Genomic DNA, 60948 nt, shown 5'->3' with positions numbered 1-60948 from the left:
CTGGAATTAACTAGACTCGTTTCAAGTATAGACAAGAGTGAATGCAATAGTCTGAAATTTATGTTTACGGCTAAGACCCACAAGCCTGGTTGTCCCCTAAGGGTTATCGTATCTGAGTCGGGAACATGGCAAAAGTCAATTGCTGAATTTCTTAAGGGCAAGCTCAACCTACTGAGCATCGATGATCCGTTTTTGGTGAAGGATTCCCAACAGATTATAACTTTTCTGGACAATCACAAAGACAGTCGGTTCATGGCGTGCTCGTTCGATATAAAGGATCTATATTATTCCTTGCCACATCAGGAGTTGCTTCAATGCGTGGGTGATTGCATTGATCAGTTCGGAAGTGTAGCATTCCAAAATGAAACGGGAATGTGCGTGAGCAATTTTCTGGAAATGTTGTCCTTCTATTTGGCTGCCACGTGCGTCACTTGGAGTGATGTGGTTTAGCGGCAGAAGAAGGGAGTTTGCATCGGGTCGTGTATCGCGCCAGTTCTTAGTAACATTTTCCTTGCCCAATGTGACAGAAAGTTGGCTATCCTGTTGCGAGATCAAAACAAAGTTGATGGCGTAAAAGTGTTCCGGTTTGTGGATGACTTTTTAGTGGTCTTTAATCACCTTGACGGTATTTACGACTATGCTGTGCAAGAGCTACTTGCTGTTTTTAGTAAAATCCTTAACCCACTAATAATCACATATGAAGAAATGAATGAAGGCACGATACGTTTCCTCGATATCAAGCTGTCACTGGCGCCTGTTGGGACATTTTGGATGTACCAGCCTAGAGGTAACGAAGGTTTGCTTCCGTTCAGCTCTGCACATTCGAAATTAGTGAAGAGGGCAATCGTGAGGTTATGTTTTCAAAATGCGTTGAAGAAATCTTGCCCGGAATTAGTCAAAGAAAGTTTTGAGCAGCAGGTGGTGAGGCTTAAGGAAGCAGGTTATCCGGATCAGGTGTTGGTGTCGGTGGCAAAAAGCCTGCTCAAGAAATGTGGGAAAAAGGGTACGGTGCCTAGCAAGGAGGGAGCAAAACAAAGGGAGAAAACGGTGGTGATTCCGTACATTCATGGGGTGTCCCATAATCTTAAAAGAATTGCATCGAAAGTAAAAACTAGGGTCGTTTTTTCAGCCCCGGACAAATTGGAAAACTTATGCAAAACAGTAACGTACCCAGGAAGAAAAGCTAAGGGGTGTAAAAAGAAACACCAAGTCCCCATGGTCGCATGCGCAGAAGGAGTGGTTTACAGGATGCCGCTGACATGTGGAAAAGCATATGTAGGTCAAACGGGGCGATGTTTGAACGAGCGGCTCCGTGAACATCTGAGGAACATGGAACGGAAAGGCGATGGGAATTTGGTGGTTCATTGTCAAGAGTGTAAATGTGTACCTTCCTATAACGAGACGAAGATAGTAAGCAGGAACCGTGACCAAACGACGCGTGAAATAATTGAAGCCATGAGCATAGCGGACAGTGGGGTTGCATGCGTGAGTAGCACGTCCCTTTCACTACTATCAGAGGAAAAGGCATTTTTGCAAAAGGGAAGGTAGGACTGGACATGTGACGAGACAGTTTGTCGATTTTTATCATCCGGGTGTTACCATCTTCCATTTTTATCAGCTGCTGATGTGTATAAAGAGCAGTGTTTCCCGAATAAAAAATTCAGTTGTAAGTCCAGCGCTGTGTGTGTGTGTCTTTATCTTTCAGTCCGTGTCTTTTGAGCGCAGGTATATTTTCAATATGGTAAACCAACTCGCCCAACAAGCCACTCTGCTAAGCTTCATCTTAACTTTTGTCCGCCATGGTGGCTCAGTGGTTATGGTGCTCGGTTGCTGACCCTAAAGACATGGGTTTGATCCCGGCCGCAGCGTTTGAATTTCAATGGAGGCTATATTCTAGAGGCCTGTGTACTGTGTGATGTCAGTGCACGTTGAAGAGCCCCAGGTGGTCGAAATTTCCGGAGTCCTTCACTACAGTTCCCTCATAGCCTGAGTCGCTTTGGGACGTTGAACCCCTATGAACATAAACCACCTTGACTTTGGTAAATGGTGCACTGCTGAATTTTCGTGCCAGCAGGATGCGAACTAAAATAAAATAAGACTCCTACACTTTGTGCGCAAAAGTGTGTGTGTCATCCGTTTTCTTTCTGTGCCTGCCTTCCTCAACATAAAAATTAAGCATTGCACCACTTAATGAAGTTAAGATGGCAAATGCACAGTGTGTGTTGTCTTATCGAGCTGCATGTGTCTTAAGTAGTGCGACAAATTTTCAGCACATTGCTTACCGCAGTATAGATCTAATGCAGCCTTGCACTGGGCACATTGTCGTGCACATTTCTGCTTAATGTGTGGCAACATTTTGCCGCCGTGCTTGCTGCTCTTTTAGGTGGCCGAACAGCAGGGACACGCTTTGAACCTCTTGTGAGCCCAGGTCGCCGCCATGCCAGGCTTGTTGGCTGAACCTTTATCTTTCTGCCACTCGAGCTGCTGCCTTGAGTCGAAGGGTCAGTGCATGGGCACCGCTACTGGTACGGGCGCTTTTCACTTCAGCAGCCAAGTCTTTCGCCAGTGACAGATAAGAAGGGCTCCAATTGGCTAAAACGTGGACCTTGCGTATAGCCTGCTCCAGGACCTCGCATGCCTCCTCATGTTCCTGCATGATGTTTGAATAGACGTGAATGCTCATTCAGTGCATACATTTTTAGCTGTACCAACAAGGGACATTATCACAAAGTACCAACCTTTGTGAAGGCACCTATGCATTTGTATAGAAGGCACCTAGCGTTTTCAAAATGATGATGGTGATGATGAATTTTTATGGCACAAGGACAGCTTTGGCTCTTTTAAAGAGTGCCTTCACGTAAGGTGTTTTCATCATGTCAAGGTGGGGTCAAAGACCCATTTCCCAAGCATGTACGCATTGTGTCACCGGTAGCTGCCCGATGGCACTGGTATTCGAACTCCGCACCTCCCGCTTGCGAGGTGGATGCACAAACCACTGGGCCACTGCTGCAGTACCATTTTCAAGCATGCAAGCCTTCCCATCATAGCATTTCGCATGGCTCACTTGCAACATGTGATGCAAGCATTGATTGAGATGTAAAAAACTTGTGCTACATGGAGCCGCTCCTGATAAAAGCTGGCCACTGGCAACACCAGCTTCGCCTTGTGATGCTTCTGGTGCCTCGTAATGCTCTTGCTCCACCTGCATCAGAAGCTGGCCACTGGATGTGCACGCTTGGCTTCTTATGGCTGTAGTGATCATCTGCTGCTATGAGAGGAGGAGAGGAATTTCTACTTGCTGGGTTGTTTGCAGGGGTTCAAAGAAGGCTTGTGGAGGGCATCTGTCTCCAAGTGCCAGCTGTGCCAGAGGAATGCAGATGTGGGCTGTCTGGAAAAAGGCCTTCTGTCCAACTGCTTGGTGCTTGCAGAAAGCATGTACCTTGGTTGCCTGCTCAACAGCTGCACAGGCCAACACCAGCATGGACTTCATACTAGTGAGAATTTGGAACGGAGAAGACACTCTCTCCTTTGGAGTGATGTCTTCCTCTGGCACTTCTGGCATTTTCCCGAAGTAACTGCTCACAACTGGTTCGATGTTGGCCTTCTCTTTGGTGGGCATGCTGAAGAATTTTTGTTCCAAAGTACTCCTCCCATGTTGTGGTGATGTTTTCGACAAGGGCCACAGCATTGTATGCCTTGGTCCTGCTCAGGACAATGTCTTGGAGAATCCTGATAGAGGCTTCTGAGTAATTGCTTGTATTATGCCCCCTTGTGACAATGCCCCGACGATGGAACAGCAGCCACTCCTCCTCCTGATCAGGGAACTCGCTTGATGCAGCCCTGGTGGCAGGTGGTCACAGGTGCCTCTTTGGCTGCATAGAGAACAGATTGTGAATAATTATAACTGTGGCCATGTTGAAGAGGTAAACTCTGCATCATCATCATCAGCCTGACTATGCCCACTGGAGGACAAAAAAAGACCTCTCCCATATATCTCCTGTTAACCCTGTCCTCTGCTAGCTGCGGAACCTTATCCCCGCTGCAGACTTCTTGGATATAAAGTCTGTAGATGCAACTGCCAACTAGAGCTTACTGTGGCACAACACCACTGTGCATCATCCCTTGAGAACAGTTGTATGGCTCCCTGTTAATGTGCATGTTTGTTCTGTGTAGTCAGGATGCACTCACTAGAGTAGCCAAGGACTGGCTGACCTACCTTACTAATACTGACCTAACCTACTTGACTAACTTCTCTAAGGAGGTGATGATAGCGAACAGAGAATGCTTAGCTAGAAGATGGCGAACAGATGATGCTTCCCGGTCTGCAGAAGCGTGTAAGCTAGCGCAGCAGTACCTCAAATCGCAAAACTGCGCTGCTTATCCAGCAGCGCCATCGTCGCATCGTGCCCCTGGCTTCCCTACTTGGTTATTTTTTACTTTGACTGAACGTAACCCACATTCAACAATCCATGGCCTGCATTTATTTATTTATTTATTACTACCTCAAAGGCCCCATTGAAGGGGTATTACATGAGGGAGTGGGTAACAGGGCATAATATTGCTTCAGTTGATAACTTGAATAATGATGGATCAGTATGAAGCATGACGTGGCCGGCTAAGCCACTCCAGTCTTTCGCGGTGCGTACAAAGAATGAGGACCGCGGAGCAGATGTGCGGGAAGGCGGAGGATAGGTGGTCTTCGCATGGTTCGTGCGGTAAACTGGGATCATAATAGACTCGTGCAGAACATGATAATAGAACTTGTGATACAGACATAATCTTGCGATTTGACATCGGGTAGTTAATTGATTGATGAGCATTGTGCTTGAGTTTGGTGACACTTTCGTGATAAGAATAAGCAGAGAAGATGAACCTAGAGGCACGGTTTTGAATTGCTTCTAGCATATTAGAAAGATTATTTTGATTAGGGTCCCAGATAGAGCATGCATACTCAAGTTTAGGCCGTAAAAATGTTAGATAGGCTAGTGATTTCAATGATGGTGGTGCTAGACATAACGTTCGCCGAAAATACCCAAGGACGCGATTAGCTTCCTTTGAGATTTATATGATATGGTATGACCACTTAAGATCATGTGTTAAATGAAGACCTATGTAATTGTAAGTTGTTACAGCGGTGTTTTCAGAGTTAGCAATAAAGTACTTTGAAGATGGGTCAGAGTGATGCCTGCGGAAGGAAAGGAGTGAAGTTTTTTCACGTTCAGCGATGCATTAGCCATTTATCATACCAAGGTAATATGCAATTGTAATGGGACTGACTGGCAGGACTGCAAGCGGTGCAGAGAAGTCAGCGAGGTCAAGACGTCGTTCTGCGAGTGCTGCCTGTGGTGTGTGCGTGCTCATCTCTGGTGAAGCCATTCTGCGTGGGGTATTTGGCCAGGTCTAAGGTTAAGTCTGTAGGCGCGGTTAATGTGCACTTGAGGGCGCTTTTGGCTCAGGTATGTCGCTGACCTCTCCGGGCGGAGGGTCGGCAGCCTGGTTTGCCAGCTTGTTCACCCAAAGCTTGCCGCTGGACCTTTTTAGGAAAAGTGGAATTGACCTCATCCCTGTGGCTCTCGTGCCGATCGGTGAAGGAATGATCAAGATGAAAACCTCTAAGGTTCTTCAGCAGGAGCTAAGGTCTCTAACTACCCACTACCTCCAGATCTCTGAGGTGTGACCGTTCGGCCATAGAGGCATTGTTTTCAAGTGCTCTGACATTGGTTGCCTGACAGACCTGCTCCAGTGCAAAATTTTTCAGTCATTAGCGGTAAAAGCATTCATCCCTGAACAGCTCGCGTGCTCCAAAGGTATTGTTTGTGGAGTGGACCCAGCATCTTCCCCGCAGGAAATACTGGAGGAGTTTCAGGGTGCAGGTGTGGGATTCTTTCTGTCTGCCGGTGCAGTAGAGAATTAAATGGTGTGCGTGTAGCGACAGAATCAGTTATAACCACTTTTGCTGGCTCCTCCTGTCCTTCTGAGCTCAAGGTCTGGCCAATAGTGTATCGTGTGGATCCTCTGCAACCCTGTTCACTTCAATGCACCAACTGTTGGCGGTTCAGTCACAGTGGCAAAGCATGTAAATGGGCGACCCGCTGCCGTGTTTGTGGAGAAGGGCATTCGGATGACAGCTGCTCCTCTGATCAGCCCCAGTGTTGCCTCTGCAAGTGTAACCACTCAGCTGATGATGCCAACTGTTCGAAGCGAGCCGACGAACAAAGCCTGCTAGATATAATTCAAGCGAAGCGTTGCTCAAGAGCAGATGCATATGCACTTCTGTATTGGAAGAATAATACATATGCCAGCCGTGCGCGAAGCTCTGTTGCAGAGATAGTCAAATTTGACTACTTCGATAGTGACCTCAATAGAACAGGCTCTTTGTGTGGTGGTCGAGCGAATGCTGTGCAACTTCACCGAGGCTTTATCTCAACTTGTTGCAGGCCAATTTCTGTCTTCTCAATCATCTGTTTCGGCGGCAATGCCTGCATCGCTCCCAAATTGTGCTGCTAGTAAGAGTGACTCCATGTCGCTTCCTGACGCATCCCAAGTTCCGACTGCCAACAGCGCCCCTGGCAGTGTCTCTCACGTAGATATCTGGAACACGGATGTTGAAATGCTCTCTCCTTCCCAGAAGCACCGAGCTTCTTCCTCACCCTCGAAGTCAGCTGTTCCGCAAATAAGAGCAAAGAAAGGACCTCCCAAACTAATCCCCCAGACTGATGTGCTAAAGGAGGCTGTTGCTGCCTCTTTCATCAGTCAATAATCATGGCAGGTCTAAATGTTCTGCAATGGAATTGTCGTTCTGTACTTTCTTCTCTCACGGATCTTGATCTACTTCTTCATAAACATAACCCAAATATTGTGATTTTGCAAGAAACTTGGCTCTCTCCACTTAAATCATTTTCATTGAAAAAATTTCGTGTTTTTAGGGTAGATTGCATTAATGACAGGGGTGGTGGGTTAATAACTATGATCTGTACAAAAATATGTCACCGGGTATCAATCTCGCAGAAAGTTATGCTCCCTGACTGTGAATTGTTGGCGGTTGAAATCTCCCTTCCACAGTGTGCCAAAGTAACTATTGCTAACGTCTACTTTCCTGTAGGTATTCACAGGACAGACTGTTTGGATACCTTACTGAGTGGAGCAAACAGCACAGTCATCGCAGGGGATTTTAATTTGCACCACATAGTCTAGGGTAGTTAGTCACTCTGACACCTGCAGCCAGCTTCTCTGGTCATGGATGTCTATGAATGCAGTGTGCTGCTGCAATCCCAGAGCAGTAACCTTTATGCGGGGAGTTTCTCGTTCAGTCATACATTTAACATTAGCATCTCGTGGGGTTGGAGTATCTGCATGGTCAACAGTAGACTCGGGTACATCTAGTGACCACTTTCCAATAACTTTTACTATTATATCTTCTCCGATCAGAGAAGGTGGTGCAACCATGAAATTTGTAAACCACATTACATATAAAAAATTGATATCTGCCTCGCTTCCCTCCATAGTTAGCCCAGGTCGAGCAGAAAGAGTTCAGCGGACAATTTCCTTTCTGCAAGATGCTGCTGAGAGTTCTATGTGCTCTGTGTGCGCTTGGTGGCGGAGAAGTGTGAGAAAGCTTATCGTCCGTCTAGAAAAGCAGCATGGAAAAGCCTTTCCTATAATCAGAGCCCAGCTAATTGGATAAACTAAGTTCTACTCTGCATCTTTCAAAAGAACTGTTAAAAAAGCAGAGGAGGATTATAATAAAAATTTAAACACGTATCTCTCTAAACCCCAGAATAAGGAGGCTCTATAGAGATTCATGGTGCAAAGTAACAACATCTGCGGCCTCCAACCGCATAATGTCAATGATATTGTCTCCGCAGGAAGCTAAGCAACACCTTAAACGTATCGCTCAGGGGCTGGCTTTACATTTCCAAGTGCAGAAAACGGAACCTTTTCACGCTCTCACCCCCAGCTCGGACTATCCTGAGGTGGACGTGTCGGAGCTCCTCCCAATTGTTTCCTCGATGCAGTCTATTGCCCCGGGATCTGATGGGGCTACTGTGGGCATGTTTAAGATTTTAGCGCAAGACTTTCCAACTCACCTTCTGGATATTGTAAATGCGTCATTCGAAAACTCTTGGATTCCTTACAGTTGGAAAATTGCGAAAATAATTTTACTTTTGAATAATGCAGAGAATGCATTTCATTTAGACAATATTCGGCTGATTGCTTTAACCTCAAATTTAGTAAAGCTAATAGTAAGAGTAGTACACAGTCGCCTCACAGAGCATGTTCATCACGTTAACGGCCTCAGCTCTGCACAGATTGGCTTTCGTTGCAGTTGTTCCATACGGTCTGCGCATGTAGGTCTCGAGAGCCGAATACGACTCTCGGTGCGCAAGAGAAAAGTTGCGGCCTTGGTGACACTTGATGTTGCTACATCCACCGCACTACATCTATGCTTGGACTTGTGAATTTTTAAAAGATTTTTCTTCTGTACAGACGGATCTTTCTGCTCTAAAACCTATGTTCAATCAAGAGGTTTACTACAAGGATCTGTTCTGTCTCCACTGCTTTTCAACATATTGATTCGGGACATACCCATTCATTCAAACATTACAGTTTATGTATGCGCAGTTGATATAACTTTTTTTGCATCAGCAAAGGATATTCATGCACTCTACGAGTGTTTGCAGGCATAGCTGAATGCTATTGAAGTCTGGTTGAACCAAATTAATTTATCACTTAATGTCAGCAAATGTGGCATGCTGGTATTTCCGCCCAACACTCCTTTGGCCATCTTGCTAGTCTACCGCTCCACTCCAATTCCGCAGGTGGAGTCAGTTAAATACCTAGGCGTTACATGTGATCAAAGTTTGGACTAGCGACACCATATTAAGAATAATGTTATTCAAGGGGAACGTGCTCTGGGCCGGTTGACACGAGTCGGCAATAAAAAGTTTGGCATCCGTCGTGACACATTACTGTTACTCTATAAGGCTTATATGAGACCGATTCTGGAATTTGGTTGTGTCTTGTTCTCTGGTAGCGCAAACTACAAGCTGCAGCCATTCGCTTTACTGGAAAGGCGTGCCCTACGGCTATGCCTCGTGCTCCCAAAATCAACTTCAAGCGCTGTCCTTTATCTGGAAGCCCGTATCGCCGATCTCTTTTCCCGCTTCCAACTTCTAACAGTGCGTACTTTCCTCAGGTCCTTTGACACGGCCCCCGGCGTTAGTAGTCCCATTTTTCTATCCCAAGCACACCTGTTTCTCACTAATCATTGGCCACGCTATCAGCTTCTGCAAGTTAGGTTTACGCAGAATCTGTTAGCCCTGCTTCAGGTTGATCTGATCTCCTTGCAACAAGTTGCAGATACACAGGCTGACCCAGTCTTCTATTACGACCATATTTTCCCGTCCCATGAGAAACATATGCTCGCAAATATCCTAAGTGGTCTCCATTCTGATCACCTGCTGAATTTTCCTCTTCATACTGTTATCTCCACTGATGCCTCCAGCAGCTTTGAGAAGGCAGCGATTGGGTACATTCGCAGGAGCTGGCTTGGAGCTACTCCGTTCGTATCCCAGATTATACTCCTATATTCTTCGCAGAGTTTCTGGTCATTGGTTTGGCTCTTCTCAAACTTCCTAGGCATGTAGCACAGGTTCTTATTCTTGCAGACTGCCTTTCAGTTCTAGTCTCTCTCTAAAATTTGGGAAAATCTTTATTGAATCGTTCGCTTAGGTTTTTGTTCCGCGCACAGTGCGTGAGATCTGCTTTGTCTGCGTACCTGGGCATTCAGGCGTCTGTTTTAACGAGGTGGCTGATTTAATGGCAAGGTCAGCTCTCAGCGCTGCTCTAATCTATCCCGTCCCTCACCTCATTCTGTTAGAAATTTCACGTTTCTTGCGCTTCCAACATATTTCAGTTAGCTTGAGTGATTCATTGCTCAATACCGTAGATTTTCTCCACTTAAAGTACCCATGGAATATCCGGTGGTGTAAATCAAGGCTTTGTGAGGCGTCAATGACGCTTCTGTGATGCAGAATCCCTCACTTAAATTTGTACTTATGCAGATGTGGGTTCGCTGCGACAAACCTTTGTGTATCATGTGGCCAAGTTGAAACAAAGATCATTTTCTCCTGTCTTGCCGGCGGTTCGCAGTTCAGAGGAAACACTATTTGGAGGTCCCTCTTTCGAGGTTAGGACTCCCTCTGTCTCTTCCAGTTCTTCTTCCATCCGGTGTGAGCGCAAAGGGATTCCCGTTAAGCAGTGTTTGCAGCTACCTTCATGATTACATAAGTGCAACTGATCGATTACCTTGTTAGCTGTATGAAAAATTTTGTCGCATGTCCAAAAATGCTCGATTCTATTCCTGGTAATTCATATTTCTTTAATTCATTTGACTTTTACAATTTTTATCTTGATTCAGTCTTCTCACGCCTACTTTTCCCTGCATAAATACCTCATTGGGATTATCTACCGCACCTTGGCCAATCCCCCTGTGTGGGTATGTGCCATGCTTACTAGGGAGAAGAAGATTTTCGAGTGATGCCTGTGAGATGTGTCCATTGTGTCGCCGTGCGAACAACACCAACTAACCTGCGCTTCGAATAAACACCTTTACACTTTTCTCCTCGTTTGACGTCCCTGATATGCTCTCCGAACAACTGAAGGATCCTTGGGTCACCTCGCTGCTCACCTTCCTGAACAATCCCTCGCCGCACATTCTTTGTCCCGGACCCTTCGCCGCCATTCCCACCACTTCGCCGTTCGTGATGGCCTCTTATACCGCCGTAACTACCTCTACGACGAGCGGAAGTAGCTGTTGGTGATTCCCCGACACCTCCGTGCTGCCATCTGCGCCTCTTTCCACGACGCTCTACAATACGGCCATGCCGGTGTACTGAAAACATATGCTCGCCTTCGTCTGCGATATTACTGGCGAGGTATGTACCGCTACATATGTCAGTACATTCGGTCATGCACCGCCTGCCAACATCGCAAGAAACCTCCTCACTCCGCCGCCGCTCCTTTGCAGCCGTTACCTTGCCCTGGCCATCCCTTTGACCGCGTCGGCATTGATCTTTATGGCCCGCTTCCAACTACATCGGCTAACAATCGCTGGGCCATCGTGGCCGTTGACCACCTAACATGTTACGTTGAAACGTCGGATCTCAAATCTGCTACCGCCAACGATGTCGCTCGCTTCATTCTACACAGTCTTGTTTTTCGTCACGGCGCCCTGAAAAAACTGCTGAGTGACCGCGGCCATGTTTTTCTCTCGGACGCCGTCGAGGCCCTGCTAAAGCAATGCCAAATCGTTCATTGCTGCACCAGTGCCTATCACCCCCAGACCAACGGCATGACTGAGCGGTTCAACCGCACACTCAGTGACATGCTCGTCATGTACGTCGACACCTACCACTCCAACTGGGACGAAGTGCTCCTGTTCATCACGTACGCATATAATACGAAATGAAATGGTGGGCGAGTTGGTCGGACATGGTTCTTGTAAACCAGCGCAACGGCTCAAAGCTCCAATAAATTGCTCCAATAAATTAAAAAATTTTCCACAGACATACCAGCAGCATTACGGAAGGCCCTTTCACCTGTACCTTCAACACACGACATAACAGATGCCAGCTGCTCAGCATGCGGGATGGAATAAAACAAATCCTCTATGTCTACCGAAAATGTGGATCTAATTATTGGATGAGTTTTAAAACAATGAACAACCTGCATTGAGTTCTTTACCCAAAAAGGGTCGTCCAGTTTAAGAAGCTTCCTTTGCAAGAAACAGCTAACATTATGCTGTCAGAAACCATTTTCACTCACTGTAGTCCGGAACGGTATGTCAGCTTTGTGGGTTTTAGCAGTAAAGAAAACTGAAAGAGAATTCCGTTTACTTTTCGCTATGTCATTGGCCACCTTTCGGCAGTTGCAGGTTCCTACAAAAGTTAATGAACTTAGTTTTAACTCTCACAGCCGCCTTTTTAATGACAATAAAATTGTTGTCTACCGCTTGCAATGCTTTTCATTGAAAAGGCCGTTTTTCATAACCACAAACCTACTATCTTTGTCTGACTGAATGAGACACGGCTCATTCCTTTTAAAAAAGGGCGTAACATGTCTGACATCACGTTCCAGTCTACTGGTCACATCAGTCGTGACACACCTTTTGAGGCAGTCTACTCCTTCCAACAAACATCGTTCTTGGTTTTCTCCTTTCACTTTCGCAGCAATGTTCCTGTTTGTGGCGAGCAGTTCATGGGCAGGTACAATTGGTTGATTGCCGTACTTTGGTCCTCTCAAGCACACCTAAAAACCTGTCGGGGACATTTGCATTCTCTCACACGGCTCGTCCTATGACCCTTTTTCTTATTAGCATCACAGAGTAGACCTTTTAGAACCTCCCTCCACTTGGAATTGGTCAGCTGGGCGGCTTGCCGCTTGAAGAAAACATAGTTCTTCTCTGCAAGCCACTCTGGAAACTAGCTGTGGCAGGCGACATGCAGCCAGTCGTGAAATAAACCGAACCTAGCGCCACAGTTCTGATCTAAGTATCTTGCATATGCGCTTAACGTGTCCCCAAGAGGGCTTGACTGCACCAAGTAGTAGACTTACATCTTGAGGAATAGTTCCTTTCCAAAAGCAAAAGGTGTAGCGTCTTGCTTGACACGTTGCATTCACAATGGAGCACACCAAAAGCTGTCGCGTATCACTGGGAGCAGACTCACAGAAATAAGGGCCCGCAGTACTAGAAATATAGTAGCTCAGTAAGACATGTTGCTGGGCCAGTTGGTTTAGCATATTTTGAAGCTTGGAAAAAAAAAAAATCTACCTTGGCGCAATTAAATTCACACAGACAAAACTAAAGAAATGAGACAACGAATAGGTGCCAACTTCCAACTGTTTATTGCAGAAGCAAAACCACATAGGTAGATTTATAGCCTCAAGATACGCCTACTTTTTTTCACTCCATGTGCAAAACTGATAATGCGAGGTGATAAGCCAGGGCTGTGATAAGGCAAGTGGAGTGATAAAAGTGGTGGGCGGAACCTGAGGCTATAAATGGATGTGGTTTTGCTTTTATGATAAACAGTTGGAAGTTGGCGCCTGTCCGTTGTCTCCTTGCTTCTTTTGTTTTGTCTGTGTGAATTTATTTGTGCCAAGGTGGATTTTTTTTCCAAGCTTCAAGAAAAGGTTTCTACATCGCGGCGACAGGATTCGCTGGCATTTTCGCTTGCATGTGAAACGCGCTTTACTGTGAGCAAGGCTCTCGTGTGGGAGCCTAAACGTCTTATGTGTTTTTTTTTTCTTGGTTATGGTCGGCGTCCTCAATGTCACCCCTGACCAGACGAGTTTTCGTCGAATTCTTGATTTTAGTGAAATATTGTACTGTTGCTGAGCACAACGCGTATACGAAGGGATAAGAAATCTATTCTTGATCTTTTCTTCGTTAGTAGCGGCATCTTGCGTTGCGGTCCTCTGCTTCAACATTTCGAAGGCATATCAGATCATGTCACGGTATCTTTAAATATTCCATTACTTCTTCCAAAAAATAAAAAGAAAGAGGTACGTGTTGTGCCGAACTTCTCGCGTGCTGATGATGTTGCAGTCTTAGACGTACTTGATATTTCATTCTGGGATTTTGTGGTTCTTTACAAATCGTGCGTTTGCTCAGTAGATCTCTCGGTTTTCTTTAAGAACCTTGCTCTGAATTGCATTTCGCGTTTCGTGCCTACCCGGGTAATTACTTTACGTGCCCACAGCCCTTGGATGTTTAGGGAAGTTATACGCATGAGACGAAAAATTAAGAGAGTTCGCAAAAAACTTCGGCGAAGCCAGTCAGCAGTTGATGCAGCTAAACTGTCTGATATGCGCTTGAACTTCAAACAAAGCATGAAAAAAGCAAAAGAGTATCACTTAGTGTATCTATGAAAAACTCTTGTTTCGTCCCCTGCAATGTTCTGGCGGCAGTTATCAAAGAAAAAGAAACCTGTGTACAGTGTCGTCATTGACGGTGAACTGATTACTGATGCTACACAAATTGCTTCATCTGTCAACCGTTTCTTTTTTACTATGTTTACGAATGATGTTGGTAGAAAGCCTCACTTTAACTGCCTTCATGGGTTCTTATGGGCGTCCCAACTCGGGCTTCTTACCCCGGCGTTTGGTTCATCCCACTACAAAGGGACAGTTATAGGCAGTCAGTCGTGTCAGTTATATAGCTTAATTTGGTGCCAGCGAGTAGCGTTCGCACTGTGTGCTCAAAACAAATGTATGGTACATAGTGGTGGTCAAACATCGCAAACACACACAGACCAAGTATAGACGAGACACACAAACCAGCGCTGAACTTACAACTGATTTTTTTATAAGGAAGAAGCATGTCATATGTACACACACACATAAAAAACAGCGCACATGCACAATGTCAACAAGACTCCTAGTGCTAGTACAAGGTAAAAACCGCTTTAAAAGCACGTGTGCATCTGCAGAACCGCTACCCACTATGTAGCATATTGATTTCTCGAAGTGATAATGTAACAGATGGTGTACTCACACACCCTTTACTTTTTCTGATAATATGAAACGCCTCGGCTGCTTCTCTAGTGCGCTGGTTAGAATGAGCGAACAGGACATCAGCATCACCAAAAAACGGCGTACATTTGCACGTCAGAAAATGCTTAGCTTGGTTAGTTTCTTTCCTTCTTAAAGAATTAGCGTGCTCCATGAGTTGCACGTATATAATTCGAAATGACCAGCGCGGAAACAGACGGGGACACGAGAAGAAAAACACTGACGACAGGACGGGCGCTGACTAACAACTGTTTATCTTCCAGGAAAACCCAGCACAACATATGTCAAAAAACCACGTGACAGTCAGGGAGCCAGAGATTACAATCTAAAGCACAGTCATTAAAAGGCCAACACATGTATGAACAGAAAAGAAAAACTCATACATGAAAAATGGATGGGAAACTTCCTGAAATGAACGTATCAAAAAGCGCTATAACCAGCAAAAGCCCAAGGAAAACACACGTGCCAAACAGCAATCTTGGCCAAAGGGCGGTGTCAAGAACACCAACAGCAACAATGAGCTAGCCTGAAAGGGCCCAAGCAGGCGAAGCAAAAGCAGAGTCAGTAATCTAAAATCAGATAAAGCATCATACAATCCTACGGATGCCACAAACAACTAAAAACAAACGAATGCAACCTAAAATGACGTAAAAAAAAAACATGTAAATGCTAAGAAGGCAAAGAGGTAAAAAAAAGTCCACATGCAAAACACAATTCGGACGGTTACAGCTTGTCAACCGCACCAAAAGCCTGAGGAGAAGTATGTGCACCAGCTAACATAAGAAAACTTCATGAGCAAACGGGAAGTGGCAGGCGAACATGCAATCTCAGGAATCCTTAGGCATGGTCAAGGAAGTGCATTTCTTTCTCGTGCGGCGAAATTGAGGGCGTGCTTACGCAAATGTCACCTGACTTAGCAATAAAGTAGGCCTCAATGACCTCGTGCCCCTGTCTGTTTCTGCGCTGGTCATTTCGAATCATCTCCCACCAACTCGCCCAATCAGCAATTTCAATGGTATATAATTTAATCGGCGATACAGCAGCGCGCTTGTCCACCTATTACTGATGTTTCTATATCTGAAGAAGGTGTTTTCTCTCTGCTTCTCAGTTGTGATGCAGAAAAGACGCCAGGAATTGATGACATACCAAATACGTTCCCTGTGAGATATGCCGAATGGCGTTCCAAGTACTTAACGCTCATATTTAGGAGGCCTCTGTTAAGTGCCGAGCTCCCAGAGGACTGGAAGCACGGAAAAATGATTCCCATTCTTAAAACTGAAAACTCATCTCTACCTAGCTTATGTAGGCCAATATCTTTATTGTGTACTTCTTCAAAAACACTTGAACATGTACTTATTGGGCGTATGTCAGCCTTCCTGGAAACCAATCACGTAATTGACGACCGGCAACACGGTTTTCGTAAGGGCTTTTCTGAGTGACTCAACTTCTGGAGACGATTCAGGACTTTGCCGCAGCCATTGATAGCCGGTGTCAAATCGATGTCATTTTTTTAGATTTTGAAAAAGCATTTGATTGTGCCTCACACAAAAAGTTCTTGCTAAAACTAAAGAATATCTTGAAAAACGATTTGCTGTTGGCGTGGGTGCAAGCGTACCTATTGTCTCGATCTCAGTCCATATCAATCGGTAATGCATGTTCGAGCTCAGCTTTAGTAAGCTCCGGTATCCCACAAGGCTCAGTATTCGGGCCATTGTTCTTTTTAATTTCTATAAATGACATTGTTAAAGAAATTCCTGTCAAAATCAAGCTGTTTGCAGACGGTTGTGTATTATTTCATGAAATAAGAACTCCTGCTGACCAGGTTTTTCTTAGACACCTTGGCTAATGGCTAATGGCAGATGAGCATTAATACTAAAAAGCTTCCAATATCTGTCACATGGAAAAATCAGCCATTAAGTTTTGCCTATACTATTAATAGTCGTCCTCTGTCTGCCGTGGACAGCTTCAAGTACTTGGGATTAACGATTAGCTCTGCTCTACGGTGGAACAAACATATTTCTAATATTAAAAAAAAAAAGCTATGGAAAAAACTTGGCTATTTAAGAAAGCCTCTCCGGTACTCTGCACAGGAAATTAAGTTACTAGGATACAATACCTTTATTCGGCCTGTTTTAGAATAGTACGCTTCTGTTTGTTGTATCGGACCCTTATACTTGGTAAAACATTAAAAACTCGAAAATATTCAAAGAAAGTCAGTGCGATTTATTTATAATTCATACCGCTGGCAGACGTCCCCTACCATGCTACTTGACAGAGCATATTTGGAGTCTTTGTAGCTCAGGAGATACCGCGAGAGACTCAAGTACATGTTTATGATTGTTCACAAAAAGTTAGGAATTGACAGCAGCAAGTACATTGAACTTGTCCAGTGTCTTTCAATACGATCCCACCATTCCTTAAAAGTGAAGCAGTATGCATGCCGCACTGAAACATATGAGAATTCTTTTTTCCCCCGTACTGAGGGGGAATGGAATGTCCTGAAAGCGAATATTGTAAAGGTTTCTACTGTGCAGTCGTTTATGGCTCTGCTTAGGAATTCATAATAATTTTGTAGCATTCAATATTTTTTCTTGTCTTTTTTTCTCCCCAGTGCTCATTTTGACGTGAGGTGTCGTCTAATATTGTATAATGTTGTTTCTTTTTCTCATTGATTTTCTCTGTATTGTGTGCTGATTAGCTTGTACTACAAGGGTTTTTTTTTTGACAAAGTGTATTTTAAAACCCACTCCTGCTTGAAACTTTGCAATAAAGCCAGCAGTCTTTTGTAAATAAATTAATAAATAAAATGTAGCTTCTTGAAGCAGGTGAAGTACATACCTTCTACACTTAAGGGGTGAACGGGCTGTCAGAGGTAAAATTTTTATTTTTTAGCATAGAGCGATGAAGTTTGACACACTTATTAGGAAGTACGCATAATGAAGAGATACAAATTTTCACTGATATAAATTCAGTTGTTTTGACACTATAAATTTTTATGTTCTTCATTGCTGTATTAAACTTGCAGATAACTTTACGCAACAATAATACGTGGTAGGAGCCTATACTTGTTCTTAAATTTTACTGAAAGCAATGGTTCGTGCAGTGACATTGTTCAAATATTTTTATCAGCCCGAGTTTTTTGCACGCAACGTCACATCCATGCTTCTATAATGCACTTGCTTCCACCGTGTCAAATTAGTGACAGATTGAAAAAATTAGAAAGTAATTGACAACTAAGGAATGTTGCAGCGTAAAGAATTTGTCAAGGAACACAATGCAAAAACCCACATGAAAATCTATGAAGCTATTGTCATGCTATGCTTTCTGCAAGCAGGGCACTCAGGTCAGATTACGCTTTTCAGCAAACTGGCATTCTCATTGAGATCGCAGCCAGTTTTTTCCTACCTGCGGCCACAAAAAACAATTCTTAAAGTCACTTATAGGTTGTTCTCATGGAAAATCTTTCAGGATAGAATAAGAATCTGGTGGTTTCTAAAATTGAATTTTTTTTCGAGATTTTATGATTTGAAAGCTATCTCCCCCTTTAAAGGGACTTTCATCTGCTCAAAACGTGTCATGGTGTTATGGTGGAAATGAAGATATCTTGCCTCATATTGGGGGATTCAAGCAGTGTTATACCAAAGAAATGAGGATTTATTATTTTAATTCCGCATTAAAAAAATCCCCTAAGAACAGCTGAAGCAACATCTTAATGTGAAACCTTGCTATTTTCAGTGCACCCCACCATGTGAGCAGATTTCGGTAGAATATTGCTGACACATTATAAAGTGCAGAGTGTTTTTCTTTCAGCAGCGTTCGTCATGTTTGATTGTAATTTGCACTCTCTGCAATACAGCATTGGATGAAAAGCAATTCTTCCTTCGCGTTGCTAATTAAGGACTTTGAGATTTTGTTACTAGATGGCACTGCAATAAAGGCTAAAAACTGTCGTTAAAGGGGCTGCGAAACACCGCTTGAACGGATGCCGCTTACACTTCAGATGGATTCTTTGTGTCACACAGATGCTGACTGAAAAATAATTACAAGAATCGATGCATAGGAACGGGAGTTGTTCAATGAAGAAATTTCAAAATGCAAGCAAACAAAATGCTGCCCTCAACTCGATTTTCGCCCAGCTTCCTATTCCCATTTCACTCTCCCAATAACGGCACTTAGTGCGACCAATCAAAACAGCCTATCTGAGCACGTGGCGGAAGTTTGCACTCCATGGTTGCCTGTTCTCTAACTCATTCATGCCAAGGCTGGCAGCGCCGTTTGCATGGTTACAACAACCATGTGAACGCCCAGCTGACCCAGCGATAGTTCATCGTCACATCGAAGGCGCAGAAGGGAACACTGATAAGTGACGTTCCCTTACTTATGGATCTGAACTCGAGCGCGAGATACTGCGATGGCCCCCCGGTGGTGTGCCTTTCAAGGAGTACTGCAATTGGCACTGCACCTGCCTTTGTTGGTGCCAGCAGCACCGTGATTGTGGTTTCTGTGGTATTGCAAGATGCTGTGGAGCCCACAAAAATTATGTTTTGTGCCGAATCCATGGTCTGCATGCGACGCATAATTGGTGTTGTGACGACCACTGCCCAGTAGTCATCTGTCGTTGTTGTATGGATATAAATCCCTGCATAATCAGTGCACACATTATATTATTTGGAATGTTCAGGTACATACTATGAAACGCAATGCAAAATTTCTGCAAAGACGGCTCTCACTTTGTTTTCTTTTTAAGAAAAGAGTAAAAAAGTTGGCATCCACATTTCACTGCTTCTGGATACCTTTAGTTGCACAATTTCCTGAGGAGCACGCTGGAATGTTGTTGAGAACAGCCAGGAGAATAAAAATGGTCTCGAGCATTTCGTTTGTTCTTATGTTTTTTTTTTCATCCTGTTGCCAATGTAATATACCCAACTGGCCAAACTTGCCACCTTGCCCATGCTGCATGTATGTGAAAATGGCACAAAATGTACTAGCTGACAGTGCACTTTGTTTAGTATATTTTACTCTAGATTGTTATGTAAAAACAGCCATTAAATGTGGGCAGTTCTGTGGGGCATTTACAACTTGCATTGAGTAATGATTCATGGCTTTATTAAATAATTTTATTTATTTATTTTATTTGGAACATACTGCTAGCCGCTTTCGAGGCTGTTGCAGGAATGGGAACAGGTTGGTTTTCTTTTTCGGTACGTCACAAAAGAAAAAATCACAAAGAAGGTTCATACAACCGATATAACATTGTAAAATGGATAATCATGGGAGACAGTTTCAAAATACATGACGTAATATTAAGCAACACAAAAGCACGTGCAATGCTTCACTAAAAAGTTCAAATAAACCATTATCACGGGTTACAAAGAAAACTGCTCAAAGATTCAGAGTCAACAACATTTCCTGGTAACATATTCCATTCCCTGATCGCGTGCGGAAAAAATGAATAACGAAAGGTGTCAGTATTAAACTTATACTCTGTTAAGTGCAGTGAATGTTTCGTTCTGGTGTTGCGTTTTGGTGAAGGAACTAAGTAGAGGTCAGAATCTATTTTTAGGGCACCGTTTAAGAGGAGAAAGATGAATTTAAGGCGTGAGATTCGGGCACGGTTACTAATAGTGGAGAGATTTGCCTTGTTTAAGAGTTCAGTTGGGGAGTCGTTACGTTGATATTTGTTAAAAATAAACCTTACTGCTTTCCGCTGCACGCTTTCTACCTTATTTATGCATTTCTGTGTGTGTGGAGACCAACACAGGTGTACTCAAGCACAGGAAGGACGAGAGAACGGTATGCCAGTAGCTCGGTGTCGGGAGATGCAGAAGGTATAGATCGCTTAAGAGAAAAGAGTGCGGAAAGTGCTTTTGGCGATATATATTCTACATGATTATCCCATTTCAGGCCAGAGGCGATGACAACACCTAGGTATTTGTATTTTGGACTGATTTTAAAGGCTTATTTACGACTTCATACGAGAAAATGAGCGGGTTCTTTTTTCTTGATACAGTCATGCACACTGTTTTCTAGAGATTCAGGGTCATCTGCCACTCTCGACACCATTTTGCAATTCGACCAATTGCATTGTTTAATGTGACTTGATCATCGTGTGACTTAATTTCTTTATAAATAATACAATCGTGTGCGAACATGCAGACTGCTGCATTGAGATTGAACGCTAGAGCGTTTATGTAAAGTAGAAACAATATGGGTGCTAATACAGTTCCTTGAGGTACGCCAGACATTACTTTGACATAGTGCGATGCGTGGCCGTCATATTGCACATACTGGTAGCGGGGTCTGAAAGATAATTTTGTAACCAGTGTGTTATTTTATTACAGCCAAGAAAGTGTTGAAGTTTAAACATCAATTTTGGGTGTGATACACGACCGAACGCTTTCCAGAAATCTAAAATTAAGACATCAACTTGGCTGCATATGTCCAGTGTGGATGCGAGATCGTGGATCGTTTCCAGCAGTTGAGTTGTAGCTGATAGCCCTTTCCTAAAGCCGTGCTGGTTAGGATTCAGTAGATTATTTTCTTCAAGAAATTTTACGATGTGCTTAAGAATGGTATGTTCAAATATCTTGGATGCAACACACGTGAGTGAAACAGGGCGATAGTTAGACACATTTGTAGTGTCTCCACATTTATGAACCGGAACAACCTTAGCGATTTTTCAATCTTTCGGGACTTCTGCATTTCCTAGGGATTTCTTATAAACAAGGAGCAAATATTTCGATGCCCACTCTGCGTATCTTTTGAGGAACATATTCGGAATATTATCTGGGCCAGTAGATTTCTTCTCGTCAAGATTAAGTAAAAGAGCAAAAATTCCTGATTCGTTTAGTGTTAGTTTGGGAAGGTCTAGGCTACAGTCACTTATTTGAGAATCTACGTGAGGCACAGAATTGTCATCAAGCGTGAAAACCGATTGAAAATACAGATTGAAGTCATTAGCTATCTTTAATGCCTCATGCGGAGGTACATGGCTTTGTTTGTGCTTTCGAGAGTTCAGATATCTCCAAAATTTTTGGGGAGCGGTTTTGATAAAGTTGCTAAAAGTAACATTTGTATATTTGTGTTTTGAAGTTCTAATTACTTGCTTTAGATCATTTGAGAGTTTGTGAATGTGTTCAGTGTGTGTTGTCGATGGTTTCCGTCGTTTAAGTTTCCTCAGCCGTGACAGCTTGCGCTTCATATATATAATGTCTCAAGTTATCCAAGGATTAAACTTGTTACAGTTTTTAGACGTGTGGGAACATAAAGTGAGATACAATGTTCCACTTTATGCTTAAACGTCAACCATAGGTCGTCACATGATACCGACGGATCGGCGTACATGGTTGCAAATTCTGAATAAAAGTGATCAAAGACATCAAGAACGCCAACATCATCAGCATTTTTCCAGTCGTATACTTGTGTTATTTTTTTCGCGTGTGCTGGTCCAATTAGGGAGAGCGAACAAATGGTTGCCCAGTAGTCACATATACCGTCAAGTATCTAATATGAAGAGGCATCGTCAGCAAAACAATTGTTTATAAAAGTTGAATCAAGAACACTGTGGCTGGTGTCTGTAACACGGGTAGGTTCCTGCACAATTTGAGGCCGAAAGCAAATGCGACGTCAAGAAGCGCGTCGGCACTGGTTTGGTCAGTGGATCCTTTGTCCAGATCATCTCACGCTATGCCTGGGAGATCAAAATCTCCTGTGAGAATAATTTTTCTACATTGGTTTAGGTGAGGCTGCATGTATTCTGATAAAGACTCAATGGTGTCTGCACTACTATTTGGTGGGTGATACATTGTGCCAATATAAATCGGAGCTTCATTTACAAGTATCTTACACCAAAGTGCCTCAGTGCCATCGACGTCCGGCAAGGGCGTAGTATATATGTCCTCCCTAAATCAAAATCATGACGCCACTGCTACGAAAAGGCCTGTCTTTGCGCAATATAAGATAGCCCGGTGGGAAGATATCGTTAGATATGTGCGAGGACAGCCACGTTTCAGTGATGGTTACAACATCCGGACAGTATTCAAGAAGAAATGTTTCTAGCTGTACTAATTTATTTACGATACTCCTAGGATTTAAATTTTCTATGACCAGTCGTCTGAATCGTTCCTTTCTCGGTCCCTGCTCTGATCGAGCGTGTTTTTTGATACTACTACTTTTTGTTCTTTCGTAGCATCCCACAAGAACAGTTGGCCATTAATCCTAATCTTGTCGTACACGAAAAAAACTTTATCGTGCTTGTCTCGATTAGCCTTGCAGCTATCCCACAGCTTTTTTCTTACGTTGCATACTCGCTGGGAAAAGTCTTCGCTGACCGAGAAAGAGGATCCCTTTAGCTTCGAACAGTTGCTCAAGATCTTTGCATTATCTCTGGAGTCGAGTAATTTGAAGATAACAGGACGCATTTGGCTTTCCCTTCTTGTTCCCAAGCGATGTATTCTTTCAATCCCAGAGGGTGTCACGCCAAGTTTGTCTTGAAGGATGCTGTCAGTTACTTCTTTTTCTAAGCTTTCGGTTGTCTCATCTTCATGTTTAGTTAAGCCATAAATGATTAAGTTCGACCGCCTGCTTCTGTTTTCAAGGTCATCTACCTAACGTTTAAGACTATTCAAGCTCATTTGAAGGTGTGTAATTTTTTCTTCATCATCTTTAATCTTCACCTCAAGCTGCACTAGCGTGTCCAATTTATCATGGATGGCCTCTAAAGATTGATGCGTTTCCTTACTTTCGCTATTGATAACTTTTTTGTCAATGTCCATATTTCGAACTTCAGTAAGTACCTCCTGCATGTTAGGGCCAGGGTTGCTTTCTACATCCCCAGCAAGTAACAAAAGACGTTTCAAAGAAACCGCGTAGCTCTCAAGAGTTAAATACTCGTGCCATGGGCATGGTAGCACCAGAAAAAACAAGTCGTTACTTCGGAAGCATTTGCCAAACCGTTTGCACATCTGGAGCAGAAAGACGAAAGGGTTGGCGACGCACATACCTGCTTCGGTGCAGCCGTGCCCGATGCCGGAGTTGAGCGCGTTCCACGTATTAATAGCGTATGATCTCGATGCCGTTGTGGATGCGACCGGTATTCCAAAGAATTCTGCAGCAGGGAAATCCAGGTGGGCGGACGGCGCTTTGTACTGTAGACTGTCCCATGGTAGTGTGCAGCATTTGACGCATGTGACATCATTCCTGGTCAGAGTGCCAATCATAGCCGGACGGCCCTACTAGAATTGCAGTGATCAGCCAGCATCAAACCGGGAAGAACCTGGAGCAGAAAGACAAAAGGGTTGGTGACGCACATGCCTGCTTCAGTGCCGGAGTTGAGCGCGTTCCACGCATTTACAGCGTATGATCTCGATGCTGTTGTGGATGCGACCGGTATTCCAAAGAATTCTGCAGCAGGGAAATCCAGGTGGGCGGACGGCGCATTGTACTGTAGACTCTCCCATGGTAGTGAGCAACATTTGACGCATGTCACATCATTCCTGCTCAGAGTGCCGATGATAGCCGGACGGCCCGTACTAGAATTGCAGTGATCAGCCAGCATCAAACCGGAAAGAACCCGGAGCAGAAGGACGAAAGGGTTGGTGATGCACATGCCTGCTTCAGTGCCCAATGCCGGAGTTGAGCGCGTTCCACGCATTTACAGCGTATGATCTTGATGCTGTTGTGGATGCGACCGGTATTCCAAAGACTTCTGCAGCAGGGAAATCCAGGTGGGCGGACGGGGCATTGTACTGTAGACTCTCCCATGGTAGTGCGCAACATTTGACGCATGTCACATCATTCCTGGTCAGAGTGCCGATGATAGCCGGACGGCCCGTACTGGAATTGCAGTGATCAGCCAGCATCAAACCGGGAAGTACCTGGAGCAGAAAGACGAAAGGGTTGGTGACGCACATGCCTGCTTCGGTGCCGCCGTGCCCAATGCCGGAGTTGAGCGCGTTCCACGCATTTACAGCGTATGATCTCGATGCTGTTGTGGATGCGACCGGTATTCCAAAGAATTCTGCAGCAGGGAAATCCAGGTGGGCGGATGGCACATTGTGTTGTAGACTGTCCCATGGTAGTGCGCAGCAGTTGACGCATGTCACATCATTCCTGGTCAGAGTGTCGATCACAGCCAGACGGCCCGTACTAGAATTGCAGTGATCAGCCAGCATCAAACCGGGAAGAACATGGAGCAGCAAAACGAAAGGGTTGGTGACGCACATGCCTGCTTCGGTGCCACCGTGCCCAATGCCGAAGTCGAGCGCGTTCCACGTATTAATAGCGTATGATCTCGATGCCGTTGTGAATGCGACCGGCATTCCAAAGACTTCTGCAGCAGGGAGATCCAGGGGGGCAGACGGCGCATTGTACTGTACACTCTCCAAAGGTAGCGCGCAGCATTTGACGCATGTGACATCATTCCTGGTCAGAGTGCCGATCATAGCCGGACGGCCCATACTAGAATTACAGTGATCAGCCAGCATCAAACCGGGAAGAACCTGTAGCAGAAAGACGAAAGGGTTGGTGACGCACATGCCTGCTTCGGTGCCGCCGTGCCCAATGCCGGAGTTGAGCGCGTTCCAAGCATTTACAGTGCATGATCTCGATGCTGTTGTGGATGCGACCCGTATTCCAAAGACTTCTGCACCAGGGAAATCCAGGTGGGCGGACGGCGCATTGTACTGTAGACTGTCCCATGGTAGTGTGCAGCAGTTGACGCATGTCACATCATTCCTGGTAAGAGTGCCGATCATAGCTGGACAGCCCGTACTAGAATTGCAGTGATCAGCCAGCACCAAACCGGGAAGAACCTGGAGCAGAAAGACGAAAGGGTTGGTGACGCACATGCCTGCTTCGGTGCCGCCGTGCCCAATGCCGGAGTTGAGCGCGTTCCACGCATTTACAGCGTATGATCTCGATGCCGTTCTGGATGCGACCGGTATTCCAAAGAATTCTGCAGCAGGGAAATCCAGGTGGGCGGACGGCGTATTGTACTGTAGACTCTCCCATGGTAGTGCGCAACATTTGACGCATGTCACATCATTCCTGCTCAGAGTGCCGATGATAGCCGGACGGCCCGTACTAGAATTGCAGTGATCAGCCAGCATCAAACCGGGAAGAACCCGGAGCAGAAAGACGAAAGGGTTGGCGACGCACATGCCTGCTTCGGTGCAGCCGTGCCTGATGCCGGAGTTGAGCGCATTCCACGTACTAATAGCGTATGATCTCGATGCCGTTGTGGATGCGACCGGTATTCTAAAGAATTCTGCAGCAGGGAAATCCAGGTGGGCGGACGGGGCATTGTACTGTAGACTCTCCCATGGTAGTGCCCAACATTTGACGCATGTCACATCATTCCTGGTAAGAGTGCCGATCATAGCCGGACGGCCCGTACTAGAATTGCAGTGATCAGCCAGCATCAAACCGGGAAGAACCTGGAGCAGAAAGACGAAAGGGTTGGTGACGCACATGCCTGCTTCGGTTCCGCCGTGCCCAGTGCCGGGGTTGAGCGCGTTCCACGCATTTATAGCGTATGATCTCGATGCTGTTGTGGATGCGACTGGTATTCCAAAGACTTCTGCAGCAGGGAGATCCAGGGGGGTGGACGGCGCATTGTACTGTAGACTCTCCCATGGCAGTGCGCAGCATTTGACTCATGTGACATCATTCCTGGTCAGAGTGCCGATCATAGCCAGACGGCCCATACTAGAATTGGAGTGATCAGCCAGCACAAAACCGGGAAGAACCTGGAGCAGAAAGACGAAAGGGTTGGTGATGCACATGCCTGCTTCAGTGCCGCCGTGCCCAATGCCGGAGTTGAGCGCGTTCCACGCATTTACAGCGTATGATCTCGATGCCGTTGTGGATGCGACCGGTATTCCAAAGAATTCTGCAACAGGGAAATCCAGGTGGGCGGACGGCGCATTGTACTGTAGACTCTCCCATGGTAGTGCGCAACATTTGACGCATGTCACATCATTCCTGCTCAGAGTGCCGATGATAGCCGGACGGCCCGTACTAGAATTGCAGTGATCAGCCAGCATCAAACCGGGAAGAACCCGGAGCAGAAAGACGAAAGGGTTGGTGACGCACATGCCTGCTTCGGTTCCGCCGTGCCCAGTGCCGGGGTTGAGCGCGTTCCACGCATTTATAGCGTATGATCTCGATGCTGTTGTGGATGCGACTGGTATTCCAAAGACTTCTGCAGCAGGGAGATCCAGGGGGGTGGACGGCGCATTGTACTGTAGACTCTCCCATGGCAGTGCGCAGCATTTGACTCATGTGACATCATTCCTGGTCAGAGTGCCGATCATAGCCAGACGGCCCATACTAGAATTGGAGTGATCAGCCAGCACAAAACCGGGAAGAACCTGGAGCAGAAAGACGAAAGGGTTGGTGATGCACATGCCTGCTTCAGTGCCGCCGTGCCCAATGCCGGAGTTGAGCGCGTTCCACGCATTTACAGCGTATGATCTCGATGCCGTTGTGGATGCGACCGGTATTCCAAAGAATTCTGCAACAGGGAAATCCAGGTGGGCGGACGGCGCATTGTACTGTAAGCTCTCCCATGGCAGTGCGCAGCATTTGACTCATGTGACATCATTCCTGGTCAGAGTGCCGATCATAGCCAGACGGCCCATACTAGAATTGGAGTGATCAGCCAGCACGGAACCGGGAAGAACCTGGAGCAGAAAGACGAAAGGGTTGGTGACGCACATGCCTGCTTCGGTTCCGCCGTGCCCAGTGCCGGGGTTGAGCGCGTTCCACGCATTTATAGCGTATGATCTCGATGCTGTTGTGGATGCGACTGGTATTCCAAAGACTTCTGCAGCAGGGAGATCCAGGGGGGGTGGACGGCGCATTGTACTGTAGACTCTCCCATGGCAGTGCGCAGCATTTGACTCATGTGACATCATTCCTGGTCAGAGTGCCGATCATAGCCAGACGGCCCATACTATTGAGTAAAGCAGAAATTTGGGCAAGTTGGTACGTATCCATTTTGAAACAGCGCAACAAAGACGGGACGTGGAAACTGAGGTGTAAAGACAAACATGCGCTGACTAACAACTGGGTTTATTGAAAAAAACACGCAAAATACATACAGAGTTAGGAAAGATTAATCGCCACCATAGTCAACTCATGCCACATGTGACGCCAGATATCCAATCTCCCCTTCGGAAAGGGCGACCGATGGGCAACTAATGCACGTTGCGCCTTTCTCACGTATAAGAAAAGCTTCAAAAACTTCTCGCGTCATCTTATCACAATGGCGAAACACGATATTGGTGTTCTTATAGTCGGGGGTACATTTGCATTTCTTGCAACGGAATGCACCTTTAGTGAGAGGGTTTCCTTCTGTTTTTCTTTTTTCGTACTCTTTTTCGTGTTTGCATTTGCACCTTCTGCAGTGGACCGCCACGTGTGACAGGGGGTCTTTTTTTCTGGTGTTCTCATGTTCCATGAGTCGCTTGTTGATGCATCTTCCTGTTTGGCCAATATATGTGGCGCCACACGAGAAGGGAATTTGGTATACTACCCCTACCTCGCAAGGTACATAAGGGGAAACATGGCGCACCTGACAAGCCCTTTTGTTTCCCTCCTGCCTCTGCCTTACCTGTCTACACATTCTGCCTAATTTCTTCGGGGCAGAAAATACGACGTCAACGCCATATCTGCCTGCCACTTTTTTGAGCCCATGGGACATGCTGTGCGCATATGGAACCACTGCCGGCCTTTTATTTTTATTTTCATTTCTTGCACTCGGCCGAGCCCCATACTTCACGTGCCTAAGCAATTTCTCCGCTGCCCTGGAAATGAGGTGAGCCGGATAGCCATTCGCGCATAATCTGTTTGATTGTGCTGCAATGCTCTCCCCAATCATTTCATGGCAGGACTTCTTGAGTGAAGATTGGAGGCACGACAAGATAATGCCTTCTTTTATAAGCTTGGAATGACCTGACCTGAAGTTTAACAAGGGCTTAGCCGATCTTGGCCGATAACACCAGCACACGTGCTTGTCTCGGGAAAACAAAACCAAATCTAGAAACTGCAGTTCCTTGTTCGTGGGTACCTCTGTTGTAAACTTTAGCCCACGCCCGTACTCATTAAACACCTTAAGAACATCGACTAACATTCTAGGCAGGCTGTCTGGCGGGGTAAACACCAAATAGTCGTCGACATAACGAAAAATACGCACCCCTAACTCCTTCGAAGCTTGCTCAATCGCCCTGTCCACAAAACTCAAAAAAATGTTAGCCAATACAGGTGCAACCCTGGAACCAATGCATACACCGGATGCTTGCACAAATGACTTGCCCTCCCACTCAACAACTGTTGCTGACAGGTAGAAGGACAAAATTTCTAAAAAACTATCAACAGACACACCACATTTTTCAATGAATGCACTTTCGTCATTGTCCTGTGTGATGCACATTTTAACGGCCCTCATGAGCTCTCCGTGTGGCAATGAATAGTAAAGGTCCACTACGTCAACGCTGAAAAACTTGCAGATCCCAGGGTTATCCAGCTTAAGGTGCTCCACCAGCGCATCCGAATTCGGAATCACGAATGGGTCTGGCAGGGCCAGCGCCTCCAGTTGCCTTTGAAGATAACCTGAAACTACATGCTGCCAGGTCCCTCGTTCGGAGACAATGGAACGGAAAGGTTGGTCCGGCTTGTGTGTCTTAATGGTGAAAAAAACTTCGAGCTTCAGTCCTGCCGACTTATTCGCTGCGTCCGCCAGCTTGCTCAAATTGTGGTGTCTCAAAAGTTCGACCGCCCGCCATTTCACCTTAGAACCACTGAAGTCAACTTCCTTGAAGTTTCTCCCCAGGGCTTCTGAAGCTTTATCCGCATAGGTTGCTTTGTGGTCCTTCCGGCAGGCACCTATGCGGATAAAGCTTCAGAAGCCCTGGGGAGAAACTTCAAGGAAGTTGACTTCAGTGGTTCTAAGGTGAAATGGCGGGCGGTCGAACTTTTGAGACACCACAATTTGAGCAAGCTGGCGGACGCAGCGAATAAGTCGGCAGGACTGAAGCTCGAAGTTTTTTTCACCATTAAGACACACAAGCCGGACCAACCTTTCCGTTCCATTGTCTCCGAACGAGGGACCTGGCAGCATGTAGTTTCAGGTTATCTTCAAAGGCAACTGGAGGCGCTGGCCCTGCCAGACCCATTCGTGATTCCGAATTCGGATGCGCTGGTGGAGCACCTTAAGCTGGATAACCCTGGGATCTGCAAGTTTTTCAGCGTTGACGTAGTGGACCTTTACTATTCATTGCCACACGGAGAGCTCATGAGGGCCGTTAAAATGTGCATCACACAGGACAATGACGAAAGTGCATTCATTGAAAAATGTGGTGTGTCTGTTGATAGTTTTTTAGAAATTTTGTCCTTCTACCTGTCAGCAACAGTTGTTGAGTGGGAGGGCAAGTCATTTGTGCAAGCATCCGGTGTATGCATTGGTTCCAGGGTTGCACCTGTATTGGCTAACATTTTTTTGAGTTTTGTGGACAGGGCGATTGAGCAAGCTTCGAAGGAGTTAGGGGTGCGTATTTTTCGTTATGTCGACGACTATTTGGTGTTTACCCCGCCAGACAGCCTGCCTAGAATGTTAGTCGATGTTCTTAAGGTGTTTAATGAGTACGGGCGTGGGCTAAAGTTTACAACAGAGGTACCCACGAACAAGGAACTGCAGTTTCTAGATTTGGTTTTGTTTTCCCGAGACAAGCACGTGTGCTGGTGTTATCGGCCAAGATCGGCTAAGCCCTTGTTAAACTTCAGGTCAGGTCATTCCAAGCTTATAAAAGAAGGCATTATCTTGTCGTGCCTCCAATCTTCACTCAAGAAGTCCTGCCATGAAATGATTGGGGAGAGCATTGCAGCACAATCAAACAGATTATGCGCGAATGGCTATCCGGCTCACCTCATTTCCAGGGCAGCGGAGAAATTGCTTAGGCACGTGAAGTATGGGGCTCGGCCGAGTGCAAGAAATGAAAATAAAAATAAAAGGCCGGCAGTGGTTCCATATGCGCACAGCATGTCCCATGGGCTCAAAAAAGTGGCAGGCAGATATGGCGTTGACGTCGTATTTTCTGCCCCGAAGAAATTAGGCAGAATGTGTAGACAGGTAAGGCAGAGGCAGGAGGGAAACAAAAGGGCTTGTCAGGTGCGCCATGTTTCCCCTTATGTACCTTGCGAGGTAGGGGTAGTATACCAAATTCCTTTCTCGTGTGGCGCCACATATATTGGCCAAACAGGAAGATGCATCAACAAGCGACTCATGGAACATGAGAACACCAGAAAAAAAGACCCCCTGTCACACGTGGCGGTCCACTGCAGAAGGTGCAAATGCAAACACGAAAAAGAGTACGAAAAAAGAAAAACAGAAGGAAACCCTCTCACTAAAGGTGCATTCCGTTGCAAGAAATGCAAATGTACCCCCGACTACAAGAACACCAATATCGTGTTTCGCCATTGTGATAAGATGACGCGAGAAGTTTTTGAAGCTTTTCTTATACGTGAGAAAGGCGCAACGTGCATTAGTTGCCCATCGGTCGCCCTTTCCGAAGGGGAGATTGGATATCTGGCGTCACATGTGGCATGAGTTGACTATGGTGGCGATTAATCTTTCCTAACTTTGTATGTATTTTGCGTGTTTTTTTCAATAAACCCAGTTGTTAGTCAGCGCATGTTTGTCTTTACACCTCAGTTTCCACGTCCCGTCTTTGTTGCGCTGTTTCAAAATGGCCCATACTAGAATTGGAGTGATCAGCCAGCACAAAACCGGGAAGAACCTGGAGCAGAAAGACGAAAGGGTTGGTGATGCACATGCCTGCGTCGGTGCCGCCGTGCCCAATGCCGGAGTTGAGCGCGTTCCACGCATTTACAGCGTATGATCTCGATGCCGTTGTGGATGCGACCGGTATTCCAAAGAATTCTGCAGCAGGGAAATCCAGGTGGGCGGACGGACGTTTTCTAGAAAAATAATTAATTGCTACTGTTTTTCACACGAACACACAGCAGGACATGGCAAGAGCAGCGCTGAATTACTTTTCTAGAAAATATGCATCACCAACTAGCCCTGCAACATGTTTTGTTGTCAGCATCTCTATCAACAGGTTGTGCTACCAATATGAATGTTGAGGAGCAGTCGGTTACTGTGAGAAGTGCGGTGGTTTGGGCCAATTTGGCATGTAAGGTCAGAAACTAAGTAAGAGCTCTAAAAGACCTGTCTCTTATGTCCTGTCTTCAAGCACTGTTACTTGGTTTCTGCAAAGGGGGAGTCAAGATGTTAGTGATCGTTAGGACAAAACGCAAGTGCAGATTTAAGAGGGTGCCGCTCCCCCTCCCCAAGTGAAAAAGTTTACATCGGAAAACTACGCTGAACCCCATTTTTCGACCAAAAAAGTCCGAGAAATACATGATTCAAATGGAATCCCCCCCCCCCCCCCCCCAACGAAAAAAAAACTGTCCCATCCAAGAGCACCTTATTAACCCGCCCGTACCAAGATTGCCTTGCACTTAATGCTATCCGATTTTTGTGTTTGCTGCCGACTTTCTTAGGCGTGGTCCTAAAATTAGCAGTGTGGTCAACTGGGACAAGCACAGAGAGCGCCTAGAACGTGTTTCTGGTGATGTTATTGACAAAATGATTTCTAGTAAGCTGGCAGCAACTACGGCGGTCAAGTTACCGGATCATTTTCCGGTCTCGGATTTAAAACTCGGGAGCCTTTGCGCAGCGAGAAGGGTGGACCGCCAACTCATGCAGAAGAAGGACGACAGGGAACTGAAGTCGACCTACAATAGGCTGAATTCTTTCATTAGACGGCACACGAAGAAGCTCTACAGGAAAAGGTACAACACAAAAAGACGGGACTAAAGGAGCGGACAGACACAGGCGCTTACTTATGACTGATGATTTTATTGCTGTGATAGCGCAATAAATATGAGAAGCTAAGCACAATCAACGTGTGGCATTGCATCGCTGATTGAGCACATCAACAAAACAGAGGGAAAGGAGGAAGGAGTTAAACCCAGCACTAGTCACTCAGCCGCTAAGATAATCATTTTCTTTTGAGTGAGTGCACCTGAGTGACTAGTGCTGATTTTACCTCTTTCCACCTTTTCCTCTGTTTTGTTGACGTACTCAATCAGTGATACAATGCCACAGATAGATTGTGCTTAACCTCTCATATTTATTGCGCTATCACAGCAATAAAATCTTCAGTCGTAAGTCAGCGCCTGTGTCTGTCCGCTCCTTTATTCCCTCTTTTTGCGCTGTACCTTTTCCTGCGAAATGTACCGACTAGCCCAGACTAATACCCTTTTGCAAGCTCTACAGGTCGTAATGAGCCTCATTCTGTGCTAGTTTGACTGTGTTCTCACCGATGACGAGAATATGGCAAGTTATTGGCAGCCTTGAGGCTCTTGGCAGGCTTGAGGCTGTTACAATACGCAAGGAAAAACCTATTGCGTGTTTGGCAGAGGAATTTGCAGATGCACTCGTATGTGCTAATACTGGAATGGATATATATACACCACTGCTTCCTCCAGGTCTATCATGGACGTCCCGTTCACACTTCGTGAGCTTCAGACTGCGCTCTGCGCAGCGGCCTGCGGCTCTGGTGGGCACCAGGTCCCGACGGCATCCCCAATCAAATGCTGAATAACCTGCCCTTAGAACTCAGAAAGGAGCTCCTCAACTTCATCAATCGAGTTTGGGAGACTGGCGATGTTCCTCCATCATGGAAGGTGGCACATGTAGTTCCAGTACTGAAGCCTGGCAAAGTCGTGACGGACCTTGCCTCGTATCGCCCTGTGTCATTGACCTCCTGCGTAGCTAAGTTGATGGAGAAACTGTTAAATGAACGCTTATCGCGGTGGCTTGAGGACAGCAAGGCACTGCAATCATGTATGACAGGATTCTGCCGAGGTCTTAGTGCCCAAGATAGCGTCTTAGACTTGGTGAGTCACATTGAACACCAGAGAGCTTTCGGCCTTTCCACCTTAGCTATTTTTCTTGACGTTGCGAAAGCTTACGACAACGTGCTTCAGAGGTCAATCCTGAACAGTTTGCAAGGAATGGGCATACGGGGCCATATGTTAATGGTGTCTTCGACTGGTCGCTTTAGATCGCCCTAGAGCGCTCTGAGAGGCGACCGCACATTCGGCTGGTCAAAACTGGCCACTCTGACTACATTTGGCTGGTTCTTTTTGAGCGCTCGCCTCCAGCTCAGAGCGCTCTGATGCGCTCCGAGAAAAAAGTCGGAGCGGCTCCGAGATGTGTTCACGTGACAGAGCCACTTCCGCTACGTCGCGAAAGCGGTGCGAGTTAACCACGGCGTCTTCTACTCGTAGGCAGAAGCAAGTGTTGGCTTTTGGTGTAGTCACGCAGTTGTAGCGTCCTTGCTGAGTTGTGTTTTGCATGGGCCGCGCTGTGTGAAACAAAGAATGTCCAAGAGGCGCCGGTTAACTATGCTTGGAATGCCGTCTGTGTTGCTGTCACATCTAGCACATGACAACAGCGATTCCAGCAGCAGCTCAGACAAGGACGACAGTGCTGTCTACAAGGCGATATTTAAAAAAATCTTCAGCGTGCCACAGTGTGTGCCGAAGGTTGCTGACTACGTCTGCATCGTGGTGCAACACTACTCAGGAGAAGAGGTAAGTGTTTATGCTCGAGTATGGTCCGATGAGTGATGATGTTTTACAGTTCCGCAGGAATTTCTGCCTGAGACGCCAGGCATGCTGTGACCTCATTGCGAAGTTTGAGGAGTCTGAATGCTTCCCGTCGAATAGACACCATGGCGGTTCTCTGGCAAAGACGCCAGAGGAACACATTCTTTCCTTTGTCTGGTGAGCTTCGTTTTAAGCGCCAAGAAAATGAGAAACGTTAGGTGGGGATGCGAATAATGCGCGTGATAGATGAAAAATTGTTCTGAGCTGTGTGGCTGTTTGTGGATGCAAAACAAGATATGCAACCTCACTAATGTTTTCATGTCGTGCTCATGTTTGCAATAGTTTCTTCCTGTTGAATATGTATTTAATTATAATATAGTAATAATAGAGTTTATTTCCATCAAAGAGGTGGCTGTTGAGTAAAAGCTGCCCAAAGGAATATCAGCTTGACCAAAGCCCACAGCTCCCTCAGCATATTTCCACTTCTTTTTTTTCTACAGCACGCGTTCTAAAATTGAGTCTTGGTTACTTCTATAAAATAATTGTATTGTATGCGCTTGAAAAGAGTGCCGAGGAAAGAGAAATCGATGATACGTCTTATTAGATCCCAGCATGTTTTTATTTGGCACACAAGGACATGCTATGAACAAATTTTTAAAGACTCAAGAGCACAGACCTTTGGGCTAGTTGGTGCATTGCAGTCATGTACAAGCGCAGAACAAACAGGGACAAAGAAGGATGGGACTGGTTGAAAGTAGCAAGGCTTGCTCAGAATAGCTCTATTAAATTATCATGATTTCTATTCATCTTGTAACTGCAAGAGTGTTTGATAGTAACTGCTGCTTTGGTAAATTATAATTACTGTATTTATTTAACAGGTATGCTGCCAACAAGGCATCGATGCGAGAGTGTTCTGTCCTGTTCAACATGGCAGTCAACCCAGCTAGTGGTCATAAATAGGGTCCTGAATTTCTGTGCCAAATAGCTCCGAATATGATTCACTTTTCATCAGATAAGGACGCGTTGGCCGAAGATTTCCGGAAAGTGAGTGTTTAAATCCCTCTTAGCCTACTGTTAAACTTTAAATAACTGATTTCACCAATGCCATGTCCATGATCCTTGTGCTTAATGCAGTGTAAACAATGCATATGTTTAAATGTTGCAGCATTTCATGCATTAAATTTTCTAGCTTTTGACTTAAGCATGCTGAAGAATGCTCTTTTCTTACATGTAAAACTGAGGCAAATGGAAAATGCTTAGAAGCAAAAACTAGTTACCGAGTGCACACTTCTGTCATGTAACTAAATTCCCCCATTTTCCGCAAAGTTATACCACCATGCTTGAGCAATTTCATTGACCAACCACGGAGAAGGTCCTGGCTTTCCCATTGTAACTGTGGCTGTCTCGTCTTTTCCAGCTTGTTGGCTTTCCAAATGTCATTGGATGTATTGATGGAACCTACATACCAATACGGTGCTCTAGCAACAAGGTCAGGTCTACTTACGTAAATAGACGTGATCAGGTGTCAATAACTATGCAAGGAATATGCGATGCAAGAAGAAGATTTATGGATGTGTTCACCGGGCCACCAAGCAAAGTGCATGATGCACGAGTGTTGAGGCTGTCTCCAGTGCACGAAGACTTGCCTACACGGTGTGAAGTCAAGTTCCACATTTTAGGCGATGCCGCTTATCCCATTAGAGAGCACTTGTTGACACCATTCAAGCACTATGGGCCAATGACAGCAGCCAAAATTAATTACAACCAGTGCCATGCAACTACAAGAGTGATCATTGAAAATGCTTTTGGAATGCTGAAGCAAAGGTTGCGACGGCTTCGCTATGTCGAGTTTACAACTGTAGACAAAATAACAAAGTTCGTCGTAGCATGCTGTGTGCTTCTTAACATATGCTTGGATGGAGGTGACTTTGACGTCAATGATTTATTTATTTATTTATTCAAAATACCTTACAGGGCCCAGAAGGGCATTGAGTAAGGGGGGCAAAACAATAGATTAAGCAAATAGGAAGAATAAATTAAAAACAACGCGTGATACAAGGCAAAAATTAAACACAATTATAAATATACAGGGCAAAACGTAACTAAAAGACATACATCACCGCGAGCAACAAAAATTAAATTAGTAGCAAGAATGCATCGCAAGTGCCCAATAGGCATCAAAAGGAAAAAGCAGTAGTCATAAAAAACATACAGATGGCTGAAATTGCACAAGAAACCAAAACTTTGTAAAATACCAACGAGAAGAAAAGGGGACCAAGGACACAGAACAACCTGAAACAAGACACAATGTCGTTAAAGAAAATGTTTGTGCAGTTGGTCTTGAAATGATTGGTGGTTGCCGATAGATGCGATACAGTTGGGAAGATCATTCCAAAGAATAATGGCACGTGGAAGTGCAGATGAATTGAATGCTAAGGTTCTTCCGTAAATGCGTGTAATGCTATACTGATTATGTAGGCGGCGTGAAATGCGTGAAGGCTCTTCGAGGGGCAAGGGAGATGGCCTGGTGCTATGACGATATTTATGAAGTAAGCATAAAAGAGCGATGGAGCGACGAATATGTAATGGTTCGAGGGAGATATCAAGTTTAATCTTAGTGATACTGGACTGGGGGTGGTACTTTTGTGTGATGAAACGAGCGGCTCTATTTTGTACGGATTCAAGCATGTTGATCAGGTAATTTTGATAATGGGACCACATAGGTGAAGCAAATTCTAGTTGAGGACGCACGATTGTTAAGTAAGCGACTTTTCTCACGTTATTAGGGGCGTTTCGCAAGTTCCGGCGCAGGTACCCAAGTGATCTTGAAGCTTTGGCACAGATGGATTGAATGTGTGTGGCCCATGAAAGATTATCTGTGAGGTGAATACCTAAATACTTATAAGATGATGCCCGAGACACTGCGGTACCTTCAATGGAGTACGAGAAATTAGAATTAGTACGCTTGCGGGTGAAAGAGATGACCTTGCATTTAGATGAGTTGAGCATCATTTGCCATTTACTGCACCAATTTGAAATTAAGTTCAGGTCAGTTTGGAGGGCAAGGTGATCATGCATGGAATTAATGGGCCGGTAAATGATGCAGTCGTCAGCAAAGAGGCGTATAGAAGAAGATATGTCTGTTGGCAAGTCGTTAATGTATATTAGAAACAATAAGGGGCCAAGAACACTACCTTGGGGTACGCCAGACTCTACATCACTGAGTGGGGAGGTGAAATTGTTAACTGTAGTGAACTGCTGGCGAAATGAAAGAAAGTTACGTAGCCATGACAGTGTTAAAGAATCTAGGCACAGAGCAGACAATTTTGAGAACAAGCGGGAATGTGCAACACGGTCGAAGGCTTTAGCAAAATCTAAAAAGATACAGTCAGTTTGAAGGTTAGCATCCATGTTGAAATGCAAGTCAGTCGTAAATTCTAGCAGTTGGGTGTCACAAGAAAAACCTTTTCGGAAGCCGTGCTGATTAGGAAAAAAGAAAGGGTTAAGTTCCAGATGGCAGTAAATGTGAGAAGCGATAACATGCTCGAGTAATTTACAGCAAATGCAGGTTAGCGAAATGGGGCGGTAGTTTTCCGGTGAATTTCTGTTTCCACTTTTGAACACTGGAACGATCTTAGCAATTTTCCAATCTGTAGGAAGTAAACCGGATGATAATGATTGCTGATAGATGAGGCATATAATTTCACTGGAGATCGATACGGTGTTTTTCAGTATTTTAGAATTTATGTTGTCAACACCTGCTGATGAGGAAACCTTAAGATTAGAAATGAGACGAGCGATACCTTCAGCGGAAATGGTAATAGGGGCCATAAATTGGTAATCATGATCAGGAACAATGGGTATGTTGGAATGATCTTCCCGAGTGAACACTGACGCAAAGTATCTGTTAAATGCTTGGGGACATTCACTCTCCGAAAGCTGCACGTGATCGTCGTTGCATAATGGAAATTGGTTGTTAGTACTGTCAGGAGATATCACGCGCCAGAACTTTTTGGGATTAGATTTTAGGAGGGCGGGTAGGTCATGGGAAAAATATTTTTTCTTTGATGCCCGGAGGGCCGAGCAGTAAGATTTCAGACAATCGTTGTATTTTTGCCAAGCACCCGATGTAGATACCAACCGAGCCTTTCTGTACAAACGCTTTTTTTTGTTTCGATGACGACGGAGAGATCTAGTGAACCATGGATTAGATTTGTCGTTTAAAATTGAAACCAAGGGAACATATTTGTAAACTAGATTGGACATCATGATCTTATAAAGTACCCAGTTCTGATCGACGGACCTGTCCGCAAATGAGGGCAAGAACGTTTGAATAAAAAAATCGTTAAGTGCAATATTCATATCTCTATAATTAGCTCTATTGTAATCGCGAATTTTCGTGGATGTAAGACCTTGAAATGCTAATGGGACATTAAGTTGTAGATGAATGAGCTTATGGTCACTAAAACCGTCAAGGAGCAAGACTTCGTTAATCGTTTCGGGCGCATTGCAGAAAGCTAAATCTAAAATGTTTGAACCGCGAGTAGGTTGGTTAATCACCTGAAAGAAATTAAAATCTAACATAATGTTGATAAGTTCTGTTGAGGCATATTTGCATAGCTGAAGTAATACTGCTATGGAGTTTAGAAACGAATGAGTGATCTGAATCAGGCGGACGGTAGCAAACACCAACCAGTACCTTCACCGATGCCAAAGTACAAGCAGCCCAGACTATTTCAAGTGAAGACCCGGTGTTAATGAGGAATGAATTTAATCCTTTTTTGATGGCGATAAGGACACCACCACCTTTTCTACCGGAGCGATCACAGCGATATACGTTGTAGTTATCTTTACTGGGAAAAATTTCGCTATCCGCTACGTCAGGGTGCAACCAAGTTTCTATTAGTGCCACAATATCATCATCAGAATCATCCAGAAAAGAACACACCTCTTCACGCTTAGGCAGTAGGCTTCGGATGTTAGTAAATGATAAAGATAACTGTGGACTGGAGCCACAAAACCTAGGCAGGGCCTTAGTGGGATGGCTGTTGCTGAGCTATCTGGTTGATAGAATGACAGAATTGGTCGCGTTATCATATACTTAGGTATTTTTGCCAATGTGCAGCTTATCAACGACCAGTTTGCCCTTCTTATCCTGGAGCTTGGCGAACTCAAGTAGCTTTTGCCGTGCCTGCCTGGTTGGCAAAGAAAAATCCTCTCGAATTGAATGATTCGAGCCTTTTAGCTTATACGCTGACGAAAGAATCCGCTGTTTGTCCTTAAAAAAAGTTAGTTTCGTGATAATGGGCCTATGCTTGTCGACAGCGAACCTTCCCAACCGATGTACACGCTCAAACTGGGAGTTTGTGACAGTAATTCCCAGTTTTTCGTGGCAGAAGGAAATCATTTTCTGTTCCGAATCGTCCCAGCTTTCGTTCTCATCGTCTGTGAGCCCAAAGAACAACAAATTGGACCGCCGAAGCCTGTTTTCAGCATCAATACACCTCTCTGTAACTTGGGCCAGTTTTTCACTAATGTTATGCAGACCGGGATCGAGAGTGCTGGCGTCAGGTTGGCTAAGTGGTACAGCTTTGGCCTCCAGTGCTGTAACTCTGTCAGAAAGCTGTTTAATCATCACATCTGTAGCATCCTGTTTTTCTTTAACACCCTTAAGCTCGTTCAATATTTCCGTTTGACCAGACTCGAGCCTCTGCATAGTTTCCAAAATCGAGGAAAGCAGGTCCTCAGGAGAAGGACCTGGGTTTGATTCAACGTCACCGGCAAGTAAGATCAACAAGGACAGGGCAAATGACCAACATCGCGACACTGGCAGTAGAAAACGCTTCACTTTGGCGCGGAATTCTGTTGGGCACGACACCGCTAGCAGACAGTAATCATCACTCTTGGCACAAGTAGCACCGTTGAGGTAACTAACCTGCACAATCAGGACCGGTAAGTTGTGCATGGCTGACGCGGTGTCGAGCCCAATTCCGCGCGCAGCTCTGTCGCCGTTATATACCGGGCTGGCTGTGACGTGGTCCGTTGTCGACGATGGATGTTGCCAGATGAAAGTGTCGGTGGCATCCAAAAACAGCGAAGGCGGCAGTGAACCAAGAACGGGCGGCAGCGATGCTCTAAGACCAGCCTCGCGGTAGATGGCCGGCCAGCAAGCGACGCCACAGATGAAAGCACCCTGCACAATCAGGACCGGTAAGTTGTGCATGGCTGACGCGGTGTCGAGCTTGCTGACAGATGATGAAAGAAAAGAAAGAAGGATTGATGCTGCCCTTCACAACAGGCTCAGCCTAGCAGATTTAAGGGCAAGTCGACAGCCTGTGCCCGAAAGCGAAGGCGCTCTTCGCCGACTGGGCGAATTGAAGAGAAATTCCTTGGCCGATAATCTCTAAGCTGCATTCACAGAGATCAAGTTTTTGTAGCAAAAACATTTATTGCTCATCAAATGTTTTTCTTCTTGTCATATTTGCTTCATCATGAACTCACCACGCATGCAACCTGTACATATTATTGTATAAATAGTTTTTGTGCATACTACGTCTTCTTCTTATCCTCTCTTCCTGTCCCCTCACCTCTTTCATTTCATTTCTCCATTCGGCCTGCTATCCTTTACTTCCGTTGCCCCAGCTCGGGTGCTTCAGTATTGATAGCAGATGCCGGGGCTAGCAAAAATCTTTTCCTTCCTTTTTATTATTATTTTAATAAACAATTTACTACTACTACTTGGCAAAGCATTTTACAAATGACATGCTTCGATTGTATGAAAAATGAGATTAGAGTAGACATTTATTGCATGCTAGAAAAAGTGTTGTGTAAATAAATTAGATCAGTTTCGACGGGAGATGTACCTTCCGTCAAAAGTATTCGGTCCAATGGGGTTTGCTTGTGAGGCCTCCTGTATGCATCCTCAGTGACCATAACCTCTCGAAAAAGGCATGGCTTCACGTCCTCAGTCCTCCCAAGCTTTGGATTGCTAGATGCACTAGGGAGCTCAACTAAATAGCTTAAAAGCAAACCCCTTGGGGTATATATTCTTTTGACAGGGGCTGCACACCTCAAACCAAGTTCTGGATGCTACTCCTTTTCTACTAGAGTTTTCAGAAGTGCCATATGCTCGGAATGAGCTTTTAGCAGCTCCCGATGCCTTTGCTCCTTCCTTTGTTCTCTATCTTCCTTTTTTTTCTCTTTCTCACTGTGTAGTTTGTTCATTTCGTCAAAGAACAACCTTTGTTCTCTATCTTCCTTTTTTTCTCTTTCTCACTGTGCAGTTTGTTCATTTCGTCAAGGAACAACTGCATATGTTGCATTCTAGAGTTGCTTGGGCGCAACATCCTGTCGGCTCTTTTTCTTGGGCTCTTCGTCCCGCGAATCTGTACCGGCTTCGAATGAACAGTCTCTCCCTGATGATATCAAAGACAGGGTGTCACCACTGAACTCCGAGTTTTCCTGGACGTCTGCGCTGGTTGATGGTCGACGACTCTTTACAAGCCGACGCTTTCTTATACCTCACGGTGTCCACACCGCGCAAGACTTCCGGCTCCAAGCTGTCATATATAGCCTTTATGGCATCTAACTCTTGCTCATATTCCACGCGGCAGCGGGAATTTCCTGATGTATTATTGTGCTTCTCTTCGTTCCTCTTCCGCTTTGACACAGTCTTGAAGCGTGTTTCGCACTGCACAGCAGTGCGGTGAATGCCGAACATATCGCAATTTGCTCGAACATAGCTCGCTTTCTGCGAAATTTCTTGAGTGGGCCCACGTCTCTGGCATAGCGTGCATAGTAGTCCAGAGGCAACTTTGTTTGCCGTTCATCCCATGAAGCTGAGTTGGAAAAGAAATAGATGAAACAAGCTTCTCTAGGCATTTCTGAATTCAGTCTCACAATTAAGTTTGAGTGTTGTTTATTTGGTTTAAATATACACTATACCTGGAAATTTAGCTTTATTGAGACCTCTTTTATGTATGTTGTTTAACTCTAGGTGAAACTTTCAAGCATGACCAGACAGGTATATGTTATTGCATACATGCTCTCTATATTGTGGGGACCTGCCCTGCAGCCCCCTATGTTTGCTTTCCCGCGAGGCACCGTGCTGCAGCAGTCTCACCCCGAGGATGAGCGCATTCCCTTGTCAGTTACATTAACTTGCAAGAGAGGGCGCCAGCGTCGCTGCGCGGGAGATGGGGCTTCGGCTGGGATCGTCGGCGCGAGCGGACGTGTCGCTCGCGGCTCCGCTCTTCGCCGGCGGGGCGAGGAAGCGACAGGGAGACAGGCTCCCGTACTTGTCCCGTCCGGCCTTCGGAGTATATATCCCTTGCCCTAGCGTGGGCGAACATCCGCTGGGAACCTTGCTGGTGAGTCGGACGACCTTGATTGATTAGCGTACCTTGTTGCTAGCTGGCGTTATTGTTGTTGTAGCAATAAATGCCTGTTTGTGTCAGCCAATGTGTCGTTCTTTGTTCCCTCAGAGCGAGGCCCGCCATGGTCGGCGAGCGCTCGGTAGCGTACGCGATCACGGGGTGGGGTCAGGGCAGCTTTGAACCGTGTCAGACGCGATTAAGCGGGGAGAAACTTATCTCCCAACGTGGGATCCGCTCTTGAAACATTGGACGACTGTCGGTTCGGTTCGAGGAACTCTCTTTGTCTGGACTTGACAAGTGCTAAGCCTAGAGTGAATTTCGATCGATAGGACCTGCGGCATGCTTTCTTGAGTGCGAGGTGTATTGCGCTGCAGCATGTTTGAACTTTTCGACATACTCAGCACATTTTTTCCCTGGAGATTCTTCGCAATAATCACTTGGTCCGCATCGAGGGAGCGCGAGGCCTAGCGCCCGCGGAATTGCCGAGCCCGAAGCGAGTGAGCACGGAAGCCGCGCGGGTGGTCCGAGTTTCTGTATATATTTTCTCTGCTGTCTCTTTTTCGACTCTGGGAGTCGTGGCTCCGGGAGCCGGGTGGCCTATGGCCACGGGTGCCGCTACGAGCTCGCTGGTATTGCAGCTCGGCACCGGGCGCTCCGCCACCGTCCGATACGGTGGGCGCCGACCGCTCAGAAGCTGCTTTGTGCAGTGAGCGGGGTAGGACCACCCCACAAAGCTGATGTCTCCTCGCGGCTGCGCGCACGTAACCCGTTTCTGGTCTTTGTTGTGTTCACGGTCGTTGTCGGAGTAGTAGTTAGGCCAGAGGATTTTCGGAACTGCCTGCACCATGTCAGAAGAGACACGACCACCGGACCGTGTTGTTGAGAGGGGGCGCACTTTGCTGCCCGCCCGTTTTTTTTTGTAACCTCGCACGAACTGAGCAGTCTCGTTCAACTCAAGAAAGGGCTTTGTTCACTCGAACTTTGCGTTTGCACAGCCTCCGGACACGTTTTGCTAGCGAGGTAGGCATTGTGCCACGAGGCCCTTGCGGATGCCGTTTCCCCCTCATTACCTACGTTAAAGGCACGCCGAGAGCGTTTCGGCAATTTTGCAGATCCGGTGGAGCCACCCAGGCTTGCTGTCCGGTGCACATCGTTTCGCTGCCACCTGCTGCGACGGAGCGGCCTGTATCCTGTTCGCCGCATCCATCCGGGGCAGCTGCGGCGAGACGAGTCAGCAGTCACTTCCGGCTGCTGCTGACCTGGCGACTACTGCAGAATCCTGGCCTGCAGTTTTCCCACCGGCCTTCTATTCGCGGGCCTGCGCACACGGTAGTCCGCGGGCCATGCGAGTCGTCCCAGCGGAGACCTTCACGCCGCCTTCGGAACACCGCGGAAGACTGCGTGGACGCTGTCGGCGTGACCTCCGCTGCAAGACGTGCCTCAAGGACATGAAGACCAGGAGACTCCTCCGTAGCATGTACTTTCAGGCGCATGGGTCCACTTAAGGTTGGGGGATGTGGGGACCTGCCCTGCAGCCCCCTGTGTTTGCTTTCCCGCAAGGCACCGTGCAGCAGCAGTCTCACCCCGAGGGTGAACGCATTTCTTTGTCAGTTACATTAACTGGCAAGAGAGGGCGCCAGCGTCGCTGCGCGGGAGATGGGGCTTCGTCTGGGATCGTCGGCGCGAGCGGACGTGTCGCTCGCGGCTCCGCTCTTCGCCGGCGGGGCGAGGAAGCGACGGGGAGACAGGCTACCGTACTCGTCCCGTCCGGCCTTCGGAGTATATATCCCTTGCCCTAGCGCGGGCGAACATCCGCTCGGAATGCTTCACAAACCAGATAAGCAGGCTCACGCACTCAGGGTACCCGCCACAACTGCTTAGTTCTGTTGCAGAAAAAGTTCTGAAAATTATCAAGCGCGAGAATAGGAGGGCTCCGGCTGAACCGCGCAAGCAATATAAAAAGGTTGCTGTTATCCCCTACATGCACCAAAGTTCACACAACCTTAAAAAAATTGGAAGCAAAGCAGGAGTGGACGTCGTTTTTTCCGCCCCTCAGCGCCTTTCGCAGCTCTGTAGGATTGTAAATGAAAAAGAGGTTGCACCATTCGGCACAGAGATCCCTCTACGGCATGCGCGGAAGGCGTCGTTTACTCAATTCCTTTGTCCTGTCGCAAGGTATACATCGGCCAAATCAATGATAGGCTGAGGGAACACAAGAACGATTTATCTGGTACTTCACTCGGGAATCTGCCCGTCCACTGCCGAAACTGACCCACAAAATCCATGCCATCCTTTGTACGAAAAAGCCACTGTGATAAAAAAGCACAGGAACAAGTTGACGCGTGAAATAGTGGAAGCAATCGAGATTGCTAGGCACGAGGGTGAATGTGTAAGTGCACCCTCGGTTTCATTGTCGAAAAAAGAGTTAATCTTTCTATCGGGGCCTGTTTGAAGTAGTAATGGTTCAGCGCCTGTGACGTCGTCCTCTGTGTTTCTTCTGTCCCTGTGCTTTAACGCGCTGTCAACAAGAATGGATCATTACCAACTAGCCCGGCAATTTGTCCTATTCAAATAAATGCCTGTTTGGGTCAGCCAATGTGTCGTTCCTTTGTTCCCCCAGAGCAAGGCCCGCCGTGGTTGGCGAGCGCTCGGTAGCTCACGCGATCACGGGGTGGGGTCCGGGCGGCTTTGAACCGTGTCAGCCGCGATTGAGTGGGGAGAACGTATTTATCTCCCTAATTCAACCCCACAATATTCTTTTTTTTTTCAGGCATATTCACCACACCAGGTCAAATAAAGCATCCTCTTGGTGGGTATATAAAAATAAGCATGCAGCTTCACCATTAAAGCATAACAGTAGCAGAAGACGAATTGATTTGATGCATGAAGGGTAGCTAACTCAGGTTTGCCAACTGCATCTGAATTGCTATGGTATTAACATGCATTCAGGAAAGTCTAGTATCTGAACTAACTAACTGACACCACAGTTTCGTTCGGCTTCTTTGAAGAGTCCATAACTTCAAGCATTGTATGGTCTTCCTCCTCTGCGTAGAGAGAACATGAAGATAAAAAAAATGACTGGCGGTGTAGTATTGCTAAGCCCTAAATATTGGGCGAAAGCACGTTATTTTTTTTAGGTGCACACTGACCCAGATAGTCAGTTATACGGCCTTCCTTTCCTCAAAATGAAAGGGGTCTAAACATTGCGCTGTTTTTGAGAAAAGGAAAGGCGCATAACTGTCAGTTTTGTAGGTGGACGTCACCGTTTACTCGCAGAACGATTCAGGTGTCCGCCGACCCAGTTACGCTTTCTACTCAGAGGCTTCACGCAGACACACACTGCTGAAACCCCGGGGAGTGTGCTGTGTTGCGACACGCGAGGTAAGTGCAGGGTGCTAGACATGCAGTTGACACGGGTGTTATGAACACGGACTTCATACGTTGATTACGCATTTCTGCTGGCCACGTGCAAAAAATCTGCCGCGCGAGTAGTGTTATTGGTGAAGGCTTATTCCAACGGCCGACCAACGACCATTATTCATTCCCGGGCAGGCAGATTGCACTGAAGATTGTCTGGAGATGGTAAGGCAAGGAATAGACATGCACAAGCGTCCTCCGTGAGCTGGTACAAAATGTGCAGTGCGTACGCACGGAGCACGAGGGAAGGAAAAAACGCAAAGTTGGAAACAGTCACACCACAGAAAAAGTTATTGTCCATTTTTTTACACTAGCAATCGCACGCTAACGCGCAAGATATTTGGACAAAAACAACAATGCTGCTTTCGGCGTCGTACGTCGCTAGAAACTTCCACAGCCCTCAAAACAACGCCGCTACGAAAAGGCGCGAAAGCGCGTTGTTCGTCCGGAAGACAAATAAGCCCTGACTTTTTGATGATGTCAGGACGGCACGAAAACAAGTACCAAAGAGCCACACAAACACAACAGGGCAGGCGCCAACTTGCAACTGAGGTTTATTCGCCCAAACACTTTCATTTTGTGAAGCACCCGAGCCGTATCGCAGAAGCCTATCACACAGGAATAAGAGATTGTAAACAATAATCGGAATCCAGGAAGTAGGTGCTACTTCTTACAGACCGTAAGATACATTCATGCATTCATCACTACACTACTGATAAAAGCAAACAGGTCCCAAGATTATACAAGTGCAAAACCAACAGGAAAGCAATTCATCCTCACAACAAAGACCCACCCTTGGCCAAGGCAAACAGATCGCAATATCAAAATTCTTGTTTTAATACATCGTGTGATACTGAATGAATGACCAACAACAAACTCGGAAAAAATTATGCACATGAAAACTTAAAACCTCCGAGAAATCCTCTCAGCGTCAAAATACTAAAACAAGTGTCAAAACTTAAAATTCTTCGAGAAATCCTCTCACCGTCAAAGAACTAAAAGTATTGGATTCTACACAATTCTCATTTGGCTGTTAAAACACATTCAGGAACAACAAACTATGGAGAGAAAAACTTCAACACATTAAATCCTAAAGACACCCTTCGAGAAAAGCCACCTCAGCGTCACTGATTGAAATGGACGGTTTACTAACGCATGCGCTTCCCGCTTTCTTAATAAAATATGCCTCTACTACTTCTGGCTCAAACTTGTCTTTACCGCTCTTCAAAAAAATTGTTTTGTCTAGTTCCGGACGACACTCTTTGAGAGGTTTTGCAGTGGTCTGCAAGGAAGCTTCGATGTTGGTAGCGCACATTCCGCAAGTGCTGACGTACGTTCATTGAAACATCAGTAGAATCAGTTCTTGGGCTGGTTGGTAATCTTGATTCACGTTCATAGTATTCCAGCGCAACGGCACATAGCCAAAGAAGGACGAGCACAGCGCTTCAACTCAGAAGTGAAGCTGCAAGACTGACGGAAGTCCGGTGGAACAATAACTTGAAATGGATTGTTGCTAGCAGCGCTGTGTTCGTCCTTCTTTTCCGTCTTCTTTTCTTTGGCTATGTGCCGTTGCGCTGGAATACCATGAACGTGAATCAAGATTACCAACTAGCCCAAGAACTGATTCTACTAAAGTACCTACATTTCTTATACATCGGGCTCGCCTTTCCACTGTGTTCCTGGTCTTCAGGATATGAATGTGCTCCAGATCAGCATTGCAAGAGCAACATACCGCGCTAGGTTCCTGGCATTCTGCATAAATAAGAGAGCGACGCCCGCAGAAGTGCCTTGTTTGGTGCTGTTCCGCCATCGTGGCGGCATGTGAAACGCGTTTGCAAATTCTTAAAGGGACTATGCAATAAATTAATTGAGATTACATAAAACAGACGAGAGATAGGCATTCGGTCACTCGTCAACCCAGTGCAAGAATTTTTGAGCTAACATCAATAACAACGAAGATATAGACGATTAAAAATTACGCGCATCCTCTCCCCCCTCCACTCGTACACGAGGAGCACCAGAAAAAAATAAAGAGAACAGCTCTGGGACTGGGCCCCGCCCGTGAAAGCGTCATCCGCTGACGTTTATTTTGCAACTTCCGGTTGTCGCTCCTAGCCCCTCAGCAGCAGCGTCGGCGGCATCTCTCCAGTCTCTTCTCCTTCCTGGATTGCGGCGCGCGTCGGGTTTCTTTGCTTGTCATCAGTGGTAATTAGCAGTAATAAACCTGGACCTCGAGGTGCGACTGCTCGCTTTTACGGCCGCGATGGGCATCGAGCCCTATGCGTGCCCACGAACAGCCGTGCGAGTGGCTCCTGAACTCCCGACAGAAGGAGTCGGCAGAGGAAAATTGAAACCATATGCGCGAAGGCAATGCCCTGGCTCGCGCTTGCACGAGAGGGTCGCGCGGCGGCACGAGCGGACGATTTTCACGGTTACCGGAAGTGTGCCTGTGACGTCGTGGCGGCCGTGGCTCCAGCGAATGAGAGCGTGTGGTGGCCTGGTGACGTCATGGTACAGTGACGTCTTTTTTCCACGATTTTAGTTCCAAAATCGGTCACTACGAGTACACCAATCGGCCCGCGAATTTTGAAAAACACGGTTTTTAAAAGTTCATAATAAATGGCCGGCTCAGTTCCGAAGATTCATACTTGGTGTGAATGCTTCTTAGCATCATTTCTAAGCATTGAAAACATTTACAAGTTACTTTTTATTCGTTGCATAGTCCCTTTAATGAACTGTGGCGACAAATAAGGCTATACACCGACTGGCTACGCGCTGCATGCTTTGCGCGCTACCCGGAATGGATCGCGCCAAGACGGTTTCATCAACTCAGAAGTGAAGCTGCAAGACTGACGGAAGTCTGGTGGAACAAGAACCTGAAATGGATTGTTGCTAGCCAGCGCTGTGTTCGTCCTTCTTCTTTTCCGTCTTCTTTTCTTTGGCTATGTGCCGTTGCGCTGGAATACAACGAACGTGAATCAAGATTACCAACTAGCCCAAGAACTGATTCTACTGAAGTACATTTCATATACATCGGGCTCGCCTTTCCTCTGTGTTCCTGCATGGTCTTCAGGATGTGAATGTGCTCCAGATCAGCATTCCAGAGCGACGTACCGTGCTAGGTTCCTGGCATTCTGCATAAAGAAGAGAGCGACGCCCGCAGAAGTAAGTGCCTTGTTTGGTGCTGTTCCGCCGTCGTGGCGGCATGTGAAACGCGTTTGCAAACTCTTAATGAACTGTGGCGACAAGTAAGGCTCTACACCGACTGGCTACGCGCTGCATGCTTTGCGCGCTACCCGGAATGGATCGCGCCAAGACGGTTTCATCAACTCAGAAGTGAAGCTGCAAGACTGACGGAAGTCTGGTGGAACAAGAAACTGGATTGTTGCTAGCCAGCGCTGTGTTCGTCCTTCTTTTCCGTCTTCTTTTCTTTGGCTATGTGCCGTTGCGCTGGAATACTATTGAAACATCGAACGGTTTGCCCTATGTAAACGAGTCCACAGCTTAGAGGAATCTGATACACAACTTGTGACCTGCATTTGGTGAACGGTTTTTGATGTTTAATAGGGCAAACCGGTCGTTTCTTCTCCAGTTTAGTCATAGTACAGATCTTTGACAGCTTTGATGGGGCCGAAAACACAACTTGCACCTGATGTTTGCTTGCGACTTTTTTTATGCCATGGGAAACTTTGTGAATGTAGGGAATGACAGAGACAGATGTCTTTCGTGCTTCCGGAAGTCTCTTATCATGAGGCCGCTTCAACTTCTGGATTAACATTTCGGACACAGCCGAAATCAAAAAAGGCGGATAACCGACTTCTTGCAACCTCTGAACTTGGTCGCCAAAGCTCACCGACATCATGTGATGGCACGACTTTCCCAAGACATTCTGAAGGGAATTAGCGATTATTGCTGTTTTGGCGAGTTTGGAATGTGCGCTGTCAAACAGTAGCAGCCTTTTCTTTGATCTGGGATTGTACGCCCAGCATAGGTGATCCTTCATGAATACCAATTTTGTCTAAAAACTGAAGTTTGCGATTCACTGGTAACTTCCACGTAAATGTGAGGCCCTGGCTGTTATTTGTGAAGACGGATAACACACTTGTTGCCGCCGCAGCTACATCAGACTCGGGAACATTCTTCAAAATAACTAAAAAAATGATCCGCGTATCTAAAAATGGATAAAAGATGTGGGTCACTAAGTTGACTTTTGATTTGATAACCGATGGCTGACAAGAAAATATAACAGAGTACAGGCGCCACGGAAGACCCTATGCAAACACCTTTTTTCTGAACATCTGTTCAGAAAAAGTGCCAGTGAGCACTTGCGGAATGTGCGCTACCAACATGGAAGCTTCCTTGCAGACCATTGCAAAACCTCTCAAAGCGTGTCGTCCGGAACTAGACAAAACAATTTTTTTTGAAGAGCGGTAAAGACAAGTTTGAGCGAGAAGTAGTAGAGGCATATTTCATTAAGAAAGCGGGAAACGCATGCGTTAGTAAACCGTCCATTTCAATCAGTGACGCTGAGGTGTCTTTTCTCGAAGGGTGTCTTTAGGATTTAATGTGAAGTTTTTCTCTGCATAGTTTGTTGTTCCTGAATGTATTTTAACAGTCAAACGAGAATTTTGTACAATCCAATACTTTTAGTTCTTTGACAGTGAGAGGTTTTCTCGGATGGTTTTAAGTTTTGACACTTGTTTTAGTACTTTGACGCTGAGAGGATTTCTCGAAGGTTTTAAGTTTTCATGTCCATAATTTTTTCCGAGTTTGTTGCTGGTCATTCATTCATTATCACACGATGCATTAAAGCAAGAATTTTGATATTGCGATCTGTTTGCCTTGGCCAAGGGTGGGTCTGTTGTGAGGATGAATTGCTTTCCTGTTGGTTTTGCGCTTGGATAATTTTGGGACCTGTTTGCTTTTATCAGGAGTGTAGTGATGAATGCATGAATGTATCTTACGGTCTGTAAGGAGTAGCACCTACTTCCTGAATTCTGATTATTGTTTACAATCTCTTATTCCTGTGTGATAGGCTTCTGCGATACGGCTCGGGTGCTTCATAATATGTAAGGGTGTGGGCGAATAAACCTCAGTTGCAAGTTGGCGCCTGTCCTGTTGTGTTCGTGTGCCTCTTTGGTCCTTGTTTTCGCGCCGTCCTGACATCATCAAAAAGCTATGCACCAACTAGCCCAAACCAAAGTACTACTTAAGGCCTGACTTACCGTCGATCAATGTAGTCAGCACGACTTCGGCTGGTGAGGTATATCCAGAATGGTCCCATGGGGCGCTCATTTTTTCCGGAGACTGACAGCCGAAGTAGCGACAGGTACACGTGAAGCAGAAGCGGCGACTGCGATGCAGACTGCGACCGTGCGGCTAGTGTTGACACCAGCGGTGCCGCGTCGGGAATCCGGAAGTGACGGCCCCCTTCTGCCTCCTGCGCTTCCGCTCTAAGAATTCGCAGACCATTCGGCTTGATCAGTCTCGGTACGTGCTCGGAGCGAGAGCGGCTCCCACTCTGCCAGATCCTAACCGGATCGCGGGAGCGACCAGTCGAAGACACCATAAGATTCATTCACAAGTTTTGAAGTGATCGTGCGGTTCGTGTACGGTTATGGAGTACCTTAAGCACCGAAAGAGTTCTATCACGAGATGTGCCTCAAGGAAGTGTTCTTTCCCCCTCGCTCTTTAACGTCGTAATGTTTGGCCTTCGAGATTCGTTGAAAAAAATTGCAGGCAAGTGTGTACAGTATTGTGCGTTTTTATCGTGAAGACTCAAAAATTTCCCCGCCTCAACTACTGGCTCATTTGCCGTGAAACTGCACACAGAGCTGGCGTATTATGGTAACTTTTGTATCGTAGCAAGTTTGACAATGGTACTTTCTTACTTGAGCCGTGCATGGTGCGAAAACGTAATCGCCTACGTCGAGATCGCTGAACCAAAACCCGCAAACGATGTTTTTTTCGCTAAAAGGCGGGAGTGGCGCCATCTGCTTTTTCAGTGGAAAACGTCACGACAAGGCCGCCGAGGTGAGCGTTGGAAGAAGCGCGGGCCCTTCGAATACGCCGTTCCGGCCGTTTCGTCTGCTTCAAATGAAGCGCTTACAACATTTTCGGCTAATCGAGCGGAAAAAAATTCACAGTAACTGATTTAACGAGGCTTTACCGTTCAAAGAATATTGCTTGCAACGCTCGCCTCGACGGCCTTGTTGTGACGCTTTCCACTGTCGAAAACCGATGGTGCCACTGCCGCCCTTCAGCGAAAAATTGTCGTTGGCGGGGTTTGGTTCGCCGATCTCTACGTAGGCGATTACGTTTTCGCATCATGCACGGCTCAACTGAGTAACTACCGTTGTCATACTTGCTACGATACAAAAGTTACCATAATACGCAAGCTTTGTGTGCTGTTTCACGGCAAATGAGCCAGCGGTTGAGGCGGGGAAATTTTTTAGTCTTCACGATAAAAACGCACAATACTGTATGTCAATATATGCTGACATCTGTATTTGGATTACTGGCTACCAACACAAGCGATTAGCCCTGATAGCTCGACAGGCTCTACTTTCGGTACAAGCTTACCTTCAAAGTGTAGGATATTTTCTATTAGTGGAAAAACCTGGCTTATTCTGTTTCCAGGTGTAGGAAAACGTCAAGCGCGGTTGAACACTGACCTCGGTCAGTCTTACATCCGTCAATTCAAGCACACATGTTTCCTGGGCGTCATTATTGACTCCCGTCTACAGTGGCGAAAACCTGTCGACGCGATTGTTTCATCTCTATCTTCTCGTCTCAATGTGATCCGTAGAATTGCAAGTGAGCAATAGGGAAACCATCCTTCTTCAATGGTCAAATTTCATGAAGCGCTGGTGGTCAGTCGCATAATGTATCAATTACCTTTAATTTCCCCCTCGGCATCACAGCTTGAACGTCTCGAAGTTCTACACAGAAAGGGCCTAAGAAGAGCCATAGGAGTTCCTCAGGCGGCTGCGAACAAGGCAGTACTTCATGAGTCTCTATCGATACCTCTTAGCTTTGTCGCTTCTCAGAGACTACTAATGCATCTTGGACGCCTAGGAGAGACGGTAGCTGGGTGATCCCTTCTCCAGCGGCTCTGCAAGAGATATGAGTCGAAGGCTTACTAGGCCTTAATAGTCTTAGTTCTTTAGTCCTTAATGTCCGAAGGCAAAGGAAACGGTTGAAACCCCCCTGGTCTTTTCCGACATTCGACTGTAAGGTCCCAATTCCCCATGTCAGCGCAAAGCGCAGCTCTTCTTTGGCAGCAACGCGTTCGCTCGTACTTGAACATTTGGAAACAGAGTATGCCCGCCATCTTCAAATTTTTACGGATGGTTCTGTGGACAACGTCAAACAAGCTAGCGCAGCGGCTTTTTACATTCCTTCTTTGGACTGTAAGTGGTCCGTGCGCTTTACTGCTGTCATATGCTCCACAACGGCCGAAAGTGTTGCTATTGAGGCGGCTTTACGGAAGTTAGGGTCTTGTCCGGCTCAACCTGTTGTCATCCTAACTGATTTAAAATCTGCCCTTCAGAGGTTAGAGCGCGGCTTCCCTACTGATGCCTCGTCTATAAGCTCTCTGCGCTTGGTGCAGAATCTGCACAGCAGAGGCTTTACTCTATATTTGCAATGGGTGCCCTCTCACATATGGAGTCAGCGGCAATGAGGTGGCAGACAATCTCGCCCGTAAAGCTCTGTCAAGGAATCCGTCAAAAAAGTACCTCAAGACGGAAAAAGTACCTTCAGGAAAACGGTGCACGATCGTTTCAGTACCCTGTGGAGTGCGCCCCACAAGCCATGTGTGACCATGGGACTGAGAAGATCCCAGGCGACTCTACTACACCGAATTCGCACGGCCTCTGCTCGCACTGCTGCCTGGATGCATAAGACGGGCATAGCATCGTCTCCGCTCTGTTCTTTATGTGGTGTGTACGGGGATATCGAACATTATATCATGTACTGCCCAGAGTACAACGCGGAAAGGTATGTGATGTTCGCTTCCTTCAATAGGACAGGAACCCTTCACAGTGCAGTTCAGGACATTGTCTACCCGAGTGGAAACCAGACATGCAGAAGGGAGGCTGCACGCCTTATTTTAACATTTCTGCAGGACAATGATCTTGTTTCTAAATGGTGGCAGCAGGAACGCACTATGGCCTGCTGTGGTTGAATGTGTACTAGGTGATGTTTTCTGGAGTGGACTATGTTATACTGTGAGCGAATGTGTGTATGGATTGTGGCACTACAATGGACTGTGTATGTGCATGGATGGTGACTTCTGGAGTGGACTGTGATGTGGACTGCGTGGAGTGGTTGTGTGCATAGATGATGTATGCGGGAGAGGAATGTGTGCTATTATTAGAGAATGTGCGCACAGCGGGGTAGATACGACAGGTTTTAGGACATTATAGATATAGAAGTGACGCTACGGTGGAGAAATTGCCGGCAGAATAAGCAAGGCTAATCCCACCTGTAGCATTCAACACCTCACCCCTTGCACTTAATGCAGTACTGTGTAGGCAGCAGCAATACTTGTTCAAATGATTTTCTGAAGAACAGTGGCGAAAAAGCTGAGGCAGCGGTGTTAAGAACACGCACGTCTAAGTAATCAGCGAACAGGGTGCTTATCTTGGGCTGCATAACTTGTAGTCTTTTCCTCCAGCTTTAAAACTGGGTTTGTGTGTCGCCCGTACTTCTCAGTTCCCCAGTCGTCATGCCAACGGTAGACAGAGTTCTTGCTAGAGTTTGTCATCCCGCTTGCAAGAAACATTGACCCGTTTGGTCTATCCGCAAGCAGACCTTTATGGTGGTGGATGGTATTGTATGATGACATGCCAGCTTCAAAATAGACCAGAAACTCCGCCTTTGTTTCTGGGCTTGGGTGTAGCAATCTCAGCGCATCTGTCGATTCAGTGCTATGTTTATGGTTGTATGATAGCTTGATGATGGCAGAAAGAGGTGTCTCCCTCCGGAGGAAGGGATCATTTCTTGGTGTGTTCTGGTTTACCTTCTTTATTTTGATGTGCAGTTTTGCTGGGCACCCTAGGTTGCGTTGTGATACTGGTTTGTTGCGGTGGGAGTGATGGCACCGCCACGCTTTGTGGAATACCATCCTGCAAATCGCATGGCGGCATGCCAGCTTCAAAATAGGCCAGAAACTCTCTCTTGGCTTCTGGGCTTGTGTGTAGCAATCTCAGCACATTTGCCGATTCTTTGCCATGTTTATGGCTGTATGATAGCTTGATGATGGCAGGAAGAGGTGTCTCCCTCCGGACGAAGGGATCATTTCTTTGTGTATTCTGGTTTAGCTTCTTGATTTTGATGTCCAGTTTCGCTGGGCACCCTAGGTTGCGTTGTGATACTGGTTTGTTTCGGTGGGAGTGATGGCACCGCCACGCTTTGTGGAATACCATCCTGCAAATTGCATGGCGGCATGCCAGCTTCAAAATAGGCCAGAAACTCTGCCTTTGTTTCTGGGCTTGGGTGTAGCAATCTCAGAACATTTGCCGATTCAGTGCCATGTTAATGGCTGTATGATAGCTTGATGATGGCAGGAAGAGGTGTCTCCGTCCGGAGGAAGGGATCATTTCTTTGTGTGTTCTGGTTTAGCTTCTTTATTTTGATGTCCAGTTTCGATGGGCACCCTAGGTTGCGTTGTGATACTGGTTTGTTTCGGTGGGAGTGATGGCACCGCCACGCTTTGTGGAATACCATCCTGCAAATCGCATGGCGGCATGCCAGCTTCAAAATAGGCCAGAAACTCTGCCTTTGTTTCTGGGCTTGGGTGTAGCAATTTCAGAACATTTGCCGATTCAGTGCCATGTTTATGGCTGTATGATAGCTTGATGATGGCAGGAAGAGGTGTCTCCCTCCGGAGGAAGGGATTTCTTTGTGTGTTCTGGGTTACCTTCTTTATTTTGATATCCAGTTTCGCTGGGCACCCTAGGTTGCGTTGTGATACTGGTTTGTTTCAATGGGAGTGATGGCACCGCCACACTTTGTGGAATGCCATCCTGCAAACGCAAAATTTCATTGCTGAAAGGGCACTGAGGACAAATGGAAAGCCTGTATCAAAGAATTAGTGCGTACTCTTTAAAAAAAGGTACTTTTGCTGAAAAGTGAGCTTTGATAAGGTGTAAAAGTAAAAAAAAATTAGCTGTGGTTTAAACTTCGGTTAACCCTGATGAGAAGCGAAAGCTTCCTTTGCATGGCTACGTTCACAAACGCCACACACACTGCCGGACGGATTGTCTGTAAAGCGTCGATGAAATGCCCGGTTGGGCAGTTGCCATTTGTCATGGTGGGCAGATTGCGATGACGTCAGTAGGTCACATTACGTGCCACGTGACACCTGTCACGTGATTGCACTGACGCTGCCCTCTTGAAAGCCTAGCGTAGTGAAGCTTTCGCTTCAAAAAATGAAATACAAGTATCGCCGCCACCAGCTGTTTTTGAAAGCAGACTGCAATAATGGGGGGGGGGGGGGTGCTCTCCCCCATTATTTATTTGTGATATAGCTTTGAGGCAAGGCTACTCCTCCTCTGAAAAATTATTGCCATAGAGTCTTTAAAAGTATGCATCACTATATAGTTCGAGTCAAGCGACTAAAAAAAAGTTCCACTTTTGAATTCGGTATCCTCAGCAATAATTACGTCTTTACTACTGCACAAACATCATCATAGCCTCAAAGCAAAGAAAATCATTTTTTAACATGAACAAAAATTGGAAGGGGTTCAACAAACGTTGGGTTCACCTCTGTTCCTTTAATTGCAAGTAGGCTTTCCCATGAAACTGTTGACTGTAACAAGGTCGCCCACTGTCTGCTTCCAGCGATGACAGCGTGACATCACATAATGTTTTATTTTACCCTTCCAATATCTATTACATACTTCGTGTCCATACCTATCGCCATAGGTCAAGTCCCTATGGCCATATGACATAGGGATCTTGAAGTCCCCGTTTTCCGCGCTGTTATTTTTTAAATATGTATCACCAACTCGCCCGCATAGCTATTGTGTTGAAGCCTAAACATAACTAAATGTTAACCTAATTAGTCGATATTCGTGTTTAACATGTACTCATCGAGCCCGTTACGAATATGCCATTAGTTAGATCATGATGTCATTGGTTAATCATGAGCGATTAGTAAGCCTAATCATAACTAAATATTAACTTCATTAGTTACTCTGGGTGTCTAACTTGTTCTACTCACGTAGAGGAGTCCAAATATCTAATTCGTTTTATCATTACCTCAATAATTACTGTGTTATAAACGATAATCATAGTCACGTGATTAGTTAAATATGACGTCACAAAATCAGTGACCTCATCAAGCAAGCACCAATTCGATATACTAATGACGTCACCAGTCAATCGTCAATTGGGTTGCTATATAGATTTACTATGGGGGCCGCCATTTTGATGTCCTCAGGCTGAAAATTTCACGCCGAAGGGAGATGGTAGCAGACCCCAAGAAATCGAGAAACGTGATGAATAAGAGCTAACGCTCTTAAAACAGTTCTAGTATCGCACCAGCGTCCACCACTCAGTTAACCGGCGCTTCATCGCTGCAACTGCCACATGGTTTGCTGCATTCGTTGTGCAGCACTCGTTCGAAGAGCGGAAACCCTGCATGGATGGATGGATGTATGGATAAGGCTGAACCTTTTAAATCGGGTGGTGGTTCAGGCCACCTGGCCATGACTTGTGAAATTTTATTCTTGTCTTGATTTTAGCCACCAATCAGATAACCCTCGCTTGGTTACTTCTACCCGCTTAAAATCTATCCTTTCACTGTCCTTGAACCCGAATGCTTTGGATAAATCAGCCCCGCTGCTTTCCACTGTAGGGTGAAGCCTTTTGCAGAGAAGTATCAAGTGTTCAGCCGTTTCCTCCTCCTCTCCGCACGCAACGCACAACGTGACTATCTCGTGGTATCTGACTCTATATGCCTTAGTCTGCAAAACTCCCGTCCTGGCCTCAAACAACAAAGAGCTTCCCCTACAATTATCATAGATATTTTCTTTGGCAATTTCCTGCTTAAAGATCCTGTATGTTCCCAGTGCCGATTTCGTGCGCATACTTGTTTTCCACAGAGCTCTCTCAGTTTCTTTAACCTTTTTCTTAGCCGATAATTGCTGATTTGCCCCCCCCCCCCCCTGCCCCTACTGCTGTCCAGATACATGAGGAAGCATAGCGCCCTCATGCGGTGGCGTTGGCAGCTTCTCGCAGAACAGCACGATGTGCTCCGTTGTTTCTTTGTGCGCTCCGCAGGCTCTACACAGGGTGCATTCGACTTAGTGTCGAAGCGCTTTTGATACGTAAGCATTGTCATGGCACCTGCGCGTGTCTAAAACAACAGGCGGCTGCCAACACTGTTGTCGTAGAGTTCCTCGACGCAGATGGCCTGCTTGGCTGCCCGGTACAATTCCATCGTCGACTTCCCCTCCATGGCAGCCCTCCACGTCTCTCGCTCCTGCGCACGCACTTGGGCATCAGCTGCCTTGGCCCATTTCCACGCGCTGTCGGCTTGTACTTCATTGCTGAAGAAGCCGAACTTGCGACGAAGGTGTTGGAGTCGCTTCAGCCATGTAATCCGCAGGCAGTTTTGGCTGACATAGTCGAAAACTCTGCGCGTCTACCTATCTTCGTGCATCAGGCGCAGCCTGCCGTCGTAGGCTATTTTGCTCCTTGCCTCGCGAGCCTCGAAGGTAGACCAACCGAGGTCTCCCTGAACCGCCTCGTTAGCCACCTGCCAATGGCACCCCGGCGCCAGACGTCCCACCGCTCGTTGGCCACGCTCAAGCCGTTCCCTTGTGGGCGATGTCACGCAAATGACTGCGTTCGCAAATGACAGTGCGGGTACTGTGCTTTCCACAGCTCACGGACCATAACAAAGCGATTGCAACCCCATAGGCACCGCTTTCGCAGCATGTTTTCCGCTCGCTGTGAAGCTTGTTTCAAGTGCTCCTCATGTATTGCTGCATATTCTGGCAGCGTGCTGAACCTAACGCCGAGGTATCGGTATTCGTTTGCCATCTCGATGACGTCTCCGTTAGGTAAGTGGATCAGCTGCTCGGTGTCCGACGGAGCTGAGAATAACAGCACTGCCGACTTTCCGTTGAAGTTCAGTTAAAGTGGTGCCATGGCTTCAGCGCATACGTTGATGAGGGCCTGAAGCTCCGCATTTCTTTCTGCCATTAACACATCATCGGCAAAGACTAGGCCTGGCAAGATAAATCGGTCCTTATCATCACCGCTGATGTAGCTTAGCGTGAACCCCAACTGCGCATCCGAGCTTGCGCTCCACCCCTGCAGCGTACAACATATACAGAAGAGGGGACAACGGGCAGCCCTGCCTCATCCCCTTCTGTACCACCACTGGCTCCGAGCTGACGCCGCACACTGCGACCACTACTGTGCAGCCTGCATAAAGGCGACGAAGCACGCCGATCCAGGTGGAGGGCATTTCCAATGACTCGAGGCGTTGCATAAGAGGCTGATGTGATACGCTGCCATACGCCTTCGCGACGTCCATAAAACAGCAGGTCAGTCCACGAGCTTCCCTTCTTGCAATCATTAGGTTAGGACAAAAATATCTTCCAGCCGCCGGTCTCAACGAAAACCATTTTGGAGCTCCGTCAGATGCCCATTTTGCTTCGCCCAGCCACTCGTCCACAATTTTAACACCTGCGTAAGCACTCTGTACATTACGCTTGTAACTTCCAGAGGCCGGTAGTCCCGCAGAAGGCCGCTGTCCCGACCCCTCTTGGGAATCAGTGGTCACTCTTGCACGGAGCCAGTCTGCTGGTTTCGGTGCGCCTTCCAGAATGTCATCGAAGATACTCGCCATTTGTTTTCTTGACTGGGCTCCGAGGCACATGACGAGGCCAGCAGGGATGCCATCCAAACCGCAGGCTGTGCGCGCGCTGATTTTGCCAATGGCTCTGTCTATCGCTCCACTCGAAACCGTCCTCTTTGTCGTCCGGAGGTCGTGAGGGCATTTCACGCCTTCAAAGACGTATGGCAAGACGTTAGTTGCGTATGGTTGCCTCATGTGGTCTTTAGTACGCGGTGTGGATCGCCCGTCTTTCCTGTTTCTTCTCTGATCAGCGGGTCTGGTGTTCTGCCGTCCATAGACGCTACGTACGTCCACCCGAGTCCTGACGCTCCCTCTCCTCTTGTGCCTTCGCTTCAGCGCGTCATCCATGAACAAGTCGCCGAGGCTCTTCCTACCCTGCCTGAAGTTCCTTCCGTCCCTCCTTTGTCGTACGCTGAAGCCGCGGCACATTACAGCCCCTACACTATTGTGGCGGCGCCCTTGACGTACGCCGCCGTGGCTGCGCAGCCTCGGCCTCTGGCGTTTTCACCCAGTCCGCCTGTCCTGCGTCCGGCACCGGTCCCACCAGCGGCCTCGCTTCATCCTCCCTCTTCGCCGCATTACAACCCTTGGCGCACACCGGACAATCGTCCTATATGCTTTTCGTGCGGTTTCCGCGGCCACGTGGCCCGCCACGGTCGTCGCCGCATGGTCGCCCTTCCAGCGTTTGCGCCTTCTGCCGGCTCACCCTAGCTGCTTCGGGCTGCTCCACCTCCGGAAGCGTACGCCAGCGACCAGCGTCCGTATACGACCCGTCGATTTCCGTCCCCACGTCGCTTTCAATGTCGCCTATGCGCCGTCGCCCTACGTCCGCTGACGAGGGAAACTAAGTTCCGCAGTTCCAGAGGCAAGAACTGCGTGCTCTTCGAACAGTTCAAGGCCTCATCCTCCTCCCACGAACATTCTAGTGGTGTCTGTTGACGGTCTGTCTGTGTCCGCTCTTGTCGACACGGGTGCTGCTGTGTCAATGATTGATGAGAGACTGTGCCGTCGCCTGCAGAAAGT

At 46.5% G+C, this 60948-nt stretch overlaps 1 protein-coding gene across 1 annotated transcript; it reads right to left on the bottom strand.

Moving 5' to 3' along the window:
• Positions 1-465: 465 nt before the first annotated feature.
• On the bottom strand, positions 466-41122 carry LOC144102103 (uncharacterized). Its single transcript, XM_077635391.1, has 2 exons — positions 40190-41122; positions 466-3872 (listed from the first exon to the last, which is right to left on the bottom strand). The coding sequence occupies exons 1-2, from the start codon at positions 40475-40477 to the stop codon at positions 3855-3857; spliced, it is 306 nt and encodes a 101-aa protein (XP_077491517.1). The 5' UTR covers positions 40478-41122; the 3' UTR covers positions 466-3854.
• Positions 41123-60948: the final 19826 nt, after the last annotated feature.

Source organism: Amblyomma americanum, chromosome 8, assembly GCF_052857255.1.
Source record: "Amblyomma americanum isolate KBUSLIRL-KWMA chromosome 8, ASM5285725v1, whole genome shotgun sequence".
Lineage (NCBI taxonomy): Eukaryota > Metazoa > Arthropoda > Arachnida > Ixodida > Ixodidae > Amblyomma > Amblyomma americanum.
This window is presented reverse-complemented; position numbering and strand designations above follow the sequence as displayed.

Excerpts from the sequence above, each read along its gene's own strand:
- LOC144102103 (XM_077635391.1), bottom strand. The coding sequence starts at position 40,477 with ATGCACAACTTACCGGTCCTGATTGTGCAGGGTGCTTTCATCTGTGGC.